The 72,089-nt window shown below is 35.7% G+C and overlaps 2 protein-coding genes across 3 annotated transcripts; both read left to right on the forward strand.

Annotated features, from left to right (window-relative positions):
- Positions 1 to 16,359: 16,359 nt before the first annotated feature.
- LOC105037698 (bidirectional sugar transporter SWEET1a) lies at positions 16,360 to 21,228 on the forward strand. 2 transcript variants are annotated; one of them, XM_010913336.4, is made up of 6 exons: positions 16,360 to 16,571; positions 16,683 to 16,719; positions 17,227 to 17,322; positions 18,691 to 18,970; positions 19,735 to 19,854; positions 20,711 to 21,228. In XM_010913336.4, the coding sequence occupies exons 1-6, from the start codon at positions 16,535 to 16,537 to the stop codon at positions 20,879 to 20,881; spliced, it is 741 nt and encodes a 246-aa protein (XP_010911638.1). In that variant the 5' UTR covers positions 16,360 to 16,534; the 3' UTR covers positions 20,882 to 21,228. The 2 variants fall into 2 exon arrangements, with proteins under 2 accessions (XP_010911638.1, XP_029118272.1); XM_029262439.2 differs by having other exon boundaries at positions 16,383 to 16,571; positions 16,655 to 16,719; positions 17,227 to 17,342.
- A 25,334-nt stretch (positions 21,229 to 46,562) lies between these two features.
- On the forward strand, positions 46,563 to 53,790 carry LOC105037689 (BTB/POZ domain-containing protein At2g13690). Its single transcript, XM_010913326.4, has 2 exons — positions 46,563 to 47,502; positions 52,758 to 53,790. The coding sequence occupies exons 1-2, from the start codon at positions 46,786 to 46,788 to the stop codon at positions 53,679 to 53,681; spliced, it is 1,641 nt and encodes a 546-aa protein (XP_010911628.1). The 5' UTR covers positions 46,563 to 46,785; the 3' UTR covers positions 53,682 to 53,790.
- The last annotated feature ends 18,299 nt before the right edge of the window (positions 53,791 to 72,089 follow it).

The following is a 72,089-nucleotide window of genomic DNA, read 5'->3' on the forward strand; positions in this document are numbered from 1 at the left end:
TGAATCACATCTATAATTTGCTATCTTTTTTTTTTGATAACTCAATCCACAATACTTTCACTATGCAACTTTGATAATTATTCTCCAAAATTTTTTAATGATTCTAGATCAAAAATTGTTATAAAGTCCAAGCAAAGACTTTTGTTCTTACTTTTCAAGTGTACCATATCATAATTAACCCTTGAGATAATTTTCATATTGTACCACTTTATGATCAAGACACTAAATTCTAAATTTGATTTGAGGTAAACTCTAAACAACTTAAAGTAAATAATTCACAATCAATCTTTCTCTTTTAAGAAAGTCGACTCTTTCTCATTTAAGCTTCTCAAAGTCTCAACATGAAATTCCACCGACACTTCAATAATGGTTATACAAGATCCATGATCATCTTATAAATCAAATTTTTAACTTTCAAAATAATTCAATACAAAAATCTAGCAATCTTGTTCTAAGATTTGATAAAAACTCCAAGATATATGCTCTCATGATTTCACCACAAAATCAATTCCATCAATGAGAAAAATACTTTTATTTACAATATCGTAGTCACATACATTTTCAACTTATTTATCATGATCTTGTAAATCTACTAGATATCATAATTAGAGAGAACAACCAACTTTAACTTAAAGGGTCCATATTTAGAAATATCAAGTAAAGAAATTATTCATGCTTTTAATTAACTTCATTCTATTTCTACTTTCTCAACAAGAGAACTGAATTCTTCCAATTCCCATCAATTTCCAAATCACATCCATAATTTGCTACATGATAACCTTCAACAAAATTAAAATTATTATGGATGACTACATAAGTTTAGAATCTTGAAATAAATTAAATATTAACACGACATAATGCAACTCATCTAGATTACTTGAAGTATATCCTCTTATATCCGTTATTTAACCTCGATAACTTCAAAAGTTTAACTGTATCAATCTTCAATGCTTCAGTCCGAAAATCTATTATATAATAATTCCATCAACTTTCAGCACCAATAATTATTTTGAGATATATGATCAAAATCTAAATTCTATCCTACTCTTACTAACCTAATTAGTTCTTATAATCTAAAATTTAAACTCTGATACCACTATGTCATGCTCTAAATCTAGCATCCAATGCAGGAATGTGATGGTTACACATTTCTTTGGACAAGATCCTAAAGAATGTGCAAGATCTATCTTTTATCAATACATCAATCCAACTCAGGCAATGTTTAAAGTAAATTCACTAATTTTTATTCAATATAAAGATAAATTCTCTAAATCTAGTAAGAAATAGAATAAAGATCTAATGAAAGTTAAAAATAATATTTAAATATAGTTAAACAAATAATACCTAAAATCTTTTGCTCCTTACAGATCGATCCCAAGCCCTATGAAATTTTCTAGATATGAAAAAAAAAAATAGAACATAAGAGTGAGCTTTATGGATTCAATAAGTTATCATAACCTCTAATTCGATTAAGTATTTTATACAGAACATAAATTTTTAAGTTATATGATTTTTCATAAAAATATCTCAATGAGTATAAAAGCATGCCATAATCAATATGGATTCGAAATATGCATTTTGCTTGAAATAAATTTTTTAATTACTCAAAGATCAACCTTCCACTCTCACTTTATTAGTCTCTCTAACTATGGCTACGGTCAGCTTGTGGCTAGTCTCGAAAAAAATTAGATCTTGACTACAACATACCGTCTATATGTTATGTACTAGTGATCGTCCTACTAGAGGTTCAGAAGAAAAAATAGCTCTAATATCATACAGATAAATATACTCTCATCAGAATGTACAAATGATTAGCTCTTGATTAGGTCTAAAAAAAAACCTAGCCCCTAACTATAACACAGCGTTCATCGATGTGCATCAGTGATCGTCCCATTGGAGGTCCGAAAGACAATTATATTTTAAATTTGTATGATTGTAGTCGGACTAGAGAGCAATGAACCGACACACATAATATATTTTGATATAAAAAAATATAACTCAATTTTCACTAAAACATGTATATTCAATCAAAAATTCTATGAAATATTTTCATATAGAGCATGTAAGATAATTAATTTAAATAAAAAATATTATAGCAATCGATAAATGTAGAAGTCAAATTTCATACATGATAAAAACATATTAGGGATAGAGGTAACTTATAATACTTGATCTAGATTTTTGTGAAGTCTAATTAATCTTGGAACCAAAACTTAAAATAATTAATCAATCTATTAGACTTCTAAGAAGTGGTAGATAACCTAATTTATCTCAAATTTTGATCATCGAATTTGGTTTCATCTTGGGGCCTCAATCAACCCTAGAATCTAATATTTATCAAAATGGAGTTTAGTTACCTAAATGCAGAAAAAATTGGTCACGATCATGCTTCCTCAAGATCTGAATCTATGGTTCCACCTAATCCATTAAAAATCTTTAAATCAAATTTAATTCATAAATTAAAAGAAAATTAACTCAAGAAAAATTAGGCTTGATCAGGTAGATCAATTGACATAGAGGTAGAGAGAGAAAGATTTGGTTTGGATTGGATCCAAGTCAGGGTTTGATCTGTTACACAGATCAAGAGACTAACAAATAGAGAGAAAAATAGATTTATAGAATTAATTAAATAATTAAATAATAAAAGAAATGGGAAGAAAATGGTAGGAAAAGAAGAGAAAAATAGAAAAGAGTAGAAAAAAAGAAGAAGAAGGAGCCTTGGTGGTCATTCGGTCGTGGCGGAGGGATGGTCACTAGCGGCGGCAATGATAGTAGCAGCCTGAAAGCAAAACCAGAGTAGAAAAATATGGTTCGAAATAGATTAAAATAGTAAGAAAAATGGGGCTTAGATCCAAGGAGAATAGAAGAGGAGGGAAGAGAGCTCATCGGTGATCAACAAAAGTGGCGAATCATGTTTGATGGCAGCAATTTTTCGACATTTCAAAAGGTATGAAATCGAGCAAAAATAGGGCATTAGGGAGAAAAAGAGGTGTTTTGGGTGGCCAAATTTGACCTATGGTGTTTTGTCGGCCATCGGAGAGGAGGAGGAAGGGAGGAAAAAGGGAAAGAAGCTCGATGATGCCAATTACCAGAAGGGAGGGAGAGTTTACATAGGACTTGATCACAGAGAAGATAAGGCCAACATAATGCTGGCTGTTCGCCATTCGCACTAGCCTCCAATGGTCATTGGCCATTTGCACCGGCCCCGAGGTCTCGCACCGGCCATTATTTGGTGGCCTTATCCTTTGGTAATAGGGATTGGATAGAGGATCGAGATTTTTTCTATTCCGATCCAAAATTTTTTAAAAAAAATTATGGTTGAAGTCGGTGATGGATTTGTCAACTTTAAAACAAAAATGGTCCAGATGGGTCGAGTTTCACGGTCCTGGTCATAAGAAGTTATATGAAGAAAACTTGAGAATCCATCTAGAGAATTTGTTTGTCAAAACCCTTAAAGGTCTTTTGATCCGTCCATGATTTTTGAGTCAATTCCATAGCATACAATGTGAAATAGACATCTGTAATCAAGCATCATTATCAACTTTTTTTTCTTTGATAAATCAAATAAGTTAAACCAAATGAGTACAAATACGTCCTCGAGAATCAACAAATAATATATTTAACAAAGGCCAAGAAGATGTGACGTAGAATCCCATAAAACCGAACATATATGTATGATTGATCAGATAATATGCTTGTCATCCTATCAGCTACATTATTAACTTCTCTATAAATATGAGTAACCTCAAAAAGGAAGAATGAACATAATAATTGCCAGCAATGTATTTAACAAAGACCTAGAAGATATAACGTAGAATCCCATAAAATTGAATATGCATGATTGACCGGATAATATGCATGTCATCCTATCAGCTACATTATTAACTTCTTTATAAATATAGGTAACCTCAAAAAGGAGGAATGAAAACAATAATTGCTGGCAATCTAGAAGAAGAGGATAAATTCCGAGTTCAGGAGGCAATGGATGTAAAGGCCATCTAATAATTATCTGCGAATCTCCTATGACAAATAGCATCAATATCACCTTTGAATGTTATAAAGACAAACCGCATTATGCGATGTCTAATATGGAGATGTCAATTCCACCTCCATCTTTCTTAGAAGCAAAACTGAATACTTTCACAAAGTGCTTGAGTACAGGAAATTGAAAGACATCCACTCATTTCCCCACAAAAACACCCAAGTCTCCATTATTTTGGAGAATTCTTTGAGAGTTTAGATATCTCATGAAGAGCTTGCTATGAGCCCTAGCACTGGAATCTGATATAGGCAATCAACAAAAATTTTATCATACTAAACTTCGGCAAATGTAAAGAAAACATTTTGTAGTGGAGGCATCTTTAATTAAGTGGGAATCAAACATCAACTCTTTAGGAAAAGTATTGCCTTGTGGAAGCTCCAGGAGGAGGATAGATGGTTCTATAAATCTCGATCCAGTTGGGATATCAGCATCCAGTGAATCCAGACACGTACGTGAGGGAATTGGCAACGGCAACACCAGGACAGGAGTTGTTATTCAATACGTGCTCTTCATTAGGTGGAGTGCGACGCACACCGTGTCGTATAGGGTTCTCCCGACAGCATGAGTTGGCGAGGTGGCTTTCTTTAGTTAAAGATATTCTATGCCAACGACCATTTATTAAAACAAAAAAAAAAAAAAATTTATACTGCTGACCTAATTAATAAAAGGTTCCATCCAACTCTTCATTCCATAAATTTTCCACCAAGGGAGAAATAGAGTGTTCTACGAAAAAGAAAAAGAAAAAAGAGAGAGAGAGATGGAGTCAAGTGGCAATGTCAGAAGATTATGAATTCAGACGATCGTAGTAGTAAATATATATGGAGAAACCAAGTTAGCTTTTTTTTAGAATTTATTTAAAGGCCTTCAATGATGTTACAAAAGATGGGATCCCAAAAGTATCTTATTGCCATCCAAGAGCAACCATGTCGATACGAGTGAGAAGCTCATTGCTTCGTAAAGGTATTTGCTATGACAAGCTCGACTTGATTAGTCCAATATGTTTTGTTTTAGGTATTTGCTAGATATATTTACCCTTTCACTATTGGATTTCTCTTGGCCATCTGGCTCAAGATGGATGGCATTGTTTTGGCCATGGATAACCAATTTTCACCATTAAGGTGTATGATTGATGCAGTAAATAAGTCAAATCGTGTGGATGATTTGAAATCGAAATAAATTATAGGTTCAATAAATAACTCAAAGTTTAGGTTTTTTTTCTAGCTGGCTTCTCTCGCTTCAGCCCCAATCCAATGAGGTTGGCACCTTTGCCTCATCTTGATTAATCCAATCAGAGAAAACAAAGATTTTATTTAATCCACTCAATTTGAATTACACAAAAAAAAAAATATTGAAGAAAAGAAGAATTTTTTTGAAAATAAAACTCAACATTTTTCTTTCTCTTTTATTTTTTCATTGATTAAAAATGAGGTACATATCCTCTATCTATAATAATATGATCCGTCCTTATACAAATTGAATCGGATCTCTTTTTTAGTTCTAATGGAATTCTTCTATCTAAAATAAGCATGTCTAGTAGAAATAATTTAGTAAAAACTAAAACTCTAAGAGAGATAGATCTCGATTTCTATGTCAATTCTATCTTTTATTGCTTCGTCGATTCTTTTCAGATTGGAAGCTACACTTAGTTAAAATCTTATCCAAAAGAAAAATTTTCGAATTGATTGGCTTGTTGTGGGGCCCAGATGAAAGAATTTTGGCATGATCACTAGGGATGCTGCTCATAGGGCGACGCTACATCTTAGATCTTGAAAAATTATTTAATTTAAAAAGAAAAATTATTAAAATCAAACATCGAATGCCTAAGTTATGGCCTTCAGAAGTTTGGCTTGCGACTTGGCTTCTCGATGTAGTGGATCTTATTTCTGGATCCTATCCATCCTTATCCGTAGTAGCCAAAGTGGTCTATATAGAGTTTGAGGATCCTCTTAAATTATTAATCATCTCAAAAATCTTTGATGATCATTATCTTCTCCTTCTCACTCCTCTTCTTCTTTCTCTTGTCCATTTATTGACAGCAAGGACTCTGTTGCCACCCGCTTCCCAGCGACGCAGCTACTATTCCCCTTCCCCTTTAATCCCCTCATAGACAGGTTGTCGGCCACCTTCTGCTTTGCCATGACACTAGGAACGTGGCTCCAACACCAATTTGCCATCTCCGATCAAGCCGTATAGAGCTACTCAATAGTTCCTTCTCATCATCCTAGTAGCAAGAAGAAGATGCGGCCGGTCGACATGGAAGCACATGGAAAGAGAAAAAATTAGAGAGGTGAATAGAGATCGAGGGAAGAAAGATGAATGAGGTGGTGGCGGTGGGGAGGTGGATGAAGAACAAAGGGAGGCAGATGGGTAGGGTTTCAATTAGGGATGGAGAATCAGAAGAAGACAGCATAAAATAATATTTTTAAAAAATTATTTAAATTAAATAATATTTTAAAAAAAGTTGGATTGAATCAACTTTAGACTTGACTTGATAGCTTTAGTTTTGACTTGATTCAACCAAATTGGAGCATAAATCATTAAAATAATATTTTTTTAAAAAAAATTAATAAAAAAATTGATAATCAATTTTTAACTGATTGCGAATCTATTCAGAACAAAATTTTCTAAATACCCTCTCTTATCGGATGATCGAAACGTCTCCCATCTTTTTATAAAATAATATATAAAAAGTACCAAAGCAAAATCCCTTGTTTAAGCATGGAATATTGGATTAGAAAATAATCACAAAGCATGTGCTCCGGTAGTCCCATCATATGATGGGCATGTGGAATGCCAATCATGGAGGCCTAGATGGTGTGATTCCTCCGGACGGGTAGTTATTCATGCTTCGTCGAATTTGTAGGCAGTGCAACCATGTTGCACTAGCTAGATTACCAATCCCTCCCTGCATTTATGATGATTTTTTTTTTTTTTTTTCGCTCGCCACACCTTGTTGCCACAAGTTAGATCTTGGTCTTCTATCATAGATGGAGTTGGTTATTTGTCTTTTTCTGAAACCTTCCTAATAGAAAACGAAGCTAATCCAGTATATATTTAAAGAAAATCATGCCACTAGATATCTAAAGAAAACAATGTTAATATCTCAATAACATGATAAGCATAGATGAGACATATCCTTGTCATAGTGCTAATATGTGCAATTTAGAAAACCGTCATCTTGACCGCACTTGATTATGCAGCGGTGTTCACCTAAACCATGAATAAAGGCACCGAAGAAAAACATAATAAGAATTTCTTAAAAGAGCGAATCAAAATTTTAGTTGAGGATAGATAATACACAAGCTCACTAATCATGATTGCCTCCATGAAATAAGGTGTGTTTAGAATGCATTTCGCACTTTTTAGGGTTTACGATTTTTGAGGGTCACATAATATTACATTACAAAAAGAAGAATGCTACGATCATAATACTTTCAAAAACTGAGAATAACATTTGTCAAGCTCTCTAACATATATTGTGGAAGTGATATAGAGGCAATATCTCTTGTATCAAAATGAAAAGGATCTCTCAAAGTGCATTAATTTTAGAATTTAACAAATGGATTTAAAGCAAAAGCAAGGGAAGCAGTCTTATGTCATATGGTTGGCATCTGGTTGAATGAACCTGATGGTGCGTGCCTCCGCTGTATCTTTCCAAAAAAGAAGGAAAAGAACTAATTCCAAACACAATTTTTTGGCTGAGAAGATTTGCATCAACCAATTGATCCAAGTCCTGTTAGCTTTGTTAGTTATCTTTAAAAAAGAATACCATAAAAATTTACACGTGGTCAGGCGTATCTAAGATTAGGATGGTCCGGCAAAGGTTGCAACACGTTGTAAGAAAAGTTCTGATGGGACACGATATAAGCAAAGTTAGCTTTGGGCTTCTGTGATCCTTATCCTTGCATGACACCTACCTCTACTCTTTGAGCATCTACTTGTAATGTACTTAAATTTTAGTACTTTCTCTATAAGTTTGTAATACAAATCTATCGATATATAGCTAGATGGATGCTAGCTATATAAAGCCAAGAATCATTGAGCATTGCTCTCTTAGTGTAAAATAAAAGTTTTGCCAACCAAACGAGACCTCTCAAATGTCACCATCCAAAAGGTATCTATTTCTAAATAAAAATCCAAAACTCAGTCAAGGTTTCACATTATCAATTGACAAGGTGTAGGTGTCATGATGCATCAAAACAGGACAAGTCGCTTGGAGTTTTTTTGGTTAATTTCTTAGTGAGAAGAATAGCATCTCAACTAGAAAAATTCATCTTGGCAACATCAACCAAGTAGGCATGTCATCCTTGCTAAACATATGTAGTGCATCAAATTCATCTGCATATTTTTATATATATATATTTTGTGGCAGTTAAAAATTGGACGGTGATATGGTGGCCCATGTCCATAGAAAACTTTTTGTTGTTCATAGTTGACAAAGAACAACAAGACTAGCAAACTTCAGTCCCAAACCACAATTATGTGAGAAACGTCTCAAGCAGCAGGTTTTTTATGCAAAGAAACATGGGCAAATCAGGATTTGATTATACGTGTCCATACAAAATTGATTGTGTTCATACTGGACATGGAACGAAAAGACTTCAGATCCGAACCATGATCGTGTGAGAGATGCCAGGAGAAGCTGTTTTGGGGAAAAGAAGCATAGGTTGCCTCATGGATACACAGCAATTGAAATGAAAAACAAATCAAGAAGCTCATTTTGGACCTGCTGATTAGGTAGGGTGGCGATCAGTGGGTTCAAGTCAAATTGGATTGGTTGAGGTTTTATGGAGCTTGATCTGAACCCTATCTGTCCTGCCAGTGGGTTAAGAATGGTCGACAGTGACCTAATTCATATAACCAACTCATCTAATCTCTTCTTTGATTTTTTTTAAATTTTTATATATATTTTTTTTTTGGACCGATCATTCCAAATTCAACACTTAGAGAATACAACACCAAGATCGAATGCCCATTGCCAAGTAGCCAAACTAAGATCCATTGTTCAAGCCTACTTGTGTCTCATATATTTTAATGGCTAGTTCAGCCTTAGTCGGAAGTGGTCCGACTAGGCTGCAACAATATTACTCTTGCTACTGCATGAGACTGATTCTTTTTCTTCCATATGACAGTCTATCATTGATCTAGTATCCCGATAAGTTGGTAGACCAGATGTAAGATATAGTTTTTCATATGCATCCTATATCGATACAAGTTCTCAATACTTTTTTCATCTCCCAACCATAGACCATCCAAAATCAAGTAGGTTGGATTTGTATCAGATAGTATGCATGGATGATCCTGCTCGATTTAACTAGTATGAATTATTTTGCTCATATATTAAATCAAATCTTGATATTGTATCAATATCTTATCGATATAATATGGCTAGCATATATGCATCTGCAATGTGGCACTACATCTATACTTATTATATATATTTTTATTTGTATAAAAGTGATTTATGAAATTAGAGTCGTATCTTTTATACACTGAAGGATTTCAAATCAATGATTTCAGTTATTGGTATAATCTAATACACTTAAATTATTTATATATAAAAAATTATATGATTTAGAAATTTTTAATCTATATTCTAAAAATCATATTATTTTTGATTGTGTAATATATTGATCAGACATCTCTAAATTATATAATTATATATAGATAATAAATTATATCAATAGTCCAAATCATTGTTGTGATATTCTTCAGAAAAATAGTAATAATAATAACTTTGTAAAGCTACACTGATGTATACCTTGGACTTGGCCCTACCTCTGCGTATTTTTTATATATTTCAAACCGAACTAAATCATCTCTCCCTGTCGAGTGAGAATCCTCTCGTACAAACTGTGTCCTGTTGGCAATGATTGCTCATAACATACGTACATTTAGCACGTCACTTTTCAGAAGTATCGAGACATTTAGCACTATAAAATTGTTTTGACGTGTAACGCTGGCGCTCAAGAACCTAGCTATTTCATTTACTTTTTCTTAGTGAGAATCTTCTCAATGAAAGGACATAACTATACCATGCATCCATTATGGTAGTGCGGTGGGAAGTCGGCACTCTCAAAGTGAACAAATGCTTGCCTCCAAAATTGAAAAGAAATGGCTCCGAACAGGCCAGCTTTGAGGTCATGTCCTGTCGGAAGCTACGAGCTATGACACCTCATCTCGAGAAGGGCCAGAAACGCAGCACGCCGACCCACCTCCCCTCACCTTTAGGCCAAACAACGGACCCGAGCTCGTCTTGTCAGCTTTCTATAGTCCTTCCAAAATCTTTGGCTGGCTTTGGTGGGAAAGTTTCCCATACCTATTTACCACTTTAGGGTACGGATTGTATCCTTCGCACTTAGGAACGATGGATCTTCTTTATACCAAGATCAAAGCACTCTAATTCTTCCTTCTGCCTGCATAGATCTCAAAGTGGGCATTAGATGGATCGAATGATTGATGTCGTGAAACAAGGAGAATCAGTCTTCGAGCCAAAGATACAATCCGAAGCCACCACCTTGACCCTAGATTCTTGTCTTGCGTAAAATATGTCCCAAAGAGCATCTTGCCAAATAGTGTTCGCAATATGAAAGACTGATTCCGTGATATGTCAAATCTCACAGCCTTGGCTCTTCGGTGATGGGAAGTGTTGTAGTCCGCATGCTCAATTGGACTATTCAATTATGCAATTGATCATAAGTTTGCTCCAACCTAGTTGATTTATCATATCAATTCACCTTGAATTTGCTGAATATTGCAGGGTTTGGATTGCATCTTTCGTAAGAAAGAATGATTCATCTTCTTTCGTTACATCGATCATGGGATCACACAATGGCTGCTTCAAAATCTATGTAGACAGATAAAAAAAGTGTTTGGAATGTTTGTCTGTACAAGTCATGTGAAAGATGCAACCCAAATCCAATATTGCATGCCCAACCTGTCCATCTTTTTTTTTTCCCTAAAATATCCTTCCATTTCTACTACAGTACATAATCGATTTCTATTTTAAATCAAAGCAATTATTTTTAAGAAATTAAATAGCCAAAGTTCTAACTTGGGAAAAGAAAATGAAAGTATTACTTGAATTTGAATCACTCTTTTAAGGGAGAAAATACAAAAAAATAGTACACAAAAAATTACATTATTCTCTTTAATTTTTTTTTATAACACACTTTAAAATTAAATAATTCTTCTGAAACATGCCTTACATTTTTTTGATTTCTATTATAAAATGAGAGAGCAATATAACAAAAAAGAAAAAAAGTCTATCAAATTTGTTTGTAAAAATGCTTTTATTTTTTAGACATATATTATCCAAAAATCATGCTATTTATGATATTTTCAATAAATTTTTAGAACAATGTGCTTCATCTTTTATATTTTTTTCCAATAACTGCATAATATTATGTATCCAATCAAATAAATCCATTGATTTCAAATTTAAACTTTTAAGGGTTGTACCCTCTCTTGGGTGATCAGGGAGGACATCCAAGCTGGCTAGAGCTGCTCATTTATGTGGAGAAAGATCTATTCTCGTGCCCCTGAGGTGATCATCTGGATCAGATGGTTGCTTGGCAATGGGCAGTTTATTGTCTTGCTGCATGATACTTGGATAGCAGACCTTTCCCTGGGCCAATGGCCAATCTTTATCAGTATGGAGGTTGATGACATGATGATGGTTTGGGATTTGCTCCTCCTAGGAGGGCTAGGATACAAGTTTGGAGGCTCGACTCTTCGGTGACCAACTCTCAGAGAGGATTCTTTCTCTAGCTCTCCGTATCTATGGAGGACGAGATGTGAGGGTTTGGAGAGCGTCCTCCAACCTTAGGGCGGAAGCGATAGACCTTTATAAGCTATACAGGAAAGAACCATTTAGGCAAATGGATGGGGAGTGGATCTAAAGGTTGGGTACTCATCCCTGAGTCTGCCTTTTTATTTAGAAGGTGGCTTGGGACTGCCTCTCCACTAGAGTGGTTTTGAGAGATAAGGGTGTAGATCTTCCGACTATTTGCCTCGGTTGTAGTTTGGAAGAGGAGATAGTGGGCTATATCCTTTTTCAGTGCTCAAGTGCAAGACAGATGTGACAAAGGATCAGATTCCTCTTAGATCTTGCCTAGTCTATGACACCAGTTCAGCTCTTCATTGAGGCTTTTCAGAGGAGTGTTCAAGATGAGACATCCAAGTCTGTTGGTATTACCATAGCTTATATCGCATACCATATTTGATTGGCTAGAAATAACTTGATCTTTGAGTCCAGATTGCAGTCTAGTCATATTACTCTGGAGAGCTTTGCTCAGGCTGCAAAGATTATTTAGCTTCCTACTGGCTCGACCTTGACAGTCCGAGATATTTGGGACTCCCACTCTGCTCTTATAGCGACTCACTGGATATTCATCATCTGGGAGCTCCCACCCTTAGATATTGTTAAGGTTAACTTTGATGACAGCACCTCTAATAGTAGGGGAGGTGCTGGTTTTGTGATCTGGGGTCCAGACTCGAGACTTATTTCAGCGGGAGGGAGCCATCTAGCGGACGTCATTATCCCTGAGATGGAGCTTCGAGCATCTTGAGTAGATATCATATACGTGAGGCAGATCTTGTAAATAAATCGCATCATCATCGAGGGAGTCTCTATCACTATTATGAGTTGGTTGTGGAGCGAGCTAAAACAGCTCCAACTCATCTCCTATTATACGATGCTTGGAGAGCTTTGAGAAAATGTATATCTCTGGATATCCGACACGTTTATAAAGAGGCAAATAGTGCAACAGATTGGGTTGTCTCTTTTATTGCTGATCACTCAGGTGATGTGTGGACAGATACTCACTATGCCTCTTCTTTATTTCATGATGATTACCCTGACTTACTAAAAAATAAAGATTGCACCCTCTCTAATTTGAACTTCTTCCTGTAAATGCAGCCATAAACTTTCTACGGTACTTTCTCTCAACTTACCAAGCCCATATCCTATAACTTTCTCCATAATTCTGATTTTATGTATTAAATTTATTACTTCTTATGTTATATATACTATATTGAGTAAAAATTTATATTTAGAATTATGATTTTATTTTATTTACTATTTTTTAAATATATATCTCACATTCTTGAATACTACTTATATAAAATATAAGTATTTACTTCTAAAATATTCACTTCACATTTTGTTTCAACCATTTCTTTTAAATACCATCCACGCAATTGCAAACATATTGCATGTCCAAGTTAAAAATAAGAAATAAATGGAGTAATTTTACATATTCTTCTTTTTTATTTCTCTCGCCATCTCCCATTTCAATTTTTATATAATTTAATTTTTATATCTTTATTTTTATTTTCTTATCATGTGTCATTTTAAATTTTAATTTCTAATCTCTATCTTTATGTTTGTTTTTATTCTCTTATTCTTTTCTTAAACTTGTATTGTGCACTTCTATTTTTTTTGAGTTTTTCAAAAACTATTTGAAATATTTTAAAAATAAGTTTCAATACTTTGAATTAAATGAACTAACTATTCATTTCAATTGTGGTGTCAATAAGATTAAAAAATAAAATAAAAAAATGCTTATATGCTTAATTAGTTTATATTTCTCTCTCTTTTCTCATCCTTCAAGTCAAGCTATTATTAGTGCTAAAGCTAGCCAAGTACTAAGGATCGGTGGTTAATAGTTTGCCCTAAGCCTAAAAGACTCTCATAAGGATCAAATTCTAGATATTTCATTAGTTGATGAGGTTGTGGCAAAACCATATTTCTTTCACTTGAATGAATTGTATTCATTTACAGTCTCATCGCAATCTCATAGTTATTCTTATGTATCATTTGGACGAAAATAGTTCACATAAATAAAATGATGGAATGAGAATTTGTGTTGGATATTAATTATTTCATGAGATTGCCACCATTAATCATTAAAAAAAAAAACATGTATTGAATGCTGCTTGTACATAAGATAGGCAATTGTAGCTATCAATTGAAGCTATGTCTCTACATAAAACTATAATTATACTTTATATAATTATACTTTATTTTCATTAAATATATAATCTCATAACTTATTTCTCTTCATTCAATAGTCTAAAGATAGATAGATATTATAATTACGTTTATTTTACTGAATACGACTTGTACATAAGATAGGCAATTGTGGCTACCAAGTGAAGCTATGGATCAATCATAATACTATAATTATACTCATTTTTATTAAATACATAATCTCATAACTTATTTCTCTTCATTCAATAGTTTAGAGATAGAAAGATATTATAATTATGTTTATTTTGATGAAATAAAATGTGCATAAAAAACAACTTATGTGACATCATTGATGTTTGTGCATTCCATTGATGAAATAATTGCCATTCATCAAATATTCATTCATTTTGAATTAGCCAAATGCATTAACATGCTAACCATATCCAAAACCATAATCACAAAGACATATGGCCATCAAGCCCTTTCATGAATCAACATGCTAACTATTATCATAACATAGCCATCAATGTGCTAACACAACTAGAAAATTTAATTTGAAAAGGTACTATTGATGAGATTATAACCATTCATCAAATATATCAAAAATATTCGATTGATTGATCTCTAGAGACTCTGCTTTCACTTAGGTATGCTCAACATGAGTATATTTGAAAAAATTTTGATGCCGGATGCTTTCTTTCTTTCAACTTTTTCATTCACTTGTTTGGTTCCTCACCTATGGGATGCTCATTGGTTCTATGGCTGCTCGTAGCCGATAAATCCTCTGACCCCCCAAGTATCAATCTAAAGCCATATTCACAAATATATATATAGCTATCAAGTCTTATCCCAACTATTTATCAATGAATCAACATGCTAACTTTTACCATAATATAGCCATCAATGTGTTAACACACGAGTCAATGTACTAACTATTACCATAACATAGCCATCAATATGTATTAACATCGATAGAAAAATCTAATCTGAATGGATACTAATGAAAGCATAACCATTTATCAAATATATCCTAAACCATATTCACAAATATATATAGATAAAAACATAATCAAACTTATTCCAATATGTATTAAAAAGCCACATTCAGGCATATATATACCCATCAAACTTATTCCAATATTTGTTCATGAATCAATGTGCTAAATATTACCATACATAATCATCTATGTACTAAAAGAAATAGAAAAGTGTAATATACAACCATTCATCAAATATTCCTTACACTTTCACCTTGCGCATGCAATAAGTCTATGTATTTTAGTGCTTACTTTTCTAGAATAAGCTTGACATATATCAAACTTTTTCTTCTTGGGTAAATAAATCATGTATACTACACTTGCTAAATGCCAAATTTAGATGAATTTGGTTGTGGACAAATGCAAATAAATATTCTCATAGCATAATTATATTTAGAGAAAAACAAAAGTTCAACATGCATCTTCTTCGGTAGCAAAAGCCACCATGCCATCATGTACAGAGCTAGCCTTGTTGTTTCTATATTGATGGAATTAGTTCCGTAGCAATTATTCCTATGAAGCAGCAATTTTTGTCTTTTTCAAGATTTTATATGTATATTTATTGTGTTGTGGGGTCTTACTTGATATAATGTATAATGTCGCTTGCACTGAATAAAAACCTACATTAAAACGCGAGCGTCTGTCGTGGGGTCTTACTTGATTTGTGTATAATGTTGCTTGCACTGAAAAGAAACCTACAAAAAAAAAAAAAAAAAAAAAAAATTAAGGCCAAAGGAAATGAGTCATAAGGGATCCACATTTGATTCTTCTTTTCCTTTCTTTTATTTAAGCTAACATGTTTTTTTTTTTTTTTTTTTGGAGGAACCGAGATCAATAAAAAGTACAGTGAGTTGGTAAAGTTTTTACAGCTTATACAAAGAGATTGGAGGTGAAGATTTCACCCCTTTATTAAAAAGAAGGATGCAGAGATCACCCTTGATACGGTGAGATAGAACTGCTGATATTTGGAAATTTTTCCTTACTGCCAACTGCTAATCTCCGTACTGGATTGCCCTATCCAAAACTTTGTGGTTTTACCCACTGTTTTTACCCCGGTCCAGCCTCATCACCCTTACCTTTCTGGGCATCAAAACAGCAGAAGCCGTGGCAAAAAAGAATCAAAGGTCGTTGGTGTTGATGGAATTAGAAGGCAGCGGTATGTTACGCCCACTTTATTGAATCAGACAAGGTTAAAAAAAAAAAAAAAAAAACTACATAGATCTCCATTTTATCTCCAGGCGAATCACGCGGTGCATCTACTGGTGAACTGGATGAGGACGCACCAGTTTCCAAGCGGCATCCTCCCCATATAAATATGGCTGCATCCCAGAGAGTTAAACCACAAAAACGCATAGCCCTTCTGTTCTGTGTGGTTAGGTCTCACCCCGTGAACAACCTGAGGATAGGTGTTTTAAGGAGGTGTCAGCGGTTATCTTTGGTTCTTCTGAAGGGTTTCAGTTGTGGTTCTTGAGGGTAGATAACATGATGAAGGTGGCGCACTTCGTGTTTGGTATATTTGGTGGGTTTCTTTCTTCCTCTTTCCTCTTGGCTTTTTTGGTCTTCATGTTGGCTCTTTTAATTTTCTCTTTAACGTTGTGTTAGAGTGTGATCTGGTTGTGATTTTGGGCAGGGAATGCGACTGCTCTTTTCCTCTTCTTGTCTCCCATGTAAGTATTGAATCACTGTTTCCTTCCCCTTCTTCCTTGTTCTTGCTTCCTCTTTCTTTCTTGGTGGGCTTATATGAACTTCTCTTTGGGAGATGAATGGGATGATGGCTTATATGAACTTCTCTTTGTTCTTTTTGCTACCCGTCCACTACAGTAATCCAATTTCTCATCTTTGCTTGCTATTTGTTGGTTTTCTTGAAGCTAAGTATGATTTTTTTTTTCCTGCATATTTGTTGTATTTACTTGTATGCTTTGGGTGGGGTTTAAAAATTCTTTTGTTGGTGTCCAACCTCTGAATGGATATTTCTTTTCCCTTTTATTGATCTTTTCATGATTTATATTCGTTTTAGATTTTTTTGATGAAAATTTGGATGCATCCTGTGCACATCTAAAATTTAGAAGTGTTAGGGCTTTTTTTTTTTTTTTTTTTTTTTGTAAAGTTACATGATCGGATGATAGGATGGAAGTGTCTTTCTTAACATTCTTTCCCGTTTTCTTCTGTTTTAGTGTCACATTTTGGAGGATTATAAAACACAAATCAACAGAGGATTTTTCAGGGATACCCTACAACATGACCCTGCTCAATTGCTTCCTCTCTGCTTGGTAAGCTCGCCCTTCATCAGGTATTTTTTTAGGATGAAACCCTTCATCTTGTATTTATTTTTGAATTTGGCCAAATATCTAATATAAAGATGAATAAAAAAAATATATAAGCAAAGAAAACAGCAGTGGTATGGATCACCACTTTCTCATCTACTCAGTTAGTCATCAAAAATGGCATGTAGGGATTGGCATGATCCATCAAAGGTGGGCTAACTTTACATGGGCACAAGCCATTTACAAAGCAACACATTATTGGCTCTCCTATGCCACTGGAAATGGATTGTTGAGTTTTAGAGTTTTACTAAAGAGAACAAAAAAAAAATCAAAGCAGTAAATTTCAAATAGACTGGGTTATGGCCCCAAATTCCACATGGAGTATGGTTAAGACATCAAGGTTTTGTAAGTTACTTGTGACCTAATTTAGATGAATGTTAGATGACCATGTAAATGTCTAGATTGCATATGGCAACAATTGCAATTATCAGAAAAGGAGAACATGCTGCAGTGTTACACTGAAATCTCACAATATCCATTCAGAATTTTTTTTTTTTTTTTTTTTTGGATGGTAGTATTCATAGTTGGAGGTAAAAAAGGACCAAGTGTAACTATTTACACATGGTAACTAACACCCTTTGTCAGATCTTTGCCATTTATTGCATGGGACCACATGTTACCTTTTTTTTTTTTAAAATAAGATCAGCACAAACGCTTCTAAGTGCATGTAATAAAGTTGTGCATACCCTTTTTTTCCCTGGTGTGAGTCCTATTTTGACATCCGTCCTGTACATATAGGGTGTATCCTGGCCAAGCCTGATTTGGAAAGAGAATAAAAAAAGAAAAAGAAAGCATGAGCCTTGTTTGGGGCTTGAGGCGCTTTTCATGTAGATAATTCAAGTTACTAGAAACTTATATAGTTTGGTTTAATGGATTTTCTATTTACCAATGGCACAATTAATTTTATCTCTAAATTTATGACATAAAGCACAACAGATATAGCAAACAAAACGAGCCATTTGTAAACAATTCAAGTTTGACTTCGCCGGTGACCCGAGTAGAACTATTCAATTAGAAATCAAATTCGATTCACTTTCTTAGTTTGCTAAATGGAGGATAGAAATCTAAACAATTGTCAATTCTTGAAACGAAAGAAAGAAAGAAAGAAAAGTGTATGAAACCTAATCCATCCGGAAAATAGGCTGGTTTAACGGAAGTCTCTACAACCTAACATAACATCTAGTTTGTTTCTAGGTAGCTACCCATCTTTCATTGGAAGGGGCCATAAACCATGCATGCTACCTACAAATGTTACTATGGCTGGCCTCTCCCTGTCTTCTTGACTCCATTTCAACTTCTTCTTCATGTGTTAAGGTATGGGCTGCCGTTCGTGTCACCCAACAATCTACTTGTGTCGACGATCAACGGCACGGGGATGGTGATCGAGCTGGTGTATGTGATGATCTTCATTGTGTATGCGCCCCGGAAGCAGAGGATCAAGACGTTGGCCTTCTTCACTATGGTCGTGACGGTCTCCGCCATGGTTGCCCTTGTTTCCCTCTTTGCCCTCCATAGCCATGCCCGTAAGCTCTTCTGCGGTTTTGCTGCTGCCATTTTCTCTGTGATAATGTATGGCTCGCCACTCTCCATCATGGTACTAAACCTATACCAACCTTCCTCTCTTCATTTCATTTTATACGTACTTCTGCTTTTCTTCTTACTCTCTGAGGCCATTGTGAAGTGTTGTATATTGACCTTGTGGGCTAGGTTCTGGTTTGCTGTGAAAAAATGTTTTTTTTTTTTTTTTCTCTGTGGACAAAAAAAATGAAAACTAATCTATATTTCTTGTGGTATCTGCCTTCTGCTTAAAAATAAAATAAAAGAAAATTATTACCATTTTGTCAATATATGTCACATGCTGATGGTTCCCACCTGACTTTTTATCCTAGCACTGTAATACTTCAGTGAGAAAGGGAAATAATAATAATAATAATAATAAAGATAAGTGTAAAACAAGCAGACAAAGAAACAACAATCCAAGATAGTACGTCCACATGAGCCAAGAATATCTCAACCCAGCTCAAAATGAGAGTGATAGCTAACTGACACGGATCCGACCCTAATTTTTTGCACCTGGTGACAAATAATTGTTTCACCTAACCTTCAATAACCCAAAAAGAAAAATATATTTCATTTTCAGTGAACATGGTGAAGACTTCTTTCTTAGGCTTCTAGCAATTTGAGTTTGCCGGGTGTTGACATTCAAGTTGCGTCTGATGATAAGATTGGCTAGCTAGCTCATGAATTTGTACATAGCTTAAGTTAAATACTTTTTTTTTGAAAAAAAAAAATTGTGTTTAATATTTTTAAAGGGAAAAATAAGTGTATTTGTTAATAGACTTCGACTATTTGATGCAGAGATTGGTGATCCGAACCAAAAGCGTGGAGTTCATGCCCTTTTTCCTTTCGCTGTTTTCATTCTTGTGCGGCACATCATGGTTTATCTTCGGACTACTCGGTCGTGATCCTTTTGTTGCGGTAGTCTTTTTATTAACCTTCTGATGATCTAATTTTGCATATTTATAGCACTCTAATGTTTTTTTCCTTCTTTTTTTTAAAAAAAAAAAAAAAAAAAACAGTTTGAGTGCCACCAATCACCTCAAAGAAATGATGCAAAAATTATCGAAAAAAATGACCAAAAAAAAAAACCTCCCAAACCTTTGGGCAAACCTAAAAGAGGCACCAAGGTTGAAATATTCTCCTCTATTTATAAAAAATTAAAGGTGCAACCACATGGTCCATTTTTCCCTCATCCAAACAGATATTCTTTGGTACTTACCAACATGCACATGGTACCACAACCATGCGCATGGTACCACAGCATGCTAGACAACAACCAAATCTCTGAAGCGGGTATATATCAATGCTTTTTGGATTTCCTGTGCCATCGAATTACCACAGATGAAGTGTTATTGTCGTCATTCATGACCCAAGCACATAGTGTGAATGCTAGCACAAAACAAATGATAGTCCAATAGTTCCACACCTTCTCTATTTGGAGGAGATTCCAAGTTCAAATTAACCATGGGAGGTGTTTTTCCATGCGTTCCACATGGTCATCATCCATTTCATTCCTAAGGGTTCTCATCTTTCCTCCCACCATTGGTGCCTAAGAGCTCCCTGTTTCACCTTGAAGTCACAAATGCCCTTCCTGATAAACTCTAATCACATTCGCATATCAGCATATACATATATATATATATAGACACACACACACACACATACATACATACACACATGCGCACATACATACATATAATCAAGTAACCTATGAGTTTAGAACCTTGTCCTTTGATGCTAATTGATTTGACTAAGATGGCCTTCACTCTTGCAGGTGCCTAACGGGTGTGGAAGTGCACTTGGAGCAGTGCAGCTCATCTTGTACGCTATCTACAGGAACCGCAAGGGAGCCGCCGCCGCCGCCGCCAAAGCAGGCGCGGTGGAAATGAACGGCGCTGAGGAGACGAGCAAAGAGGGCCAGAAATCCGTGCACGACCAGGTTTAAGCCTGCTTGGATGGCGCCAGGTTGGCCCAGAGATGGGGTTGTATCTTTTATATGAAAGAAGGATTTGCTTCCTTTCGCACAAGTCTACCATTAGATTATCAACTGCACGAATCTCAAAGCGAGCAGTGGATGATCCAATGGTGGATTCACATGAAGGAAGGTGAATCGTTCTTTGGTGTGAAGGATATGACCCCGGCCCGTTGGGCCAAGGCTGCCTGCCCTTGAGTTGTCCCTTTTTTTTTTTTTTTCTTACCATGGCTTTGGCTGTACTACGTATCCTGGTGAGGCTGTCATTATGTCTTGTAACTTCTTGTATCCATAAGAAGCATAAGTTTTATTTTTCTGCACTGCTACAAAATAAGGCTACGACAGCGGTTGAAAAACTACTGCCATAGCCTAAAAAATTGCTGTCATTTCAACTATTATTAGAGCCCAAAAAATTACTATCATAGCCTACCACAGTAGTTAGATAATCGCTACCATCATATCTGTCACCGACAGCGACTTTTTGAGATACGATAGTGATTGTGTCAATCACTACCATAGAAAGGTATGGCAGCAATTTTGTAACCGTTGTTATATCAATAGCTGCCATAGAGACTATGGTAGCAGTTTGCCAATTACTGTCATAGTATCTATCATAATGGTTATCCAACCGCTGCCGTAGATACTACGGCAACGGTTGTTCAACCGCTGTCGTAGATACTACAACAGCGGTTGGAAAACCTTTGCCGTAGTCTTCACCGGTCAAAAAGGTCGGTAGGTAATGGATGGTGGCCGGCCTGCAGTAGGAGGTGGTCGGTGGCGGTCGGGTCTGTCGAGGCGGTGGCGGCGAGGGGTGACAGCGGCGGCGGGCGGATCCATCGAGGCGGTGCTAGCGGTCGAGGGCGGCGGCAACGGTTGCCAGCAGTTGGGGGAGGCGGCTAGTGGTAGGCTACCGACGGCAGGGGACGGCGACGGTGGTGGTCGCGATGGGCAGAGATGGTGGGTGGTTGACTACTTGAGTCATTATATACAAGTCATTCATTTCTTCTACAATCGATGTGGAACTATCACAATCAATCATAGAATAGACCTACGGCAGCGGTTATCGATAACCATTGCTATAGACTGACCTATGATAGCAGTTATCGGTAACTACTACCGTAAATCCACTCTGTGGCAGCAGTTGGTGATAACTGCTGCCATAGGTAGAGATATGGTAATAGTTATACCTAACCACTACCATAAGTAGATATAGTAGTGGTTAGTAAACCACTGTCATAGACCAATAGCAGCAGTTATTAACAACCGCTGCTATAGAGGCAGAATATAATTTTTTTACTATTTTTCTCTGAATATGATATAATTTTAAAATTTAAAGTCCACCTTCACCGTTTATTATCTAAATAATTATCATTAGAATATCGTCACAAAAGACCTCCTCGATTCAGCAGCCCTAGATGTCAATTATTAAAACTTGATTTTGACGATCACAAACAGCCGCATAATGATCTGATAGATAGAGATCATCGATGGATCCGAAAACTTACAATGATGATCTCAATAATATTTATATTACATTATCAAAATTTCATTTCAATCGAATATCATTATCGTGGTCAATTTAGCACAGGATTATTGGACCGTTAAATGAAAAATGAGTGATAGAAAAGTCAAACAACGTTCGATTATAAGATATTTTTTAGATAAATGATCTTTACTACTATTTTGATTATTTATACGATGATGATCGTAAAATTCAAACTGTATGTATATGAACGATTTAAAATTATATATCGTTTACTACTCATTCTTAAATTCTTTAAGTAATTGTACTTGTACTTTTATAAGATATGTCCAAATGGATTTCAATATATATACATAGTTCGAATTTTATGATCACCACCGTATAAATGATTAAAGTATCAACAAAGATCATTTATCCAAAAAATCACCTCAATCGAATGTCGATTGGCCTTGTGATTACTCATTTTTTCATTTAACAATCAAAATCATCCCATACTAAATTGAACATGCTAATGATATCCGATTGAAGTAAAATTTTGATAGTGTGCTATAAATATTATCTAAATCATTATCATAAATTTTCAGATCCATCGGTAGTCTTTATCTATCAAATTATCACATAGTCATTTATGGCCATCGAAATCAAATCTTAATGATCGATAAAGCTAGGGCTACCGGATCGAGGCAGTCTTTTATGAAGATACTTTAATGATAATTATTTAGATAATAAACAGTGAAGATATGCTTCAAATTCAATTTTACTATTACAGGTTCACATAATCATCAAAAATTATTTGTAAGTATCGACTAAATTTCTTTAAAACTCCAATTTGAGGAGCAAAACAATGTTTTTTCGCAAAATCATTATTGTAGCCACATGATCTCGAAAAGTTATATGAAATCAAAAAAAAAAATTCATTGAAATCTAACCTTTGGATTAAAAGTTATAGAATGATAAAATTTTTACCTACGACAACCGCTACCATAGGTGATTTACAGTGGTGGTTATCCATAACCACTGCGGTAAGTCCGACTTATGATGGCGATTATTTGTAGCTGCTACAGTAGGCATAATCGCTGTCATATAAGCACTATCATAGCCCCTCTTTGTCGTAGTGCTAGAAGAGATCTTAACCACATCGTGTGATTAGAGTCTCAAGTTAATATCGTGCAACCCCTTATTTAAATTTTTGGTAATTTTTTATTGGAGATCCTGAATGTTTATAATTGATTTGATGGTTGGACTAATTTTATATATGAGCAATTATCGGGGTAAGATAGTGTTGAGTCGAATATTTTGCCCTCGAATTCGTAAATCGAGGAGCACAGTGATGTTCATCATACTTAGATTTATCATCAATAGATGTAAAAATTTTTAGCCACAAATACTTATATATATGTTTGCTTGTATATTGTATTGTTTTGGTTTTTCACAACTAATTTTGATAGATACGTGATTGTCAGTATGACTATTTATAGCTTTTATGTTACATACTTTTATTGATGGTTTGTCGGATGGTATGGATTGTGATATCAACTACTGAAAATTTTGAAAGAATTATAGTATTTATAATATTTTCTAGTATAATTGAGATTAATAAATTGATGGTTGAGAAAAGAGTGTTTGGACTAGCTACATTAAATTACGAATAGCCTTATATAGACAAAAATGTCATCCCGAGAATAGCCCTCCATGAGCAAAAATATGGCACTGAGAACCGCCCCACCACGGATAGAAACATTTTACTTGAGTTTGCTAGTCACGGACTGGAGCATGACGATGATTAGATCAAAATCTTAAAGACAACTGTTGATTGACCTAGATCATATTAATGAGATATAGATGATAAGATATGAAATCACAATTAAGAAAAAAAAAATTTACTTAATGCTATATGTGTGGCATATCAATTTTGAAAAAGATGGATATTTGATGGTATATAATGCATATTTTTGTATATATGATATTAAGTTATACTGGATATTTGGCATGAGATTTCGTAGTTTATATTCTCTCTTTGATATTGTTTATCTATTATTTTCAAATTATATACCTATATTGGTGTGTGTGTGGAGATTCTTGTTAAACTGTAAAGCTTACAAGTAGAGGTGGCAAACGGGTCGGGTCGGATCATAAATGGATTGGGTCAGAAAATGGTCAACCCAAACCCAATCTGTTTATTAAACGGGTCAAAAATTCAAATCTAAATCCGACCTGTCTATTAAATAGGTAATCCGATCCAATCCGATCCGTTTAACTCATTTATTAAATAGGTCAAATTAGATTAAACGGGTTAAACAGGTTAAACGGGTTAAACAGATTAAACGGGTCAAGTTAAATGGGTCATAAATAAGTTAAACAGATTTTAAACAGATTAAATGGATCTTAAACAGATTAAACAGGTGAAACAGATCGGATTAAATAGGTCAGAAATAGGTTAAACAGATTAAATAGATTATTTGACTCAACCCAACCTAAATATTAAACGGGTTAAACGGGTCAGATATCTAAAATCCATACCTGACCCACTTATTAAATGGGTGAAACGGATCGATCCGTTTATGACCCGAACCCATTTAGCCTAAACCCAAACTTGTTTATGGCGGATCGAATATGGATCGGATTGACGGATCGGATCATATTTTACCAGTCCTACTTACAAGCCTTCTCTTTTTTTTTTGAGTTATAGAATATTTATATTTAGCTAGGGTTGGGATGTCGATTTGAAAGAATTAATTCATTAGATAGAGCATCATCAATAATAGTTAGATGATTGAGTTTTGTAAATTGTATAAGATTTGATATTTGTTAATATGAAATATTTATTGTGAATTGAAATCAATAGTAATCACAAGATGTTGAGGTTGTAATGAGTTTTTATGTGTACATATCTTTTAGAATTTTATCGTAAAGAGTGTGCAATCATCACGTGACCGACTCGAGTGCTAGATTTTGAGTATGAAAGCCAGCTAAAAAAAAAAGAATATCGAGAGGCCATATTATCAATGAGATGATTGCCTGAATTTTAGTGCTATTATTTTCATCAATCATTTTTTTAAGAGAGTTTTATTTTGTTAATCTAGCACCATAAAATTTTGGTGAAGCAAAATGAAATTCATGCTTACGGTTGCTTCACAGCCCAATATAAACAAAATTTACCTTTTCTTACTTCATAACCCATGGTCCATCATTCATCACATGATAGAGTGTTGTTGAATACTTGAATTACCACTGTGCTTGCTATCTAATGCTGCTAAGGTGAGGTCTATCTTCTATAGACATTTATGAAGAATATATTTGACAGACTAGTTCATTAAAATTTAAAACTCATGTTGCCTTCCAGTTTAGAACCACCCTCTTCCATAAAAATCAAAGACGACAACTTCTCCAATAAGAAAATGCCAACCATGATCGTGTGCCAGCCACTATGGCCTCAAGAAATAGTAGAGGGTGCTCTAACAAGCCCCTGCTGTTGTTTGTGTTGAGAAACAATGGAAGTTCCATGGTTCAATATTTTTTTTTCCCCATACCAATCAAAACAGCGATGAGAGCGGTTTTGTTTAGCTTAGAGGGCGGCGGAGGGTCTTGTGCACAGAAGAGAGAGAATGGGAGAGCTGGAGGTCTTGGTAGGGATCTTCCTGCGCTGCATAATTAGCTCGCCCAAATGAGTTTGGATCTTTTATTATGCAGTTTTTTTTATTTTTTATTTTTTTGATCAAAACTCATGAGCATATTTATACTTATAGGTTTTCTAGAAAATCTTACAGCTTGCCGGTAGAAACACGGTAGTGTTTGGATTTTTTTTTTTTTTTTAATAAAAATATAAATTTTCAGAGAATAACTATATATCCATCTTTGTTATTTTAGATTTCTATTTGATTGAAAATATGCTATTCCACTAAAAATAAGATGCAATTAATGTTCTCTCGTTCCGTATATCTAGAATAAGATGCAATTAATGTTCATTAAAGATTTAGAATAAATTATTTCATGATCCACCATAAAATAGCTAAATCATAGTAGATGGGAATAAGAAAAGATTGATCAAAATTATTAAATCAGGATGATCTATTATTTTTTTTTCATCTGTTTGAAGAAATAAAATAAAATAAATTTTTATTTCATTCAAAATTAGAACATCCAAATACTACCTAAATGAATTTGGAATCTGGGGTCTCCCAATTTGCTATATAGCTAGGTTCAGCATTTAGCCTTTCTTTTTTCTTGAAGCTGGGAGCGGGCAGGTGAGCCTCCCAATTTTATATATGTACAATATTCACATTACTTGTCCCCACCGGACTGCACTGGGACCACAAGTACTCTAGTTTATATGCCTGACCAGGAAAACAAATGCCAGGATCATGACCGGTGGGCTTAAGCACATGATCACGCTTTTAAGCGGAGTACTTTATCTAATTAATTTTTTTAAAAAAATTATTTATAAAAATAATTTAATATTTAATTTATTTATTAGATTGATGTAAAAAGGATGAAACATTATTTTGAATGATATTTTATCATTGCTATGTCACCCATTTTTTTCTTCATTTTCTATATAGACGATATTAAAAAAAAATAAAAAATAAAAAACATCATTTGAAATAGTGTTTTTAAAAACGTCATTTGGAATGGTGTTTTTTAAAACATCATATTATTTGATAATTTTAATTTTTTTTCAAAAAAATAAAAAAATAAAAAAAATAATTTTAAATTTATAAAAATTAAAAACTATAATTTTAATAAAAATAAAAATTATCATTTCAAATTAGTATCCCCATTTCAAATTATTTTTTAAAAAAATTATTTAAAAAAAAATTATTGTAAAAAAATAAAAATACCATAAAAAAGAATTGAAAAGAAATAAAAATTATAATTCTAAATTTTAAAAAAATAAAAATTTTAATTTTAATTCGAATAAAAATCATGATTTTAAATTACAACCTCCTTTTCAAATTAATTTTTTTAAGAAAATATCATAAAAAAATGATAAAAAATGAGAAAAAAATAAAAATTATAATTTTGAATAAATTTTAAAAAATAAAAATTTCAATTTTAATTCAAATAAAAAATATATTTTTAAATTATTTTCTTCATTTAAAAATAATTTTTTAAAAAAATATCTAAAAAATATTAAAAAAATAAAAAAAATAAAAAATACCATAAAAAATGAGAAAAAAATAAAAAAAATAAAAATTATAATTTTAAACTTAAAAAAAATAAAAATTTTAATTTTAATTTAAATAAAAAATATCATTTCAAATTACTTTCCCCATTTCAAATTAATTTTTTAAAAAAATATTCAAAAAAATAAAAAATAAAAAAATAAAAGTGCCAAAAAAATTAAAAATAAAAAAAATAAAAATTATAAAAATTATAATTTTAAATTTAAAAAAATAATATTTATAATTTTAATTAAAATAAAAGACATCATTTCAAATTACTTTCCCCATTTCAAATTACTTTCTCTATTTCAAATTAATTTATTTAAAAAATATTTTGAATAAATAAAAAAATATCTAAAAAAAATTATAAAAACAAAAAAAATGGTAAAAATGAGAAAAAAAATAAAAATTATAATTTTAAATTATAAAAAAAAATTAAAATTTTAATTTGAATTCAAAAAAATAAAAGAAAAAAATACCATAAAAAAAGTAAAAAAATTAAAAAAATATGAAAAAAATAAAAATTATAAATTAAAATTTAAAAAAATAAAAATATTAACTTTAATTTAAATAAAAAATATCATTTCAAATTATTTTCTTCATTTCAAATTATTTTTTTTAAAAAATCTGAAAAAAAATTGGGGTAAAAAAAATAAAAAATATCATAAAAAAAGAAAAAAAGGGAAAAGAATTGAATTGAAAAAAATAAAAATTCTAATTCTAATTCAAAAATAAAAATTATAATTTTAAATTTAAAAAACAAAAATTATAATTATAATTCAAACAAAAATGATAAAAAATAAAAATTATAATTATAAATTAAAAAAAATAATTTTAATTCAAATAAAAAATTATCATTTTAAATTACTATCCCATTTTAAATTAATTTTATTTATTAAAAAATTATATAAAAATAAATAAAAAAATTAAAAAAATTAAAAAAATCATAAAAAAAGGAGAAAAAAATGAAAAAAAATGCCAAAGAAAATGGCATTTTTGAAAATGCCATTCCCTTTGGCATTTTTGAAGCATAAAATCCAAAAAAAAATCCTCTCTCCCTCTTCTCCCTCTCTCCCTTAATTTTTTTTTTTAATTTTTTAAATTCAAAATTATAATTTTTATTTTTTTTCTCATTTCTTTCTCATTTTTATGGTATTTTTTATTTTTTTAATTTTTAAAGATTTTTTAAGATATTTTTTTAAAAAAATTAATTTTAAATGGATAAAATAATTTAAAATTATCTTTTTTATTTGAATTAAAATTAGAATTTTTATTCTTTAAAATTCATTCAAAATTATAATTTTTATTTTTTTCTCATTTTTTTCTTCTTTTATGATATTTTTTTTAAAAAATTAATTTGAAAAGAAGATTGTAATTTGAAATGATAATTTTTGTTTGAATTAAAATTAAAATTTTTATTTTCTTATAATTTAAAATTATAATTTCTATTTCTTTTCAATTCTTTTTTTATGATATTTTTAATTTTTTTACATCAATTTTTTTCAGATATTTTTTTAAATAGATAATTTGAAATGGAGATACTAATTTTAAATGATAATTTTTTATTTTTATCAAAAATTAAAATTTTTATTTTTTATAAATTTAAAATTTTTATTTTTATTTTTTCTATTTTTTATCTTTTTTTGGGGGAAAAAATTAAAATCATCAAATAATATAGCATTTTTAAAAATGCCATATTATTTGGCATTTTTTATTTTATTTTATTTTTTTTGGCATCGTCTACATGAAAAATGGAGGGTGACGTGACGATGATAAAACGCCATTCAAAATGATATTTTATTATTTTTGCATCAATCTGATAAATAAGTTAAAAATTAGGTTATTTGTATAAATAAATTTTTTTTACATTAATTAGGAAAAGCACTCCCCAGTAAAACCCAAACCAGTGCAGCCAGTAGCATCTGAACTAGTACATTTAGAGGGTGTTTGATGAGGAAAAGTTCAGGTCTAAAATCAAAATAAAAATGAATATCTTTTATTTCAATTATTTGATTGAAAAAATATTTTAATTTTAATTTTGAGATAAAATAAAAATAATTTAATCTATCTAAAATTTAAATTTTATTTTCTTCTAAGATTTTAAATTTTTATTCTTATGCTGATTCCGATCATAAACCAAATGTATTGAGGGATTTGGTTATTTTGATTTTGATTTCAATTCATTTCGATTCCATCTACGAACTAAATATCCTCAAAGGGAGATTTGGTTAAGAGGCATTGGGGTTTGAAATCGGATTGGGATAACTACATTCCAATAGTTTGATTGGGAGGAGTGTCATGCTCCAAACCTAACATATGGGTCAGCCATCTGACACAATCGGATGAACCCTAGAGATCTTGTAAGGTTTGAATAATCAACAAGTCTACAAAAATACCAGAAGAATTATAAAATTTTAATTATATTTATCAAACGAAACCAATCCATCTTTATTAAATAAGGTTCACAAGATTGAAGTATTTAGTTGGTATCAAAAAATCAACTAATTAACTAAGGACTCCATCACCCTACACATCCCGTAACTGTGTAAGGAAAGAGAAAATTTGGGATTGTGAGCTTTACAGTCCGAAAAGAATCTCATCACACATACATCAATATAATAATATAATTCAAAATAATGAATAAATAATTATAAAAAAATCATAAATCATAAAATCTCATGTTGAGTATAACTTAATAGCTATATAAATATATATCACAAATTATGTATTATCACGGATCCATTGTAAATATCATATATAAATTTACATAATTTATTCATTATATTTTATTAATATTTTTTAAATCAATCATCATCTTTCAGTTTAGGCTAATCATGATCATGCTTCGGCTCATGACTGGTAAATTATAAATCACACTTCGGTCCATGGTAGCAATCCATAATAACTATGCTTCAACCCGCAATGTAAAATAGAACATCCACGCTTCGGCCCGCGGTATGGCAAACTAAGATATTTATGCTTTGGCTTACAGTGGCAAATCAAGATATCCATACTTTAGCCTATGGTGACAAATTATAATAACTGTACTTCAGCCCGCAGTGATAAATCAAGGTGTCATGATTCAACCTATGACTAGCAATCCAAAGTGTCACGATGTGACCTATGACCAGCAATACACACATAGCTAGTCCAAATCCTCTTGCACATTCAACAGTTCTTTTATAATTTGTATTACATCCCTTATTCAATTTTCAAACATTAGATCTCATATTTTCAACAATCAAATGGTCAACATTTGATACATATAAATAATCATATATTCATATAAAACCAAAATCATCATGCATAATATAGAAAAATCACACACACACACACACACACACACATATATATATAAGTGATTATGTAAAGAGACCCTTATCTCTATTGATCTCAAGCTCAAGTATAGCTATTAATCAATCCTCCCATCTACGAACTCGAGATCAAGATGTTTTCGCTCGACATCTTGTATAGATAATTATATATCTACATAATCAAGATCAAACATAAAAATTATATAGATGATCATAGATAGTAAAAATCATGATAAACGACCCTAATATTGTAAATCCAAAAATCTTCGTAGGGTTAACAGGTTAATCTAAGCATACCTAAATGTCTGGACCCTCTATTAGTCCCTAGGATTTCTTGAGAAAAGTTCATGAAGGGAGAGAAATGATCTAGAGAGAGAAAATAGAGAGAAAAAAGTGGAGAGAAAAGATAGAAAGAGGAGAGAGGAAAAAGAGAAAACTCTCTCTTTTTTTTTCTTTTCTTTTCTTTGTTTTTTCTTTTTCTTCTTTTTCTTTCTCTCTCTCTCTCTCTTCTACGTTGAAATAGGGGAAGGGAAAGTTAGGGCCGACCACCTTCATAGCCGACCCTCGACAGTCGTGATCTTGATGACTTCGGTAGGGAATGCTCTAGTGACAACTATCCGATCCTCAACAATCAAAATAGAAACATCCCTAGTAATGGTAGTCGGTCCGATGGAAGGAGAGAAGAAGAAAAAAATAGGGGCAGTCTGTCCCCTATGAAATCTGATGGCCAGTGGCTCAATCCAACCGTCAAAAGCTTCCTACCATTCGAAAAAGAGGAGAGAAAGGAGAATAAGAGTTTGGTTATCTGAACTCCAATGATCGATTAATGATGGCTCATTGGAAATACTCTACAAAAAGAAACTTCTAATTCTCACAACTTCATTGGGGATTGACTGGAGATTTGAGAGAGACGATTGGAAAGTTTATAGGCATGGATCCTATTGGAGTTCGATTGGCCCTATGATCCTTCTTCCGATCAAACTCTGAAGAGGGAAGAAAGATTTTATGGGGAGTCCTCTTCCATTCTTTTTTTTTTTTGCTTCTTTATTTGATTTAATATTCATGTGAGGTAACTTTTAAGAAATTCGAATCCTTACATTCTCTCTCTATTAAAATAATTTTATCCTCGAAATTAGCATACTGCAAAATCAAAATCTAAAAGGTACAAAATGCCTAATCCACAAACTACTAAATAGCCTTTTCATTTGAAAAAAAATTTCAATCCTCTATCATAACATCCTCCATATTAGAATCAATTTTTTTGATCAAATTTAAATAACTTAAACCACCACACTTTTACTACATACTCTGATCTAAATCCACTAAATATCTTTGGGTTTGCTAAATTACTTTCAAACTAATAAGATCATAAATTTGTCAACCTCTCAAATTATAAATCGAGATACAAATTATCCATCAAAATCCAAATTCTATGAATCACTTCTATCACAATCTCTAGTGATCATAACTCTATATTTCAATATTATTTATGTTATACCCTAGCCACTTATGTCATAGTCCTAATGATCATAATCTGGCTTTGATACCATTCTGTCACATCCTATTGATCATAATTTTAAGTTTTAATATCACTTATGTCATAGTTCCTAATGATCTTAACTCTATGCTCTGATATCACTTCTGTCATGTCTCGAATCTAATATCTAGTTTGGCTACGCAACATAGCCATATGAATCCTAGAGTGAAGTCCAAAAGGTCATGCAAGGTCTGAATAATAAACAAGTCCACAAGAGTACTAAAAGAATAATAAAATTTTAATCATATTTATCAAATTAAACCAATTCATCTTTATTGAATAAGCTTCACAAGATTGAAGTATTTGGTTGGTATCAAAAAATTAACTAATTAATTAACTAAGGACTCCATGACTCAAACTCTATGCTCAAACCCATCCAACGTTATGCATCCCGCAACTCTATAAGGAAAGAAAAAATTTGGGATTATGAGCTTTATAGTTCAGTAAGAATCCCATCATATATACATTAATATAATAATATATTTTAAAATAATAAATAAATAATTATAAAAAAATTATAAGTCATAAAATCTCGTGTTCAATATAATTCAGCAGTTATATAAATATATATCACGAATTATGTATTATTACAAATCCATCATAAATATCACATGTAAATTTACATAACTTATCTATTATATTTCATTAATATTTTTCAAATCAGTCATCATCTTTTAATTGGAACTAATCATGATCACGCTTTAGTTCGTGACTGACAAACCATAAACCATGCTTGGATCTGTGGTGATAATCGATAATAAATTATACTTCAGCCTATAATAGTAAAGCAAAATATCCACACTTCAGCTCGCAGTGGCAAATCAAGATATCCGCATTTTGGCCCATGATGGCAAACTAAGATATCCACACTTTGACTGACAATAGCAAACAATAATAACCATGCTTTGGCCTATAGTGGCAAACCAGAGTGTCATGCTTCTGCCCATAACTGGCAATCCAAGATGTCATGATTCAGTCTGTGAATGGCAATCTACATCATAGCTAGTCCAAATCTTTTTACACATTCAACAGTTCTTTCATAATTTATATTGCATTTTTTATTCAATTTTCAAACATTAGATCTCATATTTTCAATAATCAAATAGTCAACATTCAGAACCTACGTGAATATGGTTATCGTATAATTCATCCCTTTTTGACCCCTGTGTTTAGGACGACTCAGAGTTAAACTGTCAACCCTGATGATATCATCCGAATCGTGCTCAACTCAATTAGTCCTGTGACTCCTCACTAGGACTACCCTGGTCAAGGTTTTTGTTGCCCAGCTATGCAACCCAAGAGGGGGGGTGAATTGGGTTTTAAAAATTTTAGGCTTAACTAATTACTTGTAAAAATTATATATCAAAAGCTTGATGAATGAAGAGAGAGACTTTGGTTTGAGATTAATTACTTAAAACAAGAATGCAAGGATATAATGGAGAATTAAAGAGAAACAATAAAGCATGCCACAAACACAATGATTTATAGTGGTTCGGTGCCAACCTTGCACCTACGTCCACTCCCCAAGCTCCTTCTTGGGAATTTCAATCCACTAAACTTTGTATTCAACCCGAATACAACCGTCGAAAACTCTGACACTAGCTATCCCAAGCTAGTCCACTTGTTTTCCGGGTACAAGCCGATCCACACACTCCGATTTCAGGTTCGGATCAACCTTTCCTTGTTTTGGAAACCCTCCAAAACAAAAACAATTGCTCACAAGATAAACTCAGTTTAGAGCACAAATAAGTACAAGAATAGCTCCTTAAGTGAGCGAATATAACAATAAATACGCTTTACTCAAATGAAGAAGCCCTTCTTGGATTTTCTCAAAGTGGATGAGAGATGAAGTAAATGCTTGAGGAGTTGGTGAGCTTGATTGAAGGCTTCTTGAAGGCTGTAAATGAGCTCTTGAATGAGGTTGAGAAGTTGGCTTGAGAAACTCTCTCTTGAATGCACTTGAATGCCCTCTTGAATGCTCTTGATTTTCTCTTTTCAAATCACTTGAATGCCTCTTGGATATTTGGATCTCTCTACTTTTTGTTTTCCACCTTTTGAAACCTTTATAGCCTTAAGAGACAAGGGAAAACAAACTAGGCAGAAAAAGAGCCGTTAGAGCACAAAAAGCAGCATTAAAAAGCAACCAAATCTGGCCAAAAACTAGCCGTTACAGGCAAATCCCGTCATATGAGTCGACTCATGAGTCGACTCATGCCTCAGGGGTCGACTCATGAGTCGACCTCTGTTGCAAAGTCCAGAGATTGGGTTTCTGGATTTTCTTGGCCCAAAACAGCAGAGGTCGACTCATGAGTCGACTCATGCCTTGTGGGTCGACTCATGAGTCGACTCACAGGTCGTGCCAAGCCAGAAAACCAGCGTGCCATGGCTAATCTTTGCGTGCCAATCAGCTCATAGTTTCATGAGTTGACTCATGAGTCGACTCATAAACTTCAAACCTTCATAACTCCAAAAACCATGAAACTTTCACCAATAGATTACATATCATTTGTTCTACACGATGATGCTATCAAATCAGAGTTTTGATGAAATTACGATTTTGCCCCTGTAGAGCATAAGGTCTTTTTCACATAAAAATTATTTGTATCCCTTCCAACTGTTTTGTAGTCATCAAAATCAATCTAGGAGCAACAATCTCCCCCTTTTTGATGATGACAAAACATTTGAATAAAAGCATTTATATGAATCATGAATTTCAAAAGATTGCGTTTTAGGTGCATATGCTTGAAAAGAGTATGATTCTTTTGGCATGTGAAACAAATGGTTATATGCATAAATAGTTTGTCCATTTGCTTAAAGATTGGAAGATATGCTCATTGGATTATTGTTTTGGTGTTAGAGCAGAAAATTTGATTTTATTATCAGAGCAAACTGTATTTTGAAAAAGTTTCTCAATTCTCAAAACTAGTCATGTGTGCCAAAGCATATTGAATAGTTGATTTGAAAAGAGTAATAGATCATTTAAGTTTAAGATGTATCAGAGCAAGAGAAATGAAAATCCTGCAATGTATCAGTGTAGGGAAAACAATTTTATAAAGTATCAGAGAAAAATTTTGCAAAGTATCAGAGTAATAAAAACAGTTTTTCAATGTATCAGAGTAAAATTGAGTAATGTATCGGAGTAGTAAAAAAAAAATTGTCAAAGTATTAGAGCAATGTATTCAATATATCAGAGTGGGTTTGGAATTTGAAAGCCTATCAAAGCATATTCAATGGTTTACAGCAAATCAGAGTATGAGTAATTTTAAAAGGTACTTATTTGCAGTATATTTAGCATTTGTACTTAAAATTGTCAATGTATTAATTTCTCATAATTTGTAGTGTTTGCTTTTGATGGATTTCTTTGTGTTTAATTTCTCCCCCTTTTTGACATCATCAAACAAGGTTAAGTCCTTTTTCTGAAGCATTCTTTAATTTCTCCTCTTGTAGGGTTTGCTCCCCCTTAATGAAGCAACTATTAACAGCAATCATAAAATGATAATACCATAAAGAGAAGACAATATTTCACAAAAGAGAATATATAACCAAAGTAAGATAATCATCATTCCAAAGGTAAAGCCATAATTGTTTCAGTACATAGATTGTAACATAAAAAGTATCATACAAAGTCAACTAGCTCATGTCAATACATGGCCCCAAAAATACAGATCCTAGAGAGGACTAAACACTAAGACCTAGGATCTAGAAATGATCAATGATCAGAATCATCAGAAATGTGATAAGGAGCAGATGGATTTGGATCTGAGATGCGTCCTCGACCCCGTCTGCCTCTGGCACGAGAGGAAGAACTGGCACGAGCAGGCGAACGGGAGGAACTGGGTGGCTGAGAACGCTGAGAAGCTAGGGACTGAACTGAAAGGGTAAGTCTGATGGAGTCAAGTACAGTCAGTGCCCTGGAGACAGCCTGGAGAAGTACAGTGAACTGAGTAGTAGCTTGCTCACTTGATCCTCTGATCTCCTTCCTCAGTAACTCATAACCGCCCTCAAGAGCTCCTCTGAGTCTGCCGGCCTCTGCAGTGAGATCAGTGACCTCAATCGTAGACTCCTGAGGCTGAGGGTGTGCCAAATCGAAGACCTGCCCCTGTAACTCGAGAACTCTGCCAGTCAGTCTCAGTACAGTGTCCTCAAGCTGCTGAATCCTCATGGACTGATCTGCCATCATCTGATATACTGTGGAGATGTGGGGAGTCAAAGTCTGATCAGTAGAAGTAGCCCCTGGTACAAATGAAGTACTGCTCATCTGACTCGACATCAAAGAGACCATACGCTGTGCAATCCGCTCAATCTGATAATCGGACAGTGTGAACTCTGGCGGAGGTGCTCTGCTCTCTGGCTGATGCACAGGTGTGGGTATCCTGGTAAACTCAGAAGGGCCAGCCTCTGGATCCAGAAAGAACTGTATATCTGGTGAAGCTGCCCTGAAGTCATGAACAGGAGATGATGGACCTTCTTCTTCTTCAGCTCTGACTCCTGCTGTATCCTCAGCTCTTTCTTCTGCTCTCTCTTCTGCTCTTTCTTCTGTTCTTTCCTCAGCTCCCCTGATCCAACCACCACCACTTTTTGTGAACCCCATTCGATGCAAGGTGTGTAGGTTGAAGGTATCAACATGAGACAGTTTGGTGGGAGCCTCCCCCTCACAACTAACTCCAAACCTCCTGAAAACTCTAGTCAGGGCCATACCATAAGGCAAATATGCCTTAGATCTGTTCAGAGTCTCTCTCATGGCCTCTATCATAAGTGCTGGAAGGTTTAGGGGGGTTTCTGTGATAATGTGAAACATAATGCATATGTCCCTGCCTGACAGAAGATCGTGCCTACCACTCCTAGGGAAGAAAAGTTTTGTGACCATTTGATGTGGTACTCTACCAGACCGCCTTAAGGGTGCATAATCAATGGGCTCCGGATCTGATCTAATCAAATTTGGTTCAGGTTCAGTAACATGTGTCGATTTTTTCACCTGTCGAACTTCGTCAAGTTCGACCTTAGAGGCAATAGTTTTTTCACTAAGGAACTTCTTTTCTAAAAAAATTGCCTTAAGGCTGACAAACACCTTTTGCTCATCAGCAAGGTAAAAATAATACCCTTTGGTCTCTTTTGGGTACCCTATAAAATTACACTTGTCAGACTTAGGTCCAAGCTTGTCTGCAATTAAACGTTTAACATAAGCCGAACACCTCCAAACCCTAAGGTGCGAGAGTACTGGCTTACGTCCTATCCATATCTCATATGGCGTTTTGGCTACAGACTTACTCGAAACTCTATTTAGAAGGTAACAAGCCGATTCGAGCGCATATCTCCAGAGGAAGATCGACAGACCAGCAAACCCCATCATGGATCGAACCATGTCTAACAGGGTCCGATTCCTCCTTTCAGACACACCATTATGCTGTGGTGTTTCAAGAGGAGTCCACTGAGAGAGAATCCCATTCTCCCCTAGATACGTCAGAAACTCATTGGAAAGGTATTCACCTCTTCGATCAGATCGAAGAGTTTTAATACACTTCCCAGTTTATTTTTCTACCTCATTTCGGAATAGTTTGAATATTTCAAATGATTCCGACTTATGCTTCATTAAATAGACATACCCATACCTAGATAGGTCGTCTGTGAAGGTTATGAAGTAGAAAAATCCACCTCTTGCACTTGAGCTCATGGGTCCACATACATCAGAATGTATCAGACCTAAGAGTTCACTGGCTCGCTCACCTTTTTCAGTAAAAGGTGACTTGGTCATCTTCCCAAGAAGACAGGACTCACAGGTTGAAAGTGATTCACAATCACTAACTTCAAGAATTCCTTCTTGAGCCAACATGTTTATCCTGTTCTTATTGATATGACCTAGTCTACAGTGCCAAAGGTAGACTTCTGACACATTATCTATTCTAGAGTGTTTACCGAAGTTTTGAACCACATTAACAGGCTGTGATAGTAAGTAAATTTCATTATTTAATTATCCAACAAATATTGTAACACCATTCAAAATGATATTGCAAATATTTCTTTTTATTAAAAAATCATAACCGTACATGGTCAAAAGGCCTACAAAAATAATATTTAATAAAAAACTTGGACAATAGTGACATTCACTCAGAATTACATTACGAGAATTGATTACAAGACTCATGATTCCTAAAGCTAGAACTGAAACTTTGCTTCCATCTCCAACGTTCAGGAACCTCTCACCTTCATCAAATCTCCTACTGACCTGCAGACCCTGCATCGAATTACAAATAAGATAAGGGCTTTCGGTATCCAATACCCAGGCAGTAGTATCACAAATCAAAAAGTTGCAAGGAATTATCATATAATTACCTTGCTTCCTCTTTGGCCTGTTCGGGTCCAGGGAGGCAATGTATTGAGGACAGTTCCTCTTCCAATGCCCGTACTTCTTGTAAAAGAAGCACTCCGCCTGGCTCTGGTCGTGCTTGCGCTTCTTGGTCTGACCCTGTGCTACTGTCCCAGCATGAGATTGCACCTTCTTATTTTTCTTCTTCCTGTTCTTCTTCCCCTTCCCAATGGGTTGACGACGAGAAGAAGACCCTCCCACTACATTCACCGACTCCTTATGGAGTTGGTGATCCTTCTCAAAGTTCTGCAGCAACTCCAACAATCCGTGGTAGTTTACTGCAGGCTTTGTCATTCGAAAATGAGTAAGAAATGGGAGGAAGGACTTGGGCAAGGAATTAAGGATCGCATCCTTACCGAGCTGCTCGTGCAGAGGAAAGCCCAATTTGCTTAGGCGCTCAATCATCTCGATCATGTACAGTACATGATCAGTGACTGAGGCCCCATCCCTCATCCGAGCATTGAAAATGGCACAACTAATTTTGTGCCTTTCAACGTCGTCAGGCGTGCCAAAGGAGTTGTTCAACATTTGAAGCATCTCTTGTGGCTGGGCGTTCTCAAACCTTCGGCTGAACTCGTCATTCATTACTGCCAGCATAATACATCGAACGATGGTGCGGTCATTGAGCCACTTCAAGTAAGTGTCTCGGATCGCCTTACTAGCGTTCGGAGCTGGCTCCTCAGGTGCTGGATCCGTTACTACATAAAGGATCCGCTCATGCTCAAGGACGATTTTCAATTTTCGATACCAGCTATCGAAATTGGGTCCCATGAGCTTGTCATTATCTAATAATGACCGGAGCGACAGGGTAGTAGCCATAGCTGCTTAAAGAAAAATGAGACCTCTATTAGTACATAAATTAATACTAAAGACTTGGACTTTAGTCTAAAATTTTTCTCAATATTTTTACGAACTGGTAGCCTCATCCTCCAATTCGAGGAATTACTTTAATTCCTTAATGGGTACTAGAATCCACACAGACTACACACGAGCCCAACTTTGGTTGGTCAACCCATGTGCATCTATGGGTAGGTTCTTAATCAGTTGTTTCTCTAAACAACTTCTAGTAATTGATTTTGCCCCAGAACCTAATCAGTAGGCTTTGGCCTCCACTGAAAAGATCTGGTTAGGTCCAACCATTAACATGACTTAATTTAGTGAATCGGACCAATAAATGATCAGGCCCGACTTTGGCCGGCCAACCTAACCACCATCAGAAAGACTCAATCAAATTATCATATTATGAATAATAATTCCATTAGCCAATGAGCACTAGGCCTTTGGGCCTCCAATGATCATTGAACTAATGGACTCATTATCACTCACTTAATGGGAGGCTATGACTTAGTTATCATTATAACTTAATCATTTTAGGGACCTAATAATTTTGAGGATTTTATTAAAGAATAGTAGAGAAGAAATCATCCAGCCAATTTCAATCCTCCCACTGACTTCACCAAGTCAGATTAAAAAAGAATTTAATTAAAGCCGGCATTAGGAGCACCTAAATCAGTCACACTGATTTACCTAATGACATGGGTGAGCTCTAATCACCAAGTGATCTAATCAAAATCTAACTTATCAGATTGGCCAGGTAAGTGAGATCAGTAGTGGGGATTTGCCATTAACTCGTCAATGATCGAATCAATGCGAGTAGCTCCCGCTTAAGAACCACTGGTCAAAACTGCCGAACTTACCTTAGACACCAACCGGTTCATTAGTTTTAATTTTGATCAACTTAATAAATAGGGCTCCACCGCGTAGCCATGAATTAAGTCCATCTTGGTCTAGTTAAAGACATGGACCCATTCAACTACAACTATTGAAGTTGAGTCTAGAGTATCCTTGACCTAATCTAATTCAACTTTTGATTAGATTTGACCAATTACTCCATTTAGTCTATTTTTTAAGCTAACCTTAGGTCTAACCCAATTATGGACCTAATTCATCTAACCCATTGACCCACAAGTTTATGCAATTATCTTAGGTCTTAATTCACAATTCTATACCTACTAGACAACACTTAATTCTTTTAATTAAGTACTTGGGCTGATGGGTCAGGGTTTGGCATTTCGAAAACAATTTTCAAAATTTGAAAGATTTTAATTTTTGTTCACCAAATGTGTTGACTCATTTCACAAACGGGTCAGCACAATTCATAAACAGCAATCCTATTGCTCATTTCATAACAAAAAATAACTCAAAATAAATCATAAATTTTTTTTTAGATCTAATCTAACACATTCATGATAAATTTTATAATTAAGTTCTTTCGCTGCTTCATCGGCATGGGATATAATTGCATCGGCACCCCTACCGTCATAGGAGACCCCATCGAATGGGAAGAGAGGGCCTTTAAACCCTACTTTTCTCCTATGATCGGACGGCCATGGCAACCAACCCAATTAGATTACTTGCTACTTGGATCAAGTATATCTAAATATACCAATTTCAAAATTTAAATTTTGAATTTCAAATTTCAAATTTCAAATTTTAAATTTTAAATTTTAAATTTGAGATTTCAACCAAATTTCAAATTTCAAATTTTCAATCTTTGAATTTTAAATTTTGAATTTCAAATTTTAAATTTTGAATTTCAAATTTCAAATTTGAGATTTCAACCAAATTTCAAATTTCAAATTTTAAATTTTAAATTTGAAACTTCTAACAAATTTCAAATTTCAAATTTCAAATTTTTTTGAATTTTGAATTTTAAATTTTGAATTTTAAATTTAAACTTATAGATTACACATTAATCTACGCATGCATATGTATATCATATTCTAGAACCATGCTCTGATACCATTTGAAGCGAAAATTTAGTGCAGGGGCAAAATGGTAATTTTAAAATTTTTTAAAAATTACTATTTTACAGCAGAATTATTAATTAATCTTATTAATTAATACTAATTAATCCTACACTAGGATCTAAATATGATACAACAGCATGCATTTAAATTTGAAATTCAAATTTGAATCAGTAAACCTTTTACAGTACTGTGTTCAGAACACATCACCTTTTGCGGGTAGTCGATCACCGCAATATGATCACCGTCGGGGGGCTCTGATCGTCACATCACAGCCACATAAATGTCTGGCCTCTGCGAATCATCCACACGAAGCTCCCGTCTGATCAGCTCCTCACGAATGCTAGTTCGTGATTTCACCCTTTTGATGGCAGATATTGATCGAACTTCTTCGATCAATGTGTGCCGACTCCTCGGATGCTTCAGATTATTTGCACGATTGCTTGAGAGGCTGATGGATCTCTTTCTGAAATTTGGTGGACTCACGACACTCGTGGCACACCAATCTCACTTCCCAAACCCTAGGTGGAAACCCTAGGGTACACACTAGAAACCCTACGCTCAATTTTCTTTCTTTTCTTTCTTTTTCTCTCGGAAGGTTTTGGACCTTCACCTTGCGCACAAACTTTCCTCACACCCCAAAATTTCTCTCCTAAAATTTTTACGCACGTCCCACCTTTCTCTTCTTTTTAAAACAACATCGAACGTGTCTTATCCGCGTGAGAGGATAAAGATAAGTGGTTGCACATTTGAATTCAAATCAAATTTGAATTCAAATGCAAAACTAACTCATCCCTATCCACTTGTGCATGAGAAGAGAAGGGGCGTGAGTTGATTTGTGCATGGAGAGTTTACACGAGAAACATTTTCTCGTGTAAAATATGGGGCGCACAAGATAAGACCATGGCGCATGGATTAGTTGGTTGCTCATTCAAATTCAAACTTTCTTTTGAATTTGAATGGCCAACCAACTTATTTTTATCCAGATATTTGGCGCACAAGGGTGGGCATGGGATGGCTTCTGTGTGGAGAAAATTCATGAGAAGTTGCTTCTCGTGAATTTAAATATGCACAGAAGAAGTGAGGTGGCGCAGGGAGAAAAGTCAAGGTGGTTTGAACCTAATTGAGCCAACCTAATCTAAATAGGTTAAGCACAATTAGAATAAATTAAATCCAACTTAATTAGGCTTAATTAGACTCAATAAAATCTTAATCAAATCAGGAATTAACTAAACCTAACCCCTGATCAAATCAGGGACTAAATCACCTTAGCGATTAGGTCAACATTTAACCTAATCGGGTCAATCCAAACTGAATCCAATTCAATTGGACTTGATCCAAAAATAATTACTCAATCAAATTGAGTTAATTAGCGATCAAATCACTAATTAAACCTCTCATAAATATTGAGTCCAAATCCGATGGGCAATCAGGCATCAAAGACCATCGATATGAAACCCTGATCAAAGAGTTCAAATTTCAAATTCAAAATTTAAAATTCAAAATTTTGACCCCGATACCTAAAATGTGTGGAACTCATGATCAGAGAATCTTAATTCTCAATCATAGAGTCCCAGACACATAAGACTCATAATCAGCCATCTGATCAGAAAGGAACCACTAATGTGTGTGACCCCGCAGGTTCGAACCTAAGCCGGTAGCACAGGAACCAATTCCTGTACTAATCGAAATGACCATCTAGCAATGGTATCCGACGATCGGATAGGTCGAATAATCGCAATCGCAACATTCAGAACCTACGTGAATATGGTTACCGTATAATTCATCCCTTTTTGACCCCTGTGTTTAGGACGACTTAGGGTTAAACTGTCAACCCTGATGATATCATCCGAATCGTGCTCAACTCAATTAGTCCTGTGACTCCTCACTAGGACTATCCTGGTCAAGGTTTTGCTAAATTGAAACATGACTGTACACAGCTCCTAAACTGGAGTGGTCAATCCTATCTTGACACACGCACCGACAAGTCAAGTACTTGACTACACCCAGCAGCTTTCCGTCATTGAATTAGAAATTCAGGTAGTCCAGTGCCTAAGTGCAGTGAGTTGCTTGCAAGTCACCATGGCGGTCTCAGGTCGGAGGGACATTTATACCCATATCCCATCGGAGTAAATCTTGACAGCAGAAATAACTCCGGAGTTGGTCACGTTCAGTGCAGATGTACCATTACATCTCACCTGTATGCCATACCAGTGTCTCCACACTCTTTGGTTATGAGGACAACCAACCCATATGGCACACAATGACCTATGCTCGATAAACGTTGTCGTCCTTGGTAACAACGTATCATTTGATCGCGAACATATTTAAGGACTAAGCGACAAATCCTCCTTTGTCGAGTCTAAATAGTCCTAAGGACTTCACCACAACACATGAGTTCATTAGAAGATGAAATATTTGTGATGAAAAAATATCAAAATAACTTTTATTTATTTATAATTCATGTACTAATACAAAAGGAGCACAACCGTCAACAGGCTGACGATTGGCTTTGGGACACTATTCTCAACATATGTATAGTAGAAACTTATGGTAAATGACCCTAATATTATAAGTTCAAGAATATTCACACGGTTAATGGGTTAATCTAAGCATACCTAAATATTTGGACCCTTTATTGGTCCCTAGGATTTTTAGAGAAAGAAGTCCATGAAAGGAGAGAAATGATTTGGAGAAAAAAAATTCTAGAGAGAAAGTAAGAAGTCCTATTCCGATTCCGGAATGGAATAAGAATGATCCAATCTATTTAAAACTCCATACTTACTTTCTTCTAAGGATTCAAATTTTCATTCCAATTTGGATCACGAACCAAATACTTTAAAAAATTTGGCCATTTCGATTCCAATTCTCATTTTAATTTCAATTCTAATTACGAACCAAACATCCCCTTAACCTTTCTTTATATCCTGAATCTAGATTTCTTTACTCAGTTTAGAAGAGAATTCAAGAACATGTGCAAAAAATGACCACATACAAAAAGCACCAACATGCAGATGATTTTTTGTAGGTTGGTTAGCAACAATCTTTATTAGATAATAAAACATCAAATGACAACTGCGTGTGAGGTATAATCCACAATATGACACATTTCTTAATAAGAAGAGCATTATTTGATACTCAGCTATCTATCACACTATAGAATAAGAATTAGACCACCTCAAAGTCTCATGGCTTGCATACTTGATCATCTGTCATGCTATCAACTAGGCCAAGCCATGCCAATGTTGGGGTGAGGGGGTGTTGGACTACACGTTGAGATAGCTAAACTATAGTCCACTATATAATATATCCAATCAATTTATCGATTAATTAACTATCATCCCAATATATGTTAACTAAATTATATCAGTTATAGTTGAATCCTACTACTCAAGTTAAATACTAGTTCCTTAAAATGGCTTTGAACTTAAATGAGAAAAATGTAATCATTTCATGGAAAATATAGTCGTGGAGACGAGGTAAAATGACCCAATATTAGCAAAGAAATTTACTTTTAAGGACTAGACTTTATGTTAAATTTAAAGTTTCTTTTTGAAACCATATTCTATAGTAGAATGAAAAGAAACATTTAGTTATTGATGTCAGTGATACTTTTTGACCAGCCAGCTTGTAAGGTGTCCATGCAATAGAGGGTTTTTTTTTTTTTTTTTTTTTTGGTAACGAGCAATAGAGGGATTTGAAAAATACTATTTATTACCCTGTCCACACTGGACTATAATAGAGGATTTTGTACTACCTTAACTTCCAAACGTAATGGCGACCAGCAATGCGGCTGTTTGGGGTCCAAAAGAATATCCTTTCCGGACAAAATCTACAAAGAATATACGTGAAAACTTACATGTTTGTCTTTGTTTCCTTCCCAAAAACAGACACAAGGGATCCATCCATCACCCAATTATGTCATGTTCCTTCCCCATCCAATAACCCAAGTGGCCAAATGTCCGCTTCTGCTCTCCCTCGCTCACAGATTCATTGGCCTCACCCGGCAGTTTTGGCACCAAAGCCCACACCTTGTCCCTAGCTTGTGTACACTCGTGATCTCTCCCGATCTAAATATACCGGCCAAAATCTATCATCCATGAGCACAGTTACAATATCTTAAATTATTAAACATATTATTTATATATTCATGATTTACTTATAAATCATAAGTTATTCCAAAATAATCTTTATGAAATTGATCGTATGTTTAACAATTAATAAATTTGCTCTACCAATACTTATTATTTTTACCTAGGGGCACGTACAAGCTAAACTTGATTGAGTTTGGATACGACAGAATTGGATTGAGATTAATCTTAAACTTGAATATTAATATAAAACTCGATTTATTTATTATTAATTTAAATTTAAATTAAAAAAATTAAATTTAAGATAATCTAAGTGAGTGGCTCGATAAATTTAAAATAAATTAAAATTAATCTAAATTTAAGACATACTCATTCTAGTCTTGAGCTATAGTTTGATCCAAACTGATAATAATATTTAGTTGATTCAAATATTAAAATATTTTATTTGAAATTTTAATTTAATAATTTATTATCTATATGTCTATAGTTTAAGAAAATTTAAGTGTCAACAAGTTAAAGGACCGTCAAATCATTTTAATTATTGGCTAAACTTAAATTTAATTTCTAACTTGCCTTTTAAGAGCGAGATTGATTTATTTAAATTTAAATCATAATTGATTGCCTATTCGTGCGTCCTCAATTCTTAGTTTTCTCACATTAATAAATTTATTTATTTTTTTAAATGTAATTATTAACTATACGGTCTATGAGTTCATATGTATGGCAATTTTTCTTCGTGTAAGCTTCTAGCGCGACTATTAAAGTCCACGCTCACCTCCAAAGAGACCCACTCCAAGCTCATCTTTACTTTTGATGGTGGAGTTAATCCTAGATCCCCTCTTCCAACGTCCCTCCAGTCCTCCGTTACCGGTCTCTCTTTCCTTTTGCGCCAAAAAGGAAAGGGCCAAAAAAAAAAAAAGGAGCGAGAAGGACGCCAGAATCCAAAGCCCCCGTCACCGAAACCAAGGAGAAGCCAAAGCGCGTCACCAGATCCTCCGATCTCCCCAAAGCCGCCGATCAAACCCTAGACCTCCTCCCCTTACACACCCCCCCGGCCACCCCAAAACAAATCTAATCTAAATCCTCGCCACCTCATCCTCCTCTCCGGTGCTTCTCCCCATGGCGGACCCCGGCGGCCGGCGATCTGCCCTCCGCCGGAAGAACTCCTTCGTCCTGCGGCCCTGGTGCTGCCACTTCGGCGCCGCCCCACGCAGCCCCGACCGCCGGAGCTCCCCTCACCGCCAACACCACCCCTCCAAGCCCCCCCAGAAGCCGCCGCCTCCCCCCTACTCCGGCGGCTCCTTCCCCGGCTCCCCTTCTCCCAGCAGTAAGCTCGGCCTCGGCATCATCGATCCTCGCCGGATCCTCTCCCCTGGCCGGGTCTCCCCGATCGACTCCGACGCGCCCCTCGGTCCGCTGCCGGCAATCGCCGACTCCGCCACGATCGCTACCGTGGCGGTGGAGTCGGAGCCGGAATGCTCGGATCCGGTCTCAAAGGAAAGAGCTTTGGTCCCTGAGAGGCCGGCGGTGGAGGATGGGGCTTGTTTCAGAGAGAGATCTTCGGATTTGAGGCTCAGCTTGAAGGGGAAAGACGGGAGGAGCTTGGTGCTGGAGCTGGATTCGGAGACTCTGTGCGAGAGTAGTACATTTTTTGCCTCCATGGTTCTGAACTCTGGCCAGAAGGTCTCGGATGCTTTGGCTGATTGCCGGAAGATCGAGGTTACCGATGTCGAGGATTTGGGTGCTTTCAGGGAGACAATCGAGCTGATGTTCGAGAAGGATGCAATGGGGTGGCTGATGAAAGTAGGAGTCTCCCGAGCCATTGATATACTGGAGGTGAGAATGGTGCATTCTTCTATAAATCGTGATGGTTGGTATTTATGAAAAGTTTGTTATACACAATGCTTAAACAAATTTTGTAATAGCTCTACTAGCAGTTAATAAGATGCAGAATGATTCAGTTAGAGTGGCAATTATTTTTAATATGAAAAGATTGATGATTTTTTTTTTTTTTTTTTTGAGCTGTTGAGAAAAATAGGGGCTTGCGTCTTTATGCTTACAGAGGAGAGGTATCAGAAGAGGAAGAAGTTAGGAAATGGAGATAAATGGAGAGCATGGATTTCATTCTTGAGCATGACTAATTCACCATCACTTGAATACATCTCTGTTTGTTGGAAATGAACTCTTCCAGCTCTCTCCATCTGCCACATTTAGTGCAACTAATATCCAGCTACTGCATTCACTGCCACTTCTAATTATGAAAGTGGTGGTGGAATATCTAGATTAGAGATTTTTTTGGAATTTTTTCTTTATGACAAGAGACACCAATATCTAGATTCTGACCCAAAAGTATAACCTACCACTAGATTCTGGCCCAAAAGTAAAGTTTACGTTCTAATTTTGCCTATTAAACTTCATTTAGAGATTCCAGAAGAGTTCTAAATTTGTGAAACGGTTCATGCTCAGGAGGGCTTTGTGAAGATGTCAGTAGCTTGGTCATTAAATTTTATGAAACTAAAATGCAACTCCTTTACCTGATCCAATGAAGTTAAACTTTGTGTCAATGTGTTTGCTTGAATCATGGAATATCTGAATACTAATGCAAGTTCAGGTTGATAATCTAGATAGGCTTTTGTTGTTGTTGTTGTTGTTGTTGTTTTTTTTTTTGGCAAATTAGTCATTAATAATTTTCATAACCCAGTTGCGTGGCATACACATCAAGTGAAAGTAACGAATGTTTGGTTATTTTTAAGATGACATGAATGTCACATCTTCTCATGTAGTGCATAAATTGTTTATACTATTTTTATTGTCCAAGTCGCCAAACCAATCATTATCGCTAAATCCAACAAATTTGAAATTATTATAGAGTGAATTAACTAGGCTACCTAGGGTACATTTGTTCAAAAGAAAAAAAAAGTGTACCATAGTGAACTAGGCAATAGCTGTGTTCACACCCTACTTCTAAATGGACAAAAGTTTATGAGTTCAATACTTTGGAGGTGTTTCCCCAGGTATGTAGACATAGGGTAATTCCACCCTGTGATTCTTCCCTTCCCATCCCTAAAAAAGAGATCTGTCTGTTAAACCGTGAATGTTTGTATGGACCTCCTTTAAGTGAAACATTGCTGCTATCTCCATGTACCAACCATAAGGCTTACTCCAAAAGAATGCTCTGTGCATGCCAAGTAGCACTAATTCCCTACTAAACTACTGAAGGAGGATGGAATTACCATTTTTCCTTCTATATGCTGTAATGAGTTGGTACCATACACCACATGTGTTTACATGCTTGAAATCAGTCATTTTAAATTCCACGAGAACTTTTTTGTGGCCTTCTAGAGACGTCAAAATCCTGTCATTGGTATGCTTCACTTCTATGTCAAGTTATTTAAACATCAGTACTAATTGATTTTCTATGTCATTGCTATCTTGAACTCATCACATGTTCTTCTATTTTTCTTGCGATAATCAAAGCATTCACATATGAATATCGAAGCAAAATATCTCCATTTTCAATAAATTTAGAATGTAGAGCATGCTCCTGAAGGCATTTAGAGAATTTGTTTTCTTGGAAAGATTTGCCAGTTCAGCTATTCCATGTGCTTTGATCCTGTCTCAGGTCATTTGGAGAATTGTTTCACAAGTTGAAATTTTTTTAAGCCAAAAAATCAAGTTTAAGGGCAATGTTTGGGAGGTGTAATCTTGATTTTGGGCAAGTACAAATGATCATATCCTTTTAAAGTCTTCTAAATTCAGTCTTAACCTAGAAACATTATAAACTAACTGATGGTGAGTCTTGTCACAATGGTAAAGGTTGCCTCACTGTGACCTAAGTGTCATGGGTTCAAAAGATTGAATCATCCTCTCCACATTGTGTAAGGCTACATACATCTATCCCTCCTTAGACCAGCATCATGTACTGGGCCAATCTTTTAGAATTATTATAAATTGACTAGTTATATAGTGCATCCAAATACACATCCCTGGCAAAAAATTTAGATATAGGATAAGTTTTAGAAAGATTTAAGAATGGATTAGGTGCTAATGTGTTGTCTCCATAAAATTTTTAAGATTTATTTGCTATATTATGTTCTTAATTTAGATAGTTTTTAACCATTCTTATGGTCATCAAATTACTATAAATTTGAACACTGGAGGACATGAGACTCTCGCTAGGCACAGAATCCAACTTTAGGAAACTTTCCCTTGTGCTTCTTCTCCAAGTCCAGTAATGTTAGAAACCCCTTTTATAGAAGTTTAGTATGGTTTAAATCTTGAAGGGAGAAATCTAACTTGGGTTTTTTATGGAAATTGAAAAGTGGGGACTGCTCATATATGGTGTTGGATGTAGTTGTTCGGAGTTGCCTGTGGATATACTATTTAGGAAGTGTAATTAGTCTGGTAGTTGGAAACTGGAAGTGTTGATCCAATATGTATTTGAGTCATGTTGAATAAGCTAAAATTGATGATGGATTTATACTCTCCGATTGTGTCCTTACTCATTTCCATTTTCTTATTTTTTCCTCTCCGTTATCTCTTCTTTCTTTACATAAAGTCTCCTATAATTCTCAATATGACTTAGGTTCTACAGTTGCATTTTTTTTTTCAGTGAGATTGTTTGGTGCAAATATTGCTATAATTTTTTTTTTTTTGGAATTTTCTTTTACTCTAAGTGGGTTTGTGTCAGGGATATAAGTACCATTAACATCACCCATAATGATCGGCACATATTGCCTATATTGACCTGTACCTATGTAAATTACTGATTGTGCCAGTTGAAATATGTGTCAATACAGGCCTTGTACCATGATTCATGCCATACCAACCAATGACTGATGGGATCATACCATGGTTCTATACCCTTAGTTTGGATGAAACCCAAATGTTATAGTGCAAATAGGAAGATGATGCCATCAAATGAGTTTGATTAAACCCAAAACAAATGTGAAATTAGAGAGATAATTGATTTAAAAGTATGTGTATGGATGCCAAAAATTCATGTGAAAACCAGAAATTGTTGGAAACAAGTATGCTTGGATCAAATTTCAGACTTTAACAAAAACAGGGGAGGTGATGGAATCACTAGTCAATTTTTGGTCATGATCAAGTGGATAGCACACAACCAAAGCTGGGTCCACGGCAACATGATGCTAGCAAACTCAACTAACAGTATGATGTGAAAACACCAAGTAAGTTGTTTGATGGTCAGAACATAAAGAAAAAGGAACGTGAAGCACACTAAATAATCGATAAGATGAGTTCTGCCATGTCAAAAGGATGACAAGAAATGAACTCGAGGCAAAATTGACCATGAAAGCAAAAGGTAAACTACTCATAAAAGTTCTATTGTTGAAAAGAAAATCTTTAGCATAAAAAATAGATTCATGAGTTAATAACTGCTGTTGCATGAGCCATTACCTTGCCTTTTTAGCTCATTGGTTACAAGTAGAATCTTCACCATGATTTATCAGGCTAATTGTGTACATTTTACATTTGTGCATGCTATAAGTCAATAGGAATATCTACATGAATTCGAATCAAATTCTAGGGCCTTGTTTGTCTCTAAGCTCTGCTAAAAAAAGATTTATCATGAAGTCCTTTTTGTGCTTTGATACATATGGAAATCTGCTAAAGTCAAAGTTTTGGCAAGGCAAATTACATGTTCACCTCTTGGTCTAAACCCTTGTGATGCTATTAGATAGATCGATCATTTTACCTGTTGTGTTGACATGGGTAGGTGGGGTCCACAAAAGAGCTAAATTGAGCTTTTCCAAGTTCAGTACTAGCCCAAAATTTCATAGACTTGGTCATCATTGGCATTGATTCTTTGTAGTTCCCTAAATTCTTTTGTTTTTTCTTGAGGTGAAACTTGGCTTCATTCTTATGTGGTCTAGATTCTTTAGACCTTTGCATGGTTGCTGCCTTTTAGGCATCACCAGCACAAGACTAAGTGATAGGATATTAATGCTGAAGAAGAAATAAGTTGAAGTGAGAGGAGACAAGGCAGAAATTAAGAGCGAAGAGAAGATAGAGAAAAAGAAAATCAGAAAATTCTGCTAATATTCTTTGGTAACTTAAAAACTACTCCATTCCAGAACTTTATGCATTTCCTAACCTAGAATGTCAATTTGTTCAAATAACTTTTGTATAATGAATTTATTCCAAAACTTCACCTTGATTTAATTTTGACTCATAAATCATGAAACTATTGTCAAATACTTTAAAATATGCAAATAAATCTCGGAGAGAACTTTCTGCCTAGTAAAATATCATCTGAACATTTTGATTTTGGTTGCGACACTGTCCATGCTTTGACAGAATGTGAAATAATGAAATGTATACCAATAATATTCATGTAATTCCATTCTGCTGTCACATTTCTGTAAATTGTATTTCAAGTTTTCCCACCACTCCAGTCAACTCTATGATGCGTGTGCATGTCACTGAGTTCATTTCCGTACCCTAATTTGCTACAATCCTTGCATGTTTTTTTCTAATTTTTCATCTGGCCTCATGAAGCAGATATATTAGCCATCTCAACATTGTGTTCACTATAGTAATTTAATGCTTCTCTCTGATAAAATTTTGACATTCTAAGTGGCAAAACCAATCCAATTCTGTTGTGGAATGTATTTATCATGATACCCACGTTAAGGGAACCTTCTTATCATTGCTCAGGGACACCAATGCAGACGTTGCTTCCAAGGATCACACTAGCCAACCATTGTCTCTGTGATCATGATTTGTAGCGTACCATTTCCAACGGACATTCATTACATTCAGTTTTAGGATTCTTTCCTGAAATATTATCATTTTCACAACAAGGTTATGGGAAACAAGAATTAAGTCTCTCTGCACTCACTACATGTTGGTGGTCCTGATCAAGATAGACACTTGGATAGAGTCCTGAAACAATATGGTAATTTTGGTCTAATGTGCTACTGCAAACTTGTCAAATTTTATTTGTTGGCCTTCTTGCCTTCGAATAGCATTTCTTGAAATTATGATGATTTGTTTCCTAGTGGATTGGTTTTTCTATTTTAGTTGTCTTGGATCATATTTTACCTGATTTGGTTTGTTTCTTTCAGGTATCTTCCACCATCATGTTTAACAGAGGTGTTGCATCATGTTTGAAGTATATCGAGGCTATTCCATGGAGTGAGAGTGATGAGGAGAAGCTGAAGAGCTTGTTCGCAAGGTACCCATTTGATGAAGCAATATCTGAAGATGTGCTAGCGAGGTTATTGCCACAAGGTCCAAAGCACTCAGAAGATTTAGCTGTGCAACTTATACAGTCCATTACAAATGGAGCTAATAGCAATGCAAGGAAGGAGATGCAGTCCTTAGTCAATGGCCTCTTATCCAAAAGTTCAGTCTATCAAAAAGACCTGGCTGGTCTCAACAAGGAGAGCCTGTACCACATTTGTCAGTCTTGTTTGAACTCCCTGGTGGAGCTCTTTGAAGAAGCCTCCAACTCTGATCCAGTAAATCAGATGACAATAGTGAAAGAAACAAAGCCACTGATTGAGCGAGTCTCGAAGCACGTCGAGAACCTTAGCTGGCTGCTAGAGATTCTTGTAGACAAGCAGATGGCAGAAGATTTCGTGTGTTTGTGGGCAAGCCAAGATGGATTGATTAGGATGCATGAAATGGCATCACCAATGGTGAGATACGAGCTCAGTCGGATCTCAGCTTGTGTATTTATTGCACTAGGAAGGGGGAGATTGCAGTGCAGGGGCAACATAAGATCCAGTGTCCTCAGGGCCTGGTTTGGACCTATGTTAGAGGACTTTGGTTGGTTACAGAGATGCTCGAAGGGGTTGGACATGAGGATGTTGGAGGAAAGCCTGGGCCAAGCTCTCCTTACCCTTCCATTGAAGCAGCAGCAAAGCTTTTTTGAGGAATGGTTTCAATATTTCATCGGCCATGGCACCCAGTGTCCAAACCTGAGAAAGGCTTTTCAGGTCTGGTGGCGAAGGTCATTTGTAAGGTCCTCAGAAGCACACGGCTAAGCTTCTTTAGTCCTTCAAATATCTGGTTTGTTGTAGGAATGCGATAGCAGTGCGGGCTTGTAAGATTATTGATGAATAATATAATAACATTTTCTTAAAAGTTAGAACACCTCTTGTTCCCCAAAGAAAAGGAAAAAGTGGTGATATAATCCGAGCTCTAGTACTACCTATTTCTTTGGCATCACTACTGATCACCGTAGCTACTCATTGGTGAAGATTTGGAGAATCTGGTGCTTCACAAAATCTTTTGTTCCAGTCCTTGTATCAAAATTTCAGCTAGATTTGGAGGTAAGTGTTTTTGTTTTTTAAAAAACTTTTTGGTTCCCTTACCTTTAAGCTCTGCCACTGGTATTGAATATTTAGGCAATGAAAGTCCAACAATCAAAAAGATTTGATTTGTTTGAACACCACCATCAACATGATCCTTCAAGACTTTTTGTTGTGGGGAACAGCAGCTAACTTGGATGGAGGGTGATCCATCAACATAACCTTCATGACCTTTTCTTGTGGAGGACACCAGCTAGCATGGATGGAGGGTGATCAGGTAATGTTTTCAGTCATGGGTTCGGATTGTATGCTTCACGCAAAAGAATGATTCATCTTTTTTTTTCGTGATGTCATTCGTTGGACCACATAATAGCAGCTTTAAGATATGTGCAGATGGATGGAAGAAAGATTTTTATAGAAATCTTTATAGTGCTTTGGGAGCTGTACAAGTCTTTCCGACAGTTGACGTTGCAAAAGAAGATCAATTATTATTTTACATAAAAGGTACAATTTGAACCTTTCAGTCATGGGGTCCAAATGCGCAATGATAGGATTTGAAGGCATAGTGTCAAACTGAGTGATGGAATAATAGTCTTGAGAAAAAGATAGAGCTTGTCTCCTATCATATCTGGAGAGCTCTCCAAATGCCATGAACAGCGTAGCCATAGGTATGAAAGTAGCTGAAATGGTAAGCTTTGGAGATGGACCAAACTGAAGTGTATGAACAAGCTCCTCCCAGTCTAACCAGCAAAAATAAGAAAATGAAAGGAGCGACTCTGACCAAATATGATCAGAACGTGAACATTCAATAAAAATATGGAAAGTAATAATGTGTTATCTCAAAACCACCACTATCCTTGCTAGAGCAAAGACATTCTCAGTGAAGAAGATAAATGCCTTGCTTAGAGCTGCCTATCACCCAAAGAAAATTTCTAATGGTCTAATCAATGTGGTTAATAACAAAGAGTGAGCTGAAGAGAGGTTGTGTCCTACAATTGCAACTACTACTGGTGCTTAAATGTACATATGGAAATTTTTCCCTTCACAAGTATGGGTACAACTAATTTGTGCAAGGCACCTTACTTTCTTTCAAAGATATGAAGTCAATCAGGTTTTATCTTGAAAAGGCACTTTCTTTCAAATAAGATCATGTCCTAGAGTTCTTCTAAGGAGCATCAAGATTTTCAAATTATCGGAGCTGCAATATTTTTGTGTCTGTGTTGCAATGTGCACCATGGATGCTCAAAGCTATTTGAGTTAATCATGCATCAAGAAAATGGATGAGTGATGCACATATTTAGCCTTAAAAGATTAATTATTAAATTTACATCTTGCTAGAAAAGCTAATTGTTATTTGCACTCCCCTCTGGAGAATCTCCAATTTAACTGTACGTCGAGAGGTTGTCAATGTGCACCTCATATATAACAATATTTTGAGACTTTTGAATAAAATTTTAATTATTTCTTAATTATTTTTTTGGACAAAAGATTCACTGAGTTATTCTTAGTATACGAAATACTCAAGAATTATTGAATAATCAAGGATTTCATAATCTATTTACAAATTTTTTATGGCTAATTACAAAACCTTTATAAACAACAAATTTAAAAAAAAAAAAATACAAACCATTGTTAGTGAATTATTCTCTGCCATTGTTTATTGTCACAAATATATTTCATAACATCTATTTAAGTTTTACATTTTATTCTCAAATTTTGATTTTTTTTTTTATATGATTTTATCTGCACTCCAAATCTTTTCCTCCTGCATCTTTACTGGGACAAGCTCATGACAATGCAACTGTAGATCCATTATTCAAAAGAAAAAGAAAGAAAGAAATAGAGAGTTCACTGTAGGTCGCCTCCTATAGACAACAGTAATCCTAAAGGAATCTATCTGGTGCCCGGAGGAATCGCTGCATGAAGACAAAATGCCGAGGCTTGTGGTGGAGTTCGTTAGGAAGTCACCCAGGATCGCAGCCAAAACTAATAATTGTTTCTAAAGATGATGGTGATCGCGTATCCTTCCTTAATTGATCCCATCAACATGAACCGCTTGATCTCACACCCACGGCTGAGATCTCCCACGGTGCACGAAATTAGTCGATTCAGCCGTCTGATCGATGATCCTCGTCATCCACGTAACTGGATTCCTGAATGCAAGACTCACACATTAAGACGGGAGTAAGCGGTGACGATCCAACTGACAGAAACCGCGGCGTTTCTGACGATTCACGGATTCAAGCGGCGACCGTCGGTTGACGGTCGTTACGCTGACGGCGATTGACGTTAGTACGTTACTCGCCAATCAGCCGCGAAAGGGAGCCCGTGGGTTTTTTTTCTCTCGTCCGAGAACGGATGCATGAGATGGCATGACATGCATGGACATGGATGGCATGGGGGACCATGCCGTGGTCATTTACGGTTGGGGTTTCTCTGGCGTTGTAGCTGGAGCAGGCCTCCCTGTCCTTGCTGGGGAAACGTTTTCCTAAATGACGAAATTGCTCTTGGTATGTGACCATCATGCCCTTAAAGTTCCCCTTTATTTACCGAAACATGGGATGGGACCATCGTATGTCATCTGGCGGAGCTGTCTGGTTACGAAATCGCTGGTTCGAATCGATTTGGACTTGGATAAAGTAATTAACCTTTACCATCATTATTATTACACTCATGGAGCACCTCATATATCCTATCACAATACCATAAAAGGAAACGGCAAAATAAATAAATAAATAAATAAATTTTAATTTTAATTAACTAAAATCTAAATTATAATATCTCTCAATTCCCACTGCATTCAAAAGTCTTCATCAAAATTAAATAAAATTTTAATCTAAAATAAAAGAATCGAGGTTGCACTTCTAATCATTTTTCTAAAATATATACCATCCCATCTTAGGTCATCGGATATATAAAAATAATAAAATATCGAATAATAAGTTAGATAATTGAATAATTTTAACTAAATAATTTAAATAATAAAATAAATAATGATATATATAAAGTAAATATATAAAATGCATCAATTCAAAATTAAATCCAAATATACATATTGTCAAAATATTATGCAAATGAATCCAATCTTGCTCAAAATTTAATTTCTTTCAAAATATCATGATTATCTAATTAATCATAAACTACGGTCATTCTTATGTCCTATGACTAGATTAGAAATAAACTCAATAATAATCAAAGTACCATTGCATAATCCCAAATGGCAAAATACTTGAAGTGCTAACATAAAATATTCGACCAAGAATCATATATTATTCTAAAAAAGATAAGGGGAGGTGTGTGTATCGGTAACAAAGCAAAACTATATTAAAACTGAACAAAATTATATACAAGTAAGAGAGAAGTTGGAAAGTTACAAAAAGATATATTCAATAATAAAACATCATGCATCAAGTTTATAAATTATGAATAATTTGATTCAAAAAAATATTTTGTAATTCATTAATAAATCTAGAAAAAAAGTTACATTATGTATCTTGAAAACAAAATGGATTGACAAATTTAATTAACCCTAAAAATTTTTTCAGAGCCTAATTCAATCATGATTATTTTAAAAATAAGTTCTAAGTTCCATCACTCTCATAAGGCTAGCCAAGTGGTAGTGTCTGATCTCTCAGATCCATCCGATCAAAATAAATTATTTGATCAAAATCAAATTAGAATATAAGTGGTTCAATAGAGATTAAGAGTGATCAAATTTAATGATTTCGATAGGAGCCTAAGTGGAGGATGATACATTATCTAATAGCTAGGAGTCAAGACCCCTTATGATGGTCAACCTATGCTACAAGAGGTTCTACTAGTATGCCCCATTGATCATGAAGAGAAAGAATGAATCACGTAGGGGTGGGATATTTTTTTTTCTCTTTTTCTTTCTTTTTTGTTTTCTCTTTTTTTTTGTTTTCTTTGGTCAACAAGGAAGCACATGTGTGTACTCCTTTTTAGAGCAAAGCAAGGGGAGGAAGGCACAAAGTCCTTAGGGAAGTTGTGGCTGACGAGAGTGCTAGCCATGGTGAATATATGTGATGGTTAGTGGCCGCACAATAGATAGTGAGATCGAAGAAGATGATGATTGATGAAAAATAAGGAGGCCAAAAATATGGCAGATCTTTTGGGCTCAATTGATTCTAGATCCTAGCCTACTTACTGGTGGCAAGAGATCCAATGTCCCATCTTAAGGTACCAAACTTGGAGCTCTAACAATATATGGTAGTGGCCATAATGGCTAGAAAGAAGAGGAATATAGAGATGAATCTAGGAGAGTGAATAAGGGACCTTCTAGTCAAATTTCCAGCAATATTCATGGCTGGCAACAAAGCCTTGTGCGAGAACGGAAAGAGAAAAGAGTTTAGGGCCTTATCTTGAGATTCGATAAGGGTTCAATTGCAATTTCTAATGATTGCAATAAGCCTAAGCTGTGGACAATCTAGAGAAAAAAAGAAAAGATAAAGGTTATTGGTCGACATTGATCTTCAATAGGGGCTTCGAGAGAAAGCTAGGGTGGTTTTAATAGAACAAAGCGGATCCTAGAGTCCTTCTCAGTAGTCCTGGAGGAAATAAAGGAAGAAGAAAACTTCCATTGGAAGTTTGCCTCTTCCCTAGCGCATGCTATGAACGTGCATTTCAATATTTTTTTTTCCATCTTAGGCCAAGAAATTTTGAGTTGAATATTTTTTCTAGGCTCATGAAATGGACCAGGCTTAATTGCTCAAATGGATTAGACATTATGATAATTAAAAAAATCGATATAGATGATATCCCAACTAATTAGGATAACCAGTTAGTCCTATCACAATATCAAATATTATCTAGTTCTTCTTTAATCTCCTTTTTAAAAGAATATTATTAATTGCTCCAATATTTTGGATCAGCTTACCTCTCAATATCTGTTATTTTTAGGTGGTTTCATGAAGTAAAAGGTAAATGTTGATTAAATTACATCAAGATAAGAGAATCCATCAATTACTACATCAATGGTTACATGCAACGCTGCTACACATTTTGGGCTAAAATTGCATGAAACGTGAAATATATTTATGCATAGAATTATCATCATTTCGGCTCGTTGCCTAAGTTGAGTGGTATAATGGGTTGAGTAAGAGAAGTCTCAACTTTTAAATGTAAACACTTTCAAGTTGGCGTACTTATCTCATTCTAAAATAAATTATTTTTGAAGCAAAAAGTATTATAGTACATGCTTGAAGAAGCTTGCTACCTTATCAAGCTCGGATCATGCCACTATTTTTTTTCTTTATTTTCATCTTTTAGAGAAATAAGATAATAAAATCACTATCTAGGTTAAAACTTGAGATCTCTCCTCAATGCAAGCACTAAGAAGGGGGTGCCACTCTATGAGCTCTAATCTTGCTGTACATTGCAAAGTTCAATTTCAACTCTTCGCCTTCTTTTGTGGGGTCTTACCTTAAAACTTTGGTAATAATTCATGAGTTAGGCAGTGTGCCAATTATGCCATGTATGAGTAGAATTATGATCAAAGTTGATTATATGGAGTCAAATATATAGATGATTTATTACTCGCTAGTATTTGGCATTTGCTATCCACATGATAAGAGCATGGCCATGATCTTTCTAGAGATGTGCAAAAAGATGGCCTTCTGCTCCACCTCCATTTTAGTCTCTCATGAGTATCTAACACACATGGTATGAGTAGTATTATCTGTCTCTCAAGTGTAAGACATGCGAAACACGAAGATACAAATTTTTGTCTTTTTTTGAGAGGGGAAAATATGCTATAATTTTGCTTTAAGATACATTATATATTGATAAAAGATAAAAAGATGAAAAATATCCTAACTATCTATCGGATAAGAATAATTAGGGCAATTCATTCTTAGCAGGTTAAGAATTGATTGTTTTTTTTTTTAAACCTTTTCTTCCTCGGAGGCATAGGAAATGGGTGATGGAGGCGATGGCACCATTAGAGAAAGAGGGGAGAAGAGAGTAAAGGTGGCAAAGGAGAAGGAAGGTGGAGGGGATGGAGAGGAGGGCACCACAAAAGATGGAGACAAATCCATCGTAGCCGAGCTTGGCAAAAGGAGAGGAGGCGGTGGTAGTAGGAGAACTAGTAAAAAAGATTTATAGGAGGGAGCTTCAGATCAGTGAGGATGGTGGAGCCGACACCACCATAAGCAAAACAGTGATATAGGACTAGCACAATAGTGGTATAGATAAAAAAGGACAGTGCAACTACTGCAGCCACCATGGTCGCCGTGATGGGGTGGTGATTGTGGTGGTGGTGCGAGAGAAGAGTAGCTATAGGGTTCAGTTATTCTATCGGCCCCAATGGTAGATGGGATGGCATGGTACCAGATAGCTCTCCCTTCCAAGAATATTCTCCTTCTCACCCACCTCCTCCTTGCTCCCTTCACCACCTCTAGTCCCTCTTCGACTTCACCACTACTTGAGATGACATAGAAAGCAACCTTCTCATAGGTTAGCATCAGACATTTGATGATGACAATGGACTTGTAGTCGAGTTGGCCAAATCGATGGGGGAGCCTTCTTGTGAATGAGTGGATCTTTTTTCAAACCTCCTGCACATTCTCTCCAGCTCTTTACTGGGTTGGTAATTTGAACTAGCACCAAGTGCTCCTTCTCCATCATTGCACAAACTTCAATCCGTGGGCTTTTATACATGGTCGGCCATCTCTAATGATGCCATGATGGAACGGTGCTAGCTTATGTTGATATACCATTGAATTTCAAAAAAAAATACTGCATTAGTCATGCACTTAATCAGTTGCAACTGGTTGCTAGTATATCAATCAAGGCCATCCAAATTAGATTGGATGGTGAGAAATTTGTGGAGGTCAAAAGGATAAAAATGTTAAAACCTGATACTGCTCCAATACCAACCGTGAATTGATCTCTTGTGTGAAAATCTGAGTGTTAATCCAGCAAATAAGAGAAGAGACAAAAAGAAGCGTGAAAAACCGATTGGTTGGTTGCTAAAAAATCTATATGCATCTACAGATTTCTGTGCAACACTCTCCGAAACACCTCCTTCTCCTAATCCATCTAGGATTAGATTGGGCCAAAAATAAAATAGTAGAGGCATGATCAACCAGAGAATCTACTATTTTAGTGCCTCAAATTTATGAAACTTAGGCATGAGGAACCAACTATAAGAAGAAAAGGTGTTCGATCCTTGTGCAGCAGATTTCTGGAGGCAGCAGCCACTTGATAGGATTTCTTCTCCAATCTAAATCCTTTCCTTTCCAGATCTAAAACTCTCCTTTTCAGATCTGAAAGGACTCTTGATGAAGCCCTCAACCAGTAGAGAAAAGAGAGCATCTAATCAAAGGAGTTGCGGCCACAAAGGGGAGGCGCCAATAAATCTTAGGCGCTAGGGTTTTAGGGTTTTGGATGTGGCACCCTTCTCCTCTAAAACCTAGGTGGTAGCTAGAGTTTTTCACAAGAAGAGAGGGGAGGCATCAACTAGAGAGAGAGAGAGTTAGGGAGAAAAGAATCTATATTCTACTATAAGTAAACCCTAACACATAGTATGCTTATATACATGGCCAATGTGACTTGACCTTAACCCAAAAACTCCTATGGCTAACCCAATGAGATTGAGCTCACCCCAAACTCATGTACACCCATGACTTAATCTAATCTCATATCCTTAGACTCAAATCTAGCTCAATACAAGTTAGCCCCTCAAGGTCCAAAGCTCTTGGACCTCAAGACTATGAAGGCTGACAGCCTTTCACCCTCGGACCCAAACTGACTCTAGAATTCTGGAGTCATTGCCATGACTTCTCTCCTAGCCTTCCAAGGCTTGGAAGCATCACACCAATTTTTACAATCTCTACCTTGATGCCTCCAAGCCTTAGCAAGCCTAGCAATATCCCGTTGCATGATCCTGCTATCACTGCATACCCGGATAGTCCCTTGTGTGAACATCTTTGCCACTATCAATCTTCTTCAGCTTCTAAGCTCTCTTAAAGATCTTTGGGATGATCACCTCCATAGCTGAAGATCTTTACTTGCTCCTTGGTATCACATTGAAACTTATTGTAGGCTCTCTTCTGCTTAGCGACGGCACCACTTGTTGCTTTGGACTTTCTTATAGAGACTACAGTGTTTCTATACTGGTGCTCGCTGCAACTGATGCTCCATCTGATATGGTCTCCTCATAGTCATACTTTTTTATCTGCACACTCCACTCTACCTGACTCTGTGCCACTCTGGCACTGGTGCTGGGATATCGCTCCTCCCTTTGCACCTCTCCACTCTGAACTTGTGCTAAAACTCCCTCCACCTGTGAAGCCATCTCTGCTCGATACTCCACCTGAATCTGAAATCCATTTGATGCTACATAAGTCAATCCTGTATCCGAGGTCAGCCACCCAACACCATCCTGTTGGGCCTATCACTGCACCTCGATTACCGTTATTGTCTCTTCGAATCCTCCGTACTCCATAGATCCTTTCGAAGTTGTTTCGAATCCTCCGCTCCCTGTGGGCTCCTCCAAAATCATCAAGAGCTCATCCGATTCTTCAAACATAGCAACTGAACCTAAAAAAATTGAGTCTTTTCTTTCTCCTCTTTTGCACTTCTTCCAAAGTGGACACTCCCACTTAAAGTACCCTGCTTCATCATATTTGTAGCACCTAGCCTCCTTACTGCCTTTTCAGGATTCTCTCCACCCCATCTGCTCATTTTTTTGCTTCTTTCTCTTGGACTTCTCTGAAATAGCAAGCCCTCCTAGAAAACCTCCCTCTTCGTCATCTATTCCCGTGGCTCGTCAGATCTGAGTGTTAACACGATCTCCTCATACATCAAGATCTACTTATCGTACAACAACATCGTAACCAATAGATTGAAGTTTTTAGGTAGCGAACATAATAGCAATAGACTTTTATCTTCCTCTTTAAGCTCCATCCCAATATTGAGTAAATCCATGCTCATCCGATCGAACCGCTGGATATGCCCCGCAACATCCTCGCCCTCCTGCATCCAAAGGCTGTAAAATTGCTTCTTCAGTATTAACTTGTTGCATATATTCTTTCTCATATACAGCATGTGCAATGTCGACCATAAACTTTAAGGTGATCTCTCTTTCAATATGTCATACAACACCTCATCCACCAGATAAACCCTAATCGTGTCACATACCTTTTTCTCCAAGGATATCCATTGCTTATCGATCATCCCCTCCAGTCTATCATCCAAGACCGAATCCAATCTCATCTGAACTAGCAGATTCTCCACCTTAACTTTTCACATGGTGAAACTCTCCTTTCCATCAAACTTCTCAAATCCAACCTTCACCCTACTGCTTTCCATGATCAATCTAAATCACAACAGCACAAAGGTAGATTTGAAAAAATATATGGCTTGAGAAGATAGACAGTAGCCCCCAGATCTCTTCCTTACTCATAAAATCTAGAGAAACCTGATCTAAAAATTACTGTTGATCCTTTGCTAAACTAATTTTTTTTGCTGCAGAACTCTCTTTCTCCTCCAAGCTCAACCAACTCTGATATCAATTGTTGAAATCTAGTATTGCTCCAATACCAATCATGAACTGATCTCTTACGTAAAAATCTGAGTGTTAATCCAGCGAATCAGAGAAGAGAAAAAGAGAAGCATGAAAAACTTGATTGGTTGGTTGCTGAAAAATCTGCAGGTGTTTGTAGATTTCTGTACGACAGCCTCTCCGAAACACCTCCTTCTCCTAATCCACCTATGATTAGATTGGGATGAAATCAAAATAGTAGAGGCATGATCAACCTAAAAATCTACTATTTTAATGCCTAAAATTTATGAAACTTAGGCATGAGGAACCGGTACAAGAAGAAGAGGCGTTCAAATTCTTATGCAGTAGATTTCTGGAAGCGACAGTAATTTGACAGGATTTCTTTTTCAATCCAAACTCTTTCCCTTCCAGATCTGAAACTCTTCTTTTCAAATTTGAAAGGACTCTTGATGAAGTCCTCAACCAGTAGAGAAAAGAGGGTGTCCAACTAGAGGAGTGGCAGCCACAAAGGGGAGGTGCCAATAAATTCTAGGTGCTAGGGTTTTGGGGTTTTGGATGTGGCGCCCTTCTCCTCCAAAACCTAGATGGTGGCTAGAGTTTTTCATAAGGAGAGAGGGGAGGCATCAACCAGAGAGAGAGAGTTAGGGAGAAAAGAATCTGTATTTCACTATAAGCAAATCCTAACACATAGTATGCTTATATACATAGCAAATGTGACTTGACCTTTGATCCAAAAATTCTCATGGCTAATCCAATGAGATTGAGCTCACCCCAAGCTCCTGTACACCCATGACTTGACCCAATCTCACACCCTTAGACTCAAATCTAGCCCAATATAAGTTAGCTCCAAGCTCTTGTACACCCATGACTTAATCCAATCTCACATCTTTAGACTCAAATTTAGCTTAATACAAGTTAGCCTCTCAAGATCTAAAGCCCCTGGACCTCAAGACTGTGAAGACTGATAGCCTTTTACCCTAGGAGCTAAACCGACCCTAGAATCTTGGAGTCATCGCCATGACTTCTCTCCTGGCCTTCCAAGGCTTGGGAGCACCACACAAACTCTTACAAAAAAGTCTTTTGAAATGCAACATAAAAAACATATATGATCCTTTAGATATTTTTAATTTTGTTGAGTAGGCCTTTGCAGGGCCTTGAAGTGAATATGGTTACGTATGAAAAAATTGAGCCATGAATTTTGGTTGCATTTATGGGCTTTTTAACGGCTTGTGGCATGATACCACTGATCAGAATCAGTGTGCTGATGTGATTGATTTTTAAACGATACCTATTGCATCAAGGCTCCAAAAAGAGCTGATATGGCAGTGGAGGCACATCAGTCGGGACACCACAAAGATCTGCAAAAAAAGTTCACTCACGTTGAAGGAGATGCTTCGACGGGGGATCCTCCAATGCTTAAATCAATTAAAGTTTTGAGCATAGTCAAAAGAGGGAGAGAATGCTAGTTTTATGGGGCGTTAAGTGCATTTCTTCCAGGAGATCCTTTTTATTACCTTTATATAGTAGGGAGGTATCAGAGTATATTATATCTGAACCCGTAAGTTGTCAAGATAGAGAGTCCATCCACTAACTACATTATTAGTCATGGATGTTTGTTATATGATGTGGCTATGTTTTGAAAGTTTGTTAGAAGATTCCAACTACTTGCTCACATTGCATAACAGGTCGATTAACTGAGGTCGATGCACAGCTAAAGTGCTATCATGAATAGATCCAGAAAAAGATAGGTTATTAGACTTTGCCTTTTATGGTCGGTGAGTTTTCAATTCGATGGTTGATGAGATTCTGAATTAGTATTGGTTGGAGGACTTCATCCCTATCATGGATGAGATATTGATCCGAAGGTCGGTAGTACTCCGACTGAGGGTTGTATGGAACCTGATGAGATCACTCCATCATGATGGTCCATAATGGATTCAATGGTACATGTTGTCATTGTTCACCTTGATATTTATGCTAGTTCGAAATTTCTATGGATGAGTCATAAGGACATCGATTGAGATGGCATGACTCCATAACACTTGCCCTCCACTTTTGAGTTCGAAGGGGTCGCTTTAGATAGAAGAAGTGGTCTTCGAAAAAATTCTCGAAATTTGTTCGAATTAATAAATCTAGGTTGGTTGGTTTTTATGTGTGCGTCACTTTACAAAACTTGATTTTGATTTGACAACCCACTTCATGAATCATGTCTTAATTATTTTGGAGAGATCTGATGCTTTGTGAGTCTTAGAGTATTTATGAGGGACAAATGGCTCGAGGTAGATCATTGTTTCAGCCTTGAAAGGCTAAAAGTTGATGGTTGCTATCAAGTCACTCAGAGATAATTAAATATCTTGTGTCGCTCTCAAAAGAGTTAACACTAGGGATCGTTCCTAGACCTGTCATGGCTCGTTATATGGTGAGTCATGAAAACTTTTCAAGCATCCTTTATAGGCTATTCGTAGGGTCAAAAGGTCACGAAGTCTATCACTTTAGAGACCGTTGTGTGGTGTGACCCAATTGCTTAATGGCTGCATCCACACCATTTTGGGTTTATATAGAGATAGAATTCTGCCATCCTAATCACTCTTTCTATTGTAGTGCTCGTTGGAGTCCTTTCTCCTTTTCAGCATTCATGACCCTTCAACGTGGCCCATAAAATAGGTGGTGAAGAAAAGGATGGCCGTATTCTATAGAGAATCCTCATCCAAAAGGGCAAAGAGTGCAAAGCCAAAATGATTCTCTATCATTATCTTGGGGTCGTCTCACACTCCTCTGCCAAGCCAAGCTCCTTCCGCAGGGCCTAGAGTGAGTCCCTTCTTGCCTGATGGCAGTGACGAGACTTTCAGCTCTTTCTTATGGATTCTAGATGTGGTTTGGGATCGCTGTATTGAGGACTTCAAGACCTCAGTAGAATAAGAGGAAGAGATTATTAATTTTGTTGCTACCACCTTCTTCTAGAACTTCAAAGATTGTAAGATCCACATGAAGTGGATAACTCTGAAGCTGGAACTGAGACATCTTCTTCCTAATAATAGTGATGAGAAAGTTGGGGCATTCTTTTCAGATGAGAATTAGGCCCTCATCTCTTTTGTATCTGCTTATTTGATGCCTATGCACCTCTCTGTAAAAAGTTTTAAGTTAATGAAAGAAAGCAAATTATATTTATTTTATCTAAATGTTTATTTCCTCGAGGATTGTTTGGTTTGCCAAAGTTCATCCTCGAACTAACTTTTTTGACTTAGATTTCATCGAGTCATTTGTCGGTCGATCTTTGATCTCATAGTTTATTGTCAGATCATTTTCGGGACGTTCACTCATGAAGATCGTAGCCTGGGCTAGGATATCTTCTCATTATCAAAGTTTGGTCGCCTTATCCGAGGGTTGTTTCCTTTAGATGTGGGCGGTCTCGAGGATCATATTCCCTAGTGATGTGGATTTTCGAAGTGTATCTAGATTCTCGAAGTTTATCTCAATTGAGTTGGATAGAATCTATCGAGTTGATGGTTTTGGTGATGTCCTTGGATCAGGATCCCATTCATGGAGATCCTAACTTAGGTCAAGATATCTTCTTATTATCGTCGAATCATTTCCAGCTGATATTCGAAGGTCGTAGTCTAAGTCAAGATATCTTCGAGATCTTTGCTTGTGGAGGTCCCAACTTAGATTAGGATATCCCCAATCGTCAGTGCCTTACTGACCATTATTCGGAGGTCTTAGCTTAAGCCAAGATAGCTCCAAGAAATCAGTCCGCCATCCATTCGTCAAAGTTCAGTTTGGTGTCTAAATATTCCATAGTATTTATTGTCATCATATTTGATATTTTATTGAATATTTTTTCAGAGACCTCAGTCGAGATTGAGATATCTCTGACAGGTTGTTCATCGAAGGGTTGCATTCCAGAAGTATTTAATATTTATCGCTTTCCTAGGCATTCAATGCTGGTCATTTTTCGATAGCGATAGCCTGTTAAAAAGGACAGCTGAAATCTTGATTTTCAGGAGGCGTAGTCTTCAAGGCTTTTTACATGATGATATCCATCGTGTAGCCAGAGGGGGCAGTTGGAGATGCTCAGTCTTAGTTTTCTTATAAAAAGAACTTTATCTTAAGGTTAGAGTCAGTCCAGTTGTCTTACATAATGCCACTTTGCCCAGTGTTGTGAGATCATCGTCGCATACCTCTGGCCAAGGAAGCCTTCCTATATTTTCGATCGGTAGCAATGTGCTTCAAAGAAGCATGTCAGTGAATATCCTTGCTTGGAATGAGAGGTATTAAAAAAATCCATTACTCAGACAAGGGAGTTGGACTGGTGGTCATTGAAAGTTGCTTTCACATCGTGCCACACAAAAAGGTCTTGATCCTTTCTAGGGGCTGCACCTTCCTCTTTGGTGAGATAGCCTTCTGGATCTGCTTGGAGATGCATTATGAAGGTGAATGAGTTTCTGAAGGTGGTGAGGGGTGACATTATCGAGTCCTTTGTCCTTCATCGGATGTTGCATCATCTTGGTATATGGCTCATGATTTAAGCCTGTATTTTTCTTTCTTTTGTTGTAATAGATCTCGTCCAATAGAACTCATTCTATAACAAGATTTGTACAAAATTCGAATAAAATATCTTTTTATTGCATTAGTCTGATGTCATTACCGAACTAGTGCTGTTCCTTCATTTCAAAGGATCTTCTATAAGACATCATTCAATGCGAATGTGGGATCCTTGGAGGATTTACCCCTTTGTCATTGTTATTGGTTGACCTCGATGATCGATCTCAATTGAATCTTTTATTTGGTTGTTTTGATAAGAAGTTTGTATGAATTTTGGGAAGATATAGTTTTATTGATAAGGGCAAAAATGGTTACACTTCTTACTGATAGTACATTTAAAGATTTTTAGAATTTCACATTCGAAAGATCTGAGTTCCGTCGAGGGTCTCCAGCCTGTAAGCTTCAAATCGGATGACTTCAGTAATCCGATATGATCCTTTCTAATTTAGGACCAACCTACTTTGTTCCATAGATTAGGATACTTCAGCTAGTCTCATGACGATCCCCGGGTCAAAAGGCTTTTGCCTTGACTTGGGCATTGTATAATGAGCTACACATTGCTGGTACGATGCCATTTTGATCTGAATTTTTTCTCTTATTTCTTCAAGTAGATCCAAATTTATTTGGAGTCGGTTAGAATTCTTCTTTTCATCATAAAGCTCTAGTCTAGTCAATGGTGTCCCGATCTTAATAGAGATGATTGCTTTGGCTCCAAAGATGAGGTTGAAGGAAGTTTCTCTGGTTACTATCCAAGATGTAGTTCAATACATCCACAAGATGCTATGAAGTTTATCTACCTAAAGTTCTTTCATCAGGCAGAGTATGATCTTTAGCCTTTGTAGGATGGTACGATTGGTCACTTTGACTTCTCTATTAGACTATGGATGTCCAATCGAAGTGAGTTTATGATCGATGTGGAGCTCTGAGTAGTTTTTAAATTTTTAATTGTCGAACTGGCACTCGTTGTCGGTGATGATAATCTGAGAAAATTCAAATCGATAAATGATCGACTTTCATACAAAGTCTCAAGCATTTATATCAATAATCTGTGCCAAAGACTTGGCTTTGACCCACTTGGTGAAATCAGAAACTTTCTTTGTCCAGTCGTCTATGGGAATAGTCCGAGGATGTTGATTCTCCACATGACGAATGGACAAGAGACAATGATTGATGTGAGTTCAGTTATTGGCCTTCTTTGGATATTAGCATATTTTTGGCATTGTTCACATCGCTTGATGAGCTCGATTACCCCTTCTGCATAGTTGGCCAGTAGTAGCCTTATCGGATGAGCTTGCAGACGAGCGATCTACCCCCCAAGTGATTACCACAAATGTCCTTGTTTATTTCTTGAAGAGCATAATCAGCCTTGAAAGGTCGTAGACATTGGAGTATAGGCAAGGAGAAAGATATTTTGTAGAGTTCGTATTGACGATCATATACCACGATGCTTGTTATTTGATTGCATGAACCTGAATGGGATCGGAGGATAGCTTTTTCTTATCCAAGTAGTTGATGATCAGGTCCATCTAATTTGGTTCGTATTTGATCTGAAGTACCATGACCTCCTTAATACTCTGAGTCTGCAAATGCTCGATGAAGACTCACTTCTTATGGTCAATCAATCCCAAGGTGGTGAGATGGGAGAGAGTATCAGTCTGATTATTTTTCGACTTGAATATCTATTGAACCTTCAGAGTTTGGAAGGCTGCCGATGCCTCCTTAACCTTTTGCAAGTACTTTGCCATTATTGAGCCTTGGGCTTCATATTCATCTTGGACTTGTGTAATGACGAGCTGTGAGTCAATGAAGACTTTAATGTCCTACATCTTGAGTTTTTTTGCAAGATGGAGTTCGACGATCAGGGTTTCATACTCGATCTCATTATTGGAGGTTTTGAAGTCGAACTGAAAGGTGTACTCTATCATGACCCCACTAGATTGGCAAAAATTAGCCCTGCTCCATATCTTAGTGTGTTTGAGGCCCCATCAATATGCAAGATCCAATGCAGAGACTTTTTGATATCCTTGGATCTTATCAAGGAGAATTCTCCAGTACCTCAGATCTTATTTAGGATGGTTCCTTATCTAGAATGGTACACTTTATGAGGAAGCCAATTAACACTTAGGCTTTTATTGTCGGTTGGGGCTGGAAGTATATAATGAATTCTCCAAGCTCTATTGCCTACTTTGCAATGCACCCAAAGGTATCGATCCTTTGGAGGATCGCCTTTAAAGGTTGACAATCAGGACGACCATCAAATAGGCTTGAAAATAGGATCGAAGATATTGTGTAGAAGTGATGAGTGCATAGATCATCTTTTCAGCCTTGGAGTATCTGATTTTTATATCTTGAAGAATTTATACCAATTTTTGAGTTCCTACATCCTCTCGGATCAAAATCGAACTAATAGTATAAGGTGAAACAACTAAATATAATGATAACTACTCACCTTACTCTGGTTTGGAGAGAAGTGAAAGAGATTTGAGCTGCCATTTAAGATCTTTAAATGCAATTCGACACTCACCCATCTACTCGAAGGTCTTTATCTGCCTGATTGCCTTAAAAAAAATAGATACTTCTCAACCGATCTAGATATGAATCAACTGAGGGCTGCAATCCAACCCATTAAATTTTAGATTTCTCATTTGGTGGTCGGATGTTTTAGGTCGAGGAGATCTCAGATTTTTTTTAGATTGACCTCTATCCCTTGCAGTGTCACTGAGAAGCCAGAGAATTTTTTCGATGTGACCTCGAAGATGAACTTGTTCGAATTCAGCTTCATCTGATGTCGTACAGTTTTTCCAAAGCTTCCTTGAGGTTGGCTATGTGTCGATTAGTTTCTGTACTTTGACGACACGAGCATGTCATCAACATATATTTTCATGTCGCAGCCAATCTGATGTTTGAACACTTTATTGATAAGATGCTGGTAAGTTATACTCGTATTCTTTAAATCAAAAGGCATCATTTTGTCATAATACAAAATTTTATTGGTGATGAATGCAGTCTTTTCCTCATCTTCAGATGACATTCGAATATGGTTGTATCCTAAGAAGACATCCATGAAGCTTAACAATTGATGTTTAAAAAGTTCTGAGGTAATATTGATGAGTTGGTCGATTCTTGAGAGCAGAAAGCTATCTTTTAGACAAGTTTTGTTGAGATTGATGTAGTCGATGCAGATTCTCCACTTGTCATTGACTTTTTTGACTATGACAATATTAAAAATCTATTATGGGTATTGTGCTTTTTGGATGAATCCTACTGTCATCAACTTACCGATCTCTTCATTAATAGTCTGTTTTCTTTTCAAGGCAAAGTTTCTTTTCTTTTATCGTACTGGTCGGTGACTTGAGTTCATATTTAATTGATGAACAATGATATCAGAATGGATACTTGGCATGTCCGATGCCGACCAGACGAAGATGTCCTTGTTGGTTTGAAGGAAGGTCATCAACTAGTCTCGATTGCTGATTGTGAGTTGGAAGTCAACCCGAATTATTCTGGTCAGATCATCTCCAAAAGGAAAGATAATGAACTCCTCAGTCGGCTCTCCTTGGAACTCTTCTTACATCATAATTTGTCGTCATCATTGAAATAATGATAGCATCATCAGAAAATAGAAATCAAGTCACTAGTCCTCTGCCTCTTCGAACTTCTAACTTGATCGTTTGTCCCCCTACTGCCTCCAAAATCTAAGATCATATTGATGATATCAGTCATTGGTTTGTTGTTGCTGTTGTCCTTATCAGGCTGGTGCTGGATCATTTTCTTGGATGCCCGATTATGCTGCACCCGGACTACTTACCAAGATAGCCTCTCCAAATGAGATTCTCGATCTCATCCTTTAATTGGAGGCATTCCTCAATATAGTAACTATGGTTATGATAGAAGCGACAGTACTTCCATCAGTTCTATCAAGTGGATGGGATATTCATTGATGGTGATCGATGAAGGTACTCCTTACCCTCAATTTTCATGAGGATTTGAGCTCGAGGGACAGTCTACGAGACGTAGTTGTTATAGCACCGAGGTGGGCTCCTTGGTGTGGAGGTTTTTCAGTCAGGAAGATCCTG

Source organism: Elaeis guineensis, chromosome 1 (genome assembly GCF_000442705.2).
Source record: "Elaeis guineensis isolate ETL-2024a chromosome 1, EG11, whole genome shotgun sequence".
Taxonomy (NCBI): Eukaryota; Viridiplantae; Streptophyta; class Magnoliopsida; order Arecales; family Arecaceae; genus Elaeis; species Elaeis guineensis.

Coding starts and splice junctions, on each gene's coding strand:
- LOC105037698 (XM_029262439.2), top strand. CDS start 16,535: ATGATGAAGGTGGCGCACTTCGTGTTTGGTATATTTG. Junction 16,720..17,226: donor TTCCTCTTCTTGTCTCCCAT/GTAAGTATTGAA, acceptor CTTCTGTTTTAG/TGTCACATTTTGGAGGATTA. Junction 17,343..18,690: donor GTAAGCTCGCCCTTCATCAG/GTATTTTTTTAG, acceptor TCATGTGTTAAG/GTATGGGCTGCCGTTCGTGT.
- LOC105037689 (XM_010913326.4), top strand. CDS start 46,786: ATGGCGGACCCCGGCGGCCGGCGATCTGCCCTCCGCCGGAAGAACTCC. Junction 47,503..52,757: donor GAGCCATTGATATACTGGAG/GTGAGAATGGTG, acceptor TGTTTCTTTCAG/GTATCTTCCACCATCATGTT.